This window comes from Dendropsophus ebraccatus, chromosome 13 (genome assembly GCF_027789765.1).
Source record: "Dendropsophus ebraccatus isolate aDenEbr1 chromosome 13, aDenEbr1.pat, whole genome shotgun sequence".
Taxonomy (NCBI): Eukaryota; Metazoa; Chordata; class Amphibia; order Anura; family Hylidae; genus Dendropsophus; species Dendropsophus ebraccatus.
This window is the reverse complement of record NC_091466.1, coordinates 8,246,605-8,318,693: the sequence shown is the minus strand read 5'-3', so window position 1 is coordinate 8,318,693 and position 72,089 is coordinate 8,246,605. Positions and strand designations below refer to the sequence as shown.

Genomic DNA, 72,089 nt, shown 5'->3' with positions numbered 1-72,089 from the left:
GTCAGGAATTCCTGGCCTACTTTATGTCCGTATATGTCCGGCCGGACATATACGTGTGAAACTCCGGCCAGGGATTTACGTAAGGTACGGTCCGCGAACTTACGCCCGTAGTCTACTTACGCTTCCCGAGCGCCCTACGTAGCGATCTGAGAGCGGTCTTTTACTTGGAAATCTTCGCCTAGCCCCGGACACCCCACAGAACGTTTTGGATCGGCAAAGCAAAGTGCAAAAATGAAAAAATCACCACTACGTACGGGACCGCATGTTACGCTACGGGCGTAAGTTACGGCATCCTCAAACAACGGTCTGGTTCATTTTTTACGGCGCCGCATACGATCCAGGGAGGGCGAAACAGCGTAGCATAGTGGCAGCCCGTACATGACTGGGTGGGCAGTAAGGGGTTAACAGTGCCAAGGGTGGGGGGGGAGCAGGAGAGAGGTTACCTGTAGTTCAGGGTATAGTGAAATAAGGGGGTTGCTAGGTGAGAGCCAATGGGGGTGGTGGGAATAGCTTGGGGAAGGAGGGGGCTAGCTAGGAGTTGGAAGTGAGGAGAAAGAAACTTACCAGTCTTCTGAAGCTACAGGACCTGAGACGGAGCATGGATACTCAGCCTGCAGCAGACTTGTCAGCATTCATGGCATCCCTGAGGGGTGTAACGGCTCAGCATGGGGCCGCCTGGGTCCAGGCTCAGCTTGCCCAGGTGATTAGGGAAGCGGACGGGGGGTTGCAGTCCCGGGGGGCCCGCCCGTCCGCACGCCGCCGGCGCCCGCCGGAGCGGCTCAGCCCTGGAGTCCCCAGCCGTTCCCGCCGCGTAAGGAGCCCTTCACAGGACCCTCCGGCCCCTCCTGGCAGGCACAGCTCTCCCCTGCACAGGAGCCGGGCTGGGAGGAATCCTGCAGCGCGGCGGGGTTCCGGGCGGCAGGGGGAGGGTCACGTGGCTCCTTCCTCCCCCTCCGTTACGGCAGCAGTAACAGGACCTGCGGCGGCTGGCCCCTCTCACAGCAGGAAGCAGGGGGCAGCCCAGCGACGAAGCAGAGCCGGGACCCGGTCCCAGGGGGAGAAATTGCAGCCCAGAGAGGTGAGGAGAAGGCGATCCCGGGCAGCAGCTGATCCGGGGGGGGAGGCGTTCCCCGCCACGTCTCAAGGTGCAGGGCGGAGGGTGGCCGACGGAGTAGTAGTCCCCAGCACGTCATCCGTGGCGGCCAGCCCTCCTGTCGCCGGCGGCTCATCTGGACAGCGAGTTCAGGTGGCTCCGCCCACGCTGGACGTTGCTGGAGAGGATCTGGGAGCCGGGCCATCTTCCTTGGACGACGAATCTGACAGCCTGGAGGAAGGAGAGGTTCGTGGTGCTGCGACAGCAGGGGTGCGATCTCGGATAGCGGCTGTTCCGGCGTCCGCTGAGAGTCAGCCTGGTGAGTCTTTTTCTATGTCTGTGCTGTCCCCTGTTTTGTCCCCTGTGTCTTCTGGTGTGGCTGGAGGTGTCAATGTGCGTGTAGGGGATCAGTGGTCGGGGGGCGGGGGACAGTTTGCAGGGATTGGAGAGGCAGTGGCGCAGTTTTTAACTAGCATGCGGGGGTTGATGGTACAAAGCGCGGGTTCGCATGCGACAGTGGCGCCGCCAGCGGCAGCATGGGTGGGTAGCGGTGCTGGGGCGGTGGGACAGGGAACTCCGGTGGCGCAGGCGCCTGCAGCTGTTCAAGCGGCACCTACGGTGGGGCCCGCGGTCAGCGATGCCTCTGTCCGCTTGGATGACTCGGCACGTGGGGAGGTGTATGTATGTTTTGATGGCCCGCTGGGGGCGCATTTGAAACAGGAAGTGCGTGAGAGGATCTGGAAGGATGAATACGTGGAAATATTCTCCCTCCTTCCTCTGGAAAAATTTAACATTGAGAAGGGTAAAGCAGATGAGAGTAAGAAGGAGGAGGAGGAGAAGCGGCGGTATCGACTGATACCCCGCACTTTTACGAATTGGCTTCAAGCATTCGCCATTTTGGCGAGTGTAATTGGAGAGAAGGCTCCTCAGAACTGCTCTGCTTTATTCGGCTATATGGATGCTATAGGGGAGGCTTATCGTGTTTATGGCGGAACTGCTTGGCTGCGGTATGACGAGCAGTTCCGCCAGCGTAAAGCGGTAAGGCCGGCGCTGCGTTGGGATCACAAGGACATAGCATTGTGGATGCGGCTGATGGTGGCATCACGCGCGCCTTCTCAGTCGTTTCGGGCGGGGGCCGGGGGTTCGTCTGGGTCAGCTGGGTCGGCCGGAGCCTCGGCCTCCCAGCGCCCGGGTTGCTGCTGGCAATACAATGAGGGTAACTGCCGGTATGGGTCCAGCTGCAGGTTCAAGCACGAGTGTGGAACCTGTGGGGGGAACCACCCTCAGTCCAGATGCTTCCGGAAATCCAAGGGTCGTCCCGCCGATGCTGGCCAAAAAGGGACAGACGCCGGTGAGCATAGAGGCGATGCTGCCACTGCTAAATGAATACCCTGACCAGAGGGCGGCGCAATTGTTGAGGGATGGGTTTATGTGGGGCTTTCGTATTCCTTTTGCTCCAGACGCACCAATTTTTCGCCCGCAGAATTTGAAGTCCGCCAGAGCGCATCCGTCTATTGTGAGCGAGAAGTTGGGCAAGGAGGTGACTCTTGGACGCATGGCGGGTCCGTTTGCAGACCCGCCGTGGCCGTACTTGCGGGTCTCTCCTTTGGGTCTGGTGCCAAAAAGGGAGCCTAACAAATTTCGTCTAATCCATCATTTGTCTTATCCGGAAGGTGCTTCGGTAAATGATGGAATAGACCCGGAAGCATGTTCGGTATCATATGTCTCATTTGATCGGGCGGTGGAGTGGGTGCGGCGGTGCGGGCCGGGGGCGCTCATGGCAAAAACGGACATTGAGGCCGCATTTCGGCTCCTGCCGGTGCACCCTGATAGCTTCCATTTGTTGGGTTGTATGTGGGAAGGACAGTACTATGTGGACTGCTGTTTGCCGATGGGGTGTTCCATTTCCTGTTTTTACTTCGAGGCTTTCAGCACGTTTGTGGAATGGGTGGTGCGCAAGGAGTCGGGGTTGCAGTCGGTTTTGCATTACCTTGACGATTTCTTGTGCGTCGGCCCGGCACGGTCGCCCATTTGTTCTGTCCTGCTGCATACAGTGGAGCAGGTGGCGCGCTGGTTCGGCATTCCTTTGGCCCCGGACAAGACAGAGGGACCCGCCACTGTCATTTGTTTTTTGGGCATCGAGATTGATTCGGTGTCAATGGAATGCCGGCTGCCACCTGACAAGTTGTGCGAGCTACGTGCGTTGGTACGGGAGTTCCTGGGTTTGCGAAAAGTGCGGTTGCGCCAGCTTCAGTCCCTTTTAGGCAAGCTTAACTTCGCGTGTCGCATCATGCCCATGGGGAGGATTTTTTGCCGGCGCCTAGCCGCTGCCACTGCGGGAATCCGTTCCCCCCTGCATTTCATTCGGCTTACAGGGGATCATAGAGCAGATTTGTGTGTGTGGAATGAGTTTTTGGCACAATACAATGGGCGTTCGGTTTGGCTGGATGACTGGGTTGAGAATGCGGACATGGAGTTGTTTACGGACGCATCTGGTTCAATTGGCTTTGGTGCATACTTTGGGGGAGAATGGTTTGCAGGCGGCTGGCCTGACGAGTGGCGCAAAAATGGTTTGGTACGCAACCTGGCGTTGCTAGAGTTGTTTCCCATAGTGGCGGCAGTGGAAGTCTGGGGGCCTCGATTCCGCGGCAAAAAGGTGCGTTTTGCTGTGACAATCTGGCAGTTGTTCAGGCCATCAATAGCTTGTCGGCATCCTCGCCGCCGGTGGTGACTTTATTGCGCCGGCTTGTTTTGAGGGGGTTGGAACTGAATGCATGGTTGTCTGCATGTCATCTTCCGGGGTGCAGGAACTCCATTGCTGATTCGCTTTCTCGTTTCCAGTGGGACCGTTTTCGGGAACTGGCGCCAGAGGCGGAGCAGCATGGGCTTTCCTGCCCCGATCATCTATGGAGCCTGGTTTGCGGACTGCATTCGGTCTGATGGCAAGGGCGGTTAGCCAGCCTACATGGCGGGGGCGTGAGGAGGTGTGGCGTGAGTGGCAGCAGTTTTGTAGGAGAGTGGGGTCGGATGGGGCGAGTGGTGAATTGATCCCACTGTTGCTGATGTTTGTTGGGGATGCGTTTGGAGCGGGGGCTTCGGCGGCCGGTATCGCCAAGAAGCTCTCCGGCCTTTCGTTTTGGTTTAGAATGATTGGTGTTCAGGACGTGACGAAAGATTTTTTGGTCCGCCAGGCAATGGCGGGGTACAGGAAGGCGAGGGTAGCAAGGGATTTCAGGCGGCCGGTGTCCTTTAGTATCCTGGGGGATCTGGTGAGAGTGTTGGAGACCTTGTGTACGGATGGGTATGAATGGGTGTTGTTTAGGGCTGCTTTCTCGTTGGCATTCTTTGGGGCCTTTAGGATTGGCGAGTTGGTCAGTCGTTCCTGTGTGTCGGGAGATGGATTGCAGGTAAGGGATGTAGAAGTGGGAGAGGGGAGTGTGTCCTGCTGGCTTCGTAAGTCGAAGACCGATCAGGCGGGGAGGGGGAAGCATATAAGGCTCTATGCGATAGGGGATTGCGCGGCATGTCCGGTCAAATGCGTATCAGAGTACTTGAAGGTTCGCTCGGGAGGTAGGGAGGGACCCCTCCTGCTACATAGGGATGGTAGAGCCCTCTCTCGTTTCCAATTTGTGGCAGTTTTCCGCAAGGGTCTGGTATGCTTGGGTTTGCCGGCAATGGAGTTTGCCTCTCACTCCTTCCGGATTGGCGCGGCCACGGAGGCGGTTAGATGTGGTTTGTCTGAGAGTGTGGTTCGTCAGATTGGGAGGTGGGAATCTGCTCGCTTCCGGTCGTATGTGCGGATGGACATGATTTGAGGGGAAGGAGGCGGTTTGTTCTGTTGGTGTTCTTTTTCCCTTTGTGTTTTTTCTTCTTGTTTTTTTTTTTTTGTTTGTTTGTTTTTCCTTTTGTTTTCTTTGGTTGTTTTTCTCTCCCTAGATTGTGCGTGCCTGACATGGATCCTGGGGCACTCGTACGTTCGCCGGGGGGCGGCACGGGCAGACGTAAGAACCAGCGGTAGACAGCTGGGTTTTCAGAGGAGTGAAGTCCGCATCCGGTGGATCGGTGTCGGGGGCTTATTGTGGAGCGGGGTGTTACCAGAGTTTCATTTCCACGCTAGGCTGGATAGGCCCCCAGACATATTAGTCTTGCACGTCGGGGGCAATGACATCGGGGTGCGTGCTTCCCGGGAATTGATACGGGACATTAAATTCGACATATTGAGGCTGTGGTCCATGTTCCCAGGGGTGGTAATAGTGTGGTCAGAGGTGGTGGCTAGATTTGTGTGGCGCCAGGCCCGGTCGGTGGACAAGCTTAACAGGGCTCGGGGGCGCATTAACAGGGAAGTTTCCCGCTTTGTGGCACGTAATGGTGGCGTAGTTGTTCGCCACAGGGAGTTGGAGGTGCCAGCTTGGGGTTTTATGGATGCTGACGGGATTCACTTGAATGAGGTGGGGACGGACCTTTGGTGTTCAGATTTGCAAGACGGGATTGAGAAGGCCATAAGGGTGTGGAGGGACTCGCAGGCACAAGGTGTCGTCCCTGCTCGCTGTGGCGGAGGGGGGGTCATCGATGGCTCGGACTGAGGGGGTTATCAGGAGGCCCTGTGGAGGAATGGGGAATCCACGTGTCTAGCTGGCAGCTAGTGGGAGTACGGAATGTGGTTACTACTTGGGTGGGATGATATGGTGATGGGCAGTACGTGACAGATTTGTCAACCCTGAGTCGGTGCGTAGCGACTGGGGATCATTATTCTAACTGTACTGCCATTTATGGGCCATCCGTGACCTCCTCGGGATATCAGTGTTATGGTTATGATAATGGGTTGTTATTGAAGTTTATAGGTAATATGTTTATTACAGAGTTGGTATATATATATTTGATATCCCTGTTATTTAATAAATAGGCTGCTGTGGCCATTATTCCAATTCTACATGGTGTTTGGTGTTTATTTAAAGGGGCTAGAAGGGGGAGGAGGGGAGGTGTGGTTAAGATATTATTCCCTACCCGTAATCTGCAATACCCGGGTCAAGGGAGGGCGAAACAGCGTAGCATAGTGGCAGCCCGTACATGACTGGGTGGGCAGTAAGGGGTTAACAGTGCCAAGGGTGGGGGGGGAGCAGGAGAGAGGTTACCTGTAGTTCAGGGTATAGTGAAATAAGGGGGTTGCTAGGTGAGAGCCAATGGGGGTGGTGGGAATAGCTTGGGGAAGGAGGGGGCTAGCTAGGAGTTGGAAGTGAGGAGAAAGAAACTTACCAGTCTTCTGAAGCTACAGGACCTGAGACGCCCGCCCGCCCGCCCTTATTGATACTTGGCCGGTGGGTGGTTGGCCTGGGGTTCGCGATGTAGCACTCGTCGCGGCAGCTGGCGGAGGGGGGGTCATCGATGGCTCGGACTGAGGGGGTTATCAGGAGGCCCTGTGGAGGAATGGGGAATCCACGTGTCTAGCTGGCAGCTAGTGGGAGTACGGAATGTGGTTACTACTTGGGTGGGATGATATGGTGATGGGCAGTACGTGACAGATTTGTCAACCCTGAGTCGGTGCGTAGCGACTGGGGATCATTATTCTAACTGTACTGCCATTTATGGGCCATCCGTGACCTCCTCGGGATATCAGTGTTATGGTTATGATAATGGGTTGTTATTGAAGTTTATAGGTAATATGTTTATTACAGAGTTGGTATATATATATTTGATATCCCTGTTATTTAATAAATAGGCTGCTGTGGCCATTATTCCAATTCTACATGGTGTTTGGTGTTTATTTAAAGGGGCTAGAAGGGGGAGAAGGGGAGGTGTGGTTAAGATATTATTCCCTACCCGTAATCTGCAATATACGGGTCATGGCGTAAGTTCTTACGTAGTGTGGACTGTGCAGCCGTAGATCGTATACTTTCCATTGTACCCAAACTACGTAAATCTCCGGCCGCTTATTCACGGAACGCGCTACTGCCGGAAACTTACGTAGTGTGAACATAGCCTAAGTGTGAAGGGTGTGATGAAATGTTGGACTATCCACTGGTAGAAGTAGAAGACCTTCTCTGTTACACCATTAATCCAGTGTCACTGGAGCGTAATATGAGGAGGGTGAATGACCTGAACTATTATAATCCTAGTGATCTGCAATGCTGTTAGTTCAGGTCACAGGTGCTGTATTATGGGACCAGAGTGATATCAGCCTATGTATAGCGCAGTCTCCGGGTCTCCCGTCTCCAGGGCAGTCTCCTATTGGTATTTGTGGACCAGAGATGGTGGTTACATAGATATTCAGCGTCTTCAGGTCTGACGTTATCGGTACGTTATGTTCAGAAGCGCCTAAGCTTCACCTCAGCGTATGTGGTAGACATATCAACCTGTGAGGTAAGGAAATGGGGAAAAAAACATATAAAGCTATATACAGGCTGTCTAGTCCAAGTTTAGACCAATGATTAGCTGACTTAAAGGAGAAATCTAGTCTCTGTTTTTTGTTCTTTTAAAAGGTAAGGGTGGAAAATAACAAAGGGTACTAACTCACCTCTCCCTGTGCCTCCTCAGTGCCGGATTGCTTTTCACTGATTGGCTGAGCGGGCTGTCCATCAGCCGGGACAGGCATTTTCCCATCACAACTATCATCACAACTCTAGGGGAAATGCCTTCTGCCGGGGGTCCCAGGGCCGGTCAGATGGCGCATCGTGGGCACGGGAAGAGGTAAGCAATGCTTCATTGTTACTTCACCCCCGCCACCTGTGGCAAGTTAGATCTCTTGAATTAAAGGTATTATCCAGCGCTGCAAAAACATGGCCACTTTTGCACCACTTGTCTCCACTTTAGGTCCTGTTAGCAATTAGGCTTCATTTACTTCAATGGAAATGAGCTTCATAACCCCTCCCAATCTGGAGACAAGAGTGGTGCAAACGTGGCCATGTTTTTGTAGCACTGGATAACCCCTTTAATCACGGCCGTTGTTGCAAATGATTAATTCAAAAAATAGGTTGTGTGCCTTCAACTACATCACATGGGTGGATACAGGGGGGCTTTTGTTCCCAAAAGGCCCCCCTTATATATACATTCATGTGCTGTAATAGACACATGGACAGGGGCCACCATGATGGGACAACTCCTGCTCCATCTTCATCAGGTCTACTGTGAATCTCATCATCTCCCCCCGCTCTACAACTATGATGGGACAATTGTCTCTAATTCATTCCGGAACCCCTAAACGTTCCCCATTGTATAACTCCGGCTGATACTCACACTTCTACTGGCAGATGTGGAAGAGGCTAAAAAAAAAGGGAAACAAAAATTGCAGATTAATAATTATACATTATTAAAACTTTTACGACCTATTTCATCAATGAGGACGATACTATAGGCCAAGATAGATAGTGACCGGACTCCGACCTAATGTGGATGGTTGGTCTTCCACAGTAAATATATCAACCATATCATCATACAGATGTCCATTATTAGAGCCCTGATTTATCCATGCAGACTAATGCCTTCACAGTGACATCATAGTGTCTCCACTGATGTCATCATAGCTTCTCAATCAATAGCGTCCTTTACAAAAAGTTCTCCCAATAATAGTGTTAGCACAATGACTCCTCCATAATGGAACCCCAGAAGCAACCAACATAGGGTGGAAATAGGACTGCTCCATGCTCCGGTTAGCTGTGACTTTTCCATATGAATTCTTTGCTCCTATTTTTTCTTCATCCCTACCAGTGATCCCTCCCTATTGTCCTCAGACAAGTCATAGTATATGACTCCTGCAGGGTGGCTAATAGCAGACAAGACCTTCACCCTATCTCCACTGCCCTACATTTGTCTATGGAGGAAGTAGCCATAGCTAAGTGCCGAAAAAATGGGTTTCCTATAAAACCTTGTGTTCCGAATATAATCTCCTGTGTAAAGGGTTCCCCTCATCAAAAACATATTAAAAAAATCTTGATTTAGGCTATGTTCACACTACGTATATGTCCGGACATATACGTGTTAAACTCCGGCCGGAGATTTACGTAAGTTGCGGCCGGCTATGAACGGTCCGCGAACTTACGCCCGTAGTCTACTTACGCTTCCCGAGCGCCCTACGTAGCGATCTGACAGCGGTCTTTTACTTGGATATCTTCGCCTAGTCCCGGACACCTCACAGAACCTTTTGGATCAGCAAAGAAAAGTGCAAAAATGAAGAAATCACCACTACGTACGGGACCGCATGTTACACTACAGGCGTAAGTTACAGCATTTTCGTCCTCAAACAACGGTCTGGTTCATTTTTTACCGGCGCCGCGTACGATCCTCGCGTAAGTTCTTACGTAGTGTGAACTGTGCCGCCGTAGATCGTATACTTTTCCAAACTAAGTAAATCTCCGGCCGCTTATTCACGGAACGCGCTACGTCCGGAAACTTACGTAGTGTGAACATAGCCTTAGAGTACAAGGGTGCAGAAAGTCGTCAACGGGGTAAGCATTATTATAGGGCCGTAGTTACTGAGAGGCGACTATAATACCAACCTTTCTGTAAGTGGTCCACACTGACATAGCAGATATCTTCTTCAGGATCATGAGGTGTTCCAGCTACAAGATCCATAACATGAAGAAATCAAATCAGTTCAAAGACCATTGTATTATCAAGAAATGTAACAATCTCTAAGGACAAAGCTCCTAAATACTGAAATGTCAAAATACCAATGATATCCCAACAACCCAGTAAGATATATAACACCGAAACATCTCCGTCCAGTCATCTGAAAATTAGTTTGGTTCCCTGGATGATCCAGTCCCATCATGGCCCCTAACTGTATGTACTTCCCGAGCTCTCCCAATGTATCTATCCCCAAGTGTCCTACTTAAAGGAGAAGTCTGGCAGGGCAACAAATTTTCACTACGGGCAGGGGGGATGGACTAAAGAACTTATATTTACTGCTCCCTGTGCCCATGCTGTAATGCGTCCCGCTCCAGGGGCACCCACCGGCACTCTCCAGCTCACGTCATGACCCGGTTGATGGATGCCCCGCTCGGCCAGTCAGTGACCATGGAGCAGCACCACGGCAGTCATGGAGCATCCATCAGCTGGGTCAGGCATTTTCCCCCGATTTGTGACATCATCAGAACTGGGGGGAAAATGCCTTCCGGCGGGGGTCCTGGCCCTTCGACACGAAAATTCACGGGCATGGGGAGAGGTAAGTAGTTGTTCCTTACCATGCTCCCCCCCCCCCAGCCTCTGCCAGATTTTAAAATGGAGAAGAGGACAGTCCACCAATAAGAGGATGTAACTCATCAGCGTCTTTTCATCGTTACCTCTTTTCTGCAGAACCTGAACAAGCAGTTCTAGTAAAGTGAACTCTCCTGGAGGATTCCTTCTACCTTCTACATGGACAACCAAAGCTAACAAGTCTCATCACTAAAGATCTACAGTACAACCTCCTTTTGAGAAGTATACAAGACAAAACCACTTTCTTTCCTTTTTTAAACCTTAGATATGTTGTGTTTACTTACCTGCCATTGGTTCACTTGTTGCTTCCTGTTCTTCACGCTTAGGCAGTAACTGTTTTTTATCTCTACACTTCCAGAAAAGGATGAGAAAGAGGATGAGAACAACTGATACAATACTGACTGTAGCCCCAACCATGACACTGACACTGACATCGACTCTTGACTCTTCACCTTTGACATTGACTCTCGGCTCAACGACTTTCACTGGAAAACATTGCAACATTTTGTTATTCAGACACTTTGGCGATACTTCAGATAATTCAGGTTTTCCTCCGGATACTCTGGTTTCTTCCTTTCTTACCTAGCGCTGAGATGTTGGTTTCAGCCCGGTAAGTATGATATCGAGGATCCCCAGGATGTAGAAGCAGTTTAGTACATCTGTAGATCCCGGACGAGCCCCCATCTACTGTATCTAGATGGAACTCCGAGTCACTGACTGAGAACTTTATCTCTTTATCTTCTTTGTAAAATGTTGTGTTTGTTCCATTATATCCATATGCACTGTGACACCTTAGAGTCAGGGGGTCTCCTTTATAGATATATGGGGGTCTCTGCAGGATGAGGTAACCTGCAATGATGACAGTGAATACATGAGAAAGAATGATCTCTATATACAATGTTAGGCGATTACTAGGATGAGAGTGATAGCTGACCGTCATTCATCTTCAGTGTGAGGGGAGGACTGAGGTCACTAGTGCTGGTCCCACACTGGTAGTCGCCTTCATGTTTTTGTAGAATATGATCAATTCTGAAGCTCTGCTCATGGTCATCTGTTAGAAGTTTTGCATCTTTATACCAGTGATATCTGTGGTTCTCCGGGGCAGCAGATCCCACATCACAGGTTATGGTCACTGGATCATGGTATAATACTTCCATCAGGTTAGGGACCGCCATGGGTCTAGCAACAGCTCCTACAAAACAAAAGGGACAATATAAGGAGTATTCTATAATACTCAATTCCTCACTGTTTCCAATATTTCTGCTTGTTCTCACCCTCACTGTTACTTCCAGAACATGAGAATCTGCTCGGGTCATGAGGATGCGGAGTATTACTATAAGTAGTGGTCTCCTTTCCCTCTTCTTCCCTCCTTTACTGTCTCTCCATCACTCTCTCTTTCTCTCTCTTGTAAGAGAGGCTTCCTATGCAGATTTCCTTTAACGGAAGGGAACTGAGGACTAGAACATTTCTAACAGAAACCATTTATAGAACAGTAACCTACTGTAAGTGACACAACAAACTTCACAACTACCGTTCTCTGTGACATGGTTGTACAGGGTGGAGCAGTTTGCTAAACCTTATACACAATACAGCACAGAGGATCCTGTCCTCCCCACATTGGTCTATTCTTCGCTTGTTACTTTTCATGGAACCCTTTATACTTCTCACCTTTTGACAGGCTAGTACCTCCTTATATCACATCCTGACCCCAAGGACACAAACTTTATTATAGTTTCTTATCAATGTTGCACCCCACTAGACTCCATTAAAGCTGATCTCTGAGGTTCTTCCTACATATCTGAAGACACTATCTCAGCTTAGTCTACTATGCAGCCATCCCAATTAAGGCTGCACTGACAGAACTAACTTTCTACTTCACTTTACTTGCAGGGCAGCATATGTCTACTGTAAATTCTTGCTGGCCCACCAAGATCAAGGGGGGGATTTACGAAGGGTACGCCAGAGGTGTACGCTAGGGAGAAGGTGCAGATTCGCCCCTTCTCCCTGGCATACGCCTCCCATACACCCCGCTCGCCCGATGGGCGGGCTGACGGAGCTTGCGGCCTCCTCCCACGCCTCATTTATCATGATTTACGCAGGTTTAGATTTCGTACGCTGGGCGCAGATTTGGGCGCCCAGCTGGCCAGATTCACCATGAGGCGTGCGCCTAATATAAGACCGGCGTACAAGTAAATCCCCCCCCTAAGAGTTCCTTTTCAGCTCCAAAAGGAGACCCAACAACAGAGTACCCTGTGTTCGATCACCTCACCCCTATGGTTGCTTAGTTATATTTTATCCCGTAGCCGCAGCAGGTTCTTTACAGCCAGATACTTGCAAGTTAACAATCCATATGCCTACATAGCGTCAATGATCCATTCACATATGTCACCATTTCCAAAGCCGTCACTTCATCAGCTCAAATTCTACTCCACAATGTCCGGGCACTATTACTCATCCAGTGAGGAATCACAACACAAGTTACCCCCCTCCCCCTTTAGCTCCACAGACATGTCTTCCAGTCTCCGGCACACCATTTCCACACCATGACCAATGACTATCCACTATAACTATGCTCTTGATCTCTTTTTATGATCCAGCTAGACCCCTTCCCTCGCAGCTATCATAGGGCACCATCAACACAAGCATGTCTACCAGCCAGTACTAGGACCTCTTTATGCCCATTACTGCATTCTACCTGGTACTGCCACTTGGTGTGGTGTCCCACCACGGGTGTTTTGTGTTTCACACCTGTTGCAAAAGCTTCTCTAGGTTAAGAGGTGATGAAGGTAGTATTTTCTAGTTTCGACACAAAATGTCAGTGTTTTATATGTAGGCTCTTATGGATTGCACAGCTGCAGCTAACAAAGGGTTACTGTTTCTTATGTATTATGCATTTTTATTGTCCAATGGAGATACTCTTTCTTATTGACCTATCCTTTTTTTTCTTTGCACACATTGCTTTCCCCCACTCACAAGGTTTCTTACATATCCCTGTAGGAAGTAGTCACTTGGTGGGAGGAAGTGTAGCTTCAGTTCTACTTAGATTCTCGTGGGAGGAGGACACACAGAGCAGACATCCCTGCTGTAGTCAAGCCAGGGCCTGGCTCTGCCAGGACCCTTGTCCAGGACAAGACTAGTCTATATAGTGTGTTAGTGAGTGCAGTCTACAGGTGAATGGAGAAGCAACCAGAGTCACTAAGTTCTTTTAGTCTATCTCTTATATCTTCTATGCAGTGCTAGGCAGTACAAGATTGAGAAAGTCAGCGACTAGCCTGGATAGGACAAAGCTAGCAGGGGGTCTACGTATTCTATCTTGTAGTGTAAGTAACCCTGGGAAGTCTTGGACACTTAGCTTCACCAAGGTAACCACGGCTGGGGCTTGTATCACCCTAGTAGGACGAATACCTCGACACTGTAGGGCAGAAGGTGGTCAGACATTTACAAGGTGGTAGTCATTTTATCTTAATCTATAATACCACTTTAACAACATTAGTGTAAACACGGGTACAAGTATCTCTCTCACTGTCAAGTATTCTTCTCAAGTGTTTTATACTATTCAGAGACTGTACAGTAAAGTTGTTCTATGTTTATCACTGGGACTCAGTCATCTCTTACTTCGCACCAGCACCTATACACCTTCGCCATACACCTTGGGTCATTTTTCTCCTTTCTGTGGGTGGTGGTACCGATAGTCCGGATGGGTCAATTGACACTCAGGACTACTGTGACAAGAACCCAAGGGACCAATCACAGCCCGGTAGGTCACTGACCATTTGGGGAACAGTACAGCCAGCCACAACAAAAAGCAGGTACTAACATCACACCTGTGTGCTGGACTAGCACTGGCGACACAACAATATCATCAATAACATCACTATCATCACTAGTAACATCATAGGACGTCACCGGTTGAGTACCACATTGGAAGTTATCATAATCCAAAATGGCGGTGCTGATAGGTACCACACCCCGTCAACTTGTAGCAGAGAACCCCATACAAAGCCAACAAAGAAGAATGCTTCACCCCGCACGCCCATACCCTCTGTTTATCTCTCCTCCAATATATGTTACATTAGGAAGGTTATATCATGTATGTTGTACTTACCCAATGTTATATCATGTATCATGTATGTTTTACTCATCCAATGTTATATCATGTATCATGTATGTTGTACTCACTTGATGTTATATCCTTTGTCATGTATGTTGTACTCTGCCAATGTTAAGTCATTTTATACACGATAGTTCCAATGGACATTTACATCATTATATTGGTCTCTGCCTAGCAGAGTTAATTAACCACACCTTACTACATATATATATATACATATATATATATGATAGCATTTCTATCAAACAAGTACATAATACAAGGCTATGCGTTTAAAAATTACATAATTTTTATTAACATGATTAAAAATCTCATAATATATTGTGGTGCAATGTTATATCATGTATTATGTATGTTGTACTCACCCAATGTTATATCACGTATGTTGTACTCACCCAATGTTATATCATGTATTATGTATGTTGTACTCATCCAATGTTATATCATGTATGTTGTACTCACCCAATGTTATATCACGTATGTTGTACTCACCCAATGTTATATCACGTATGTTGTACTCACCCAATGCTATATCATGTATGTTGTACTCACCCAATCTTATATCATGTATGTTGTACTCACCCAATGTTATATCACGTATGTTGTACTCACCCAATGTTATATCACGTATTTTGTACTCACCCAATGTTATATAATGTATGTTGTACTCACCCAATGTTATATCATGTATGTTGTACTCACCCAATCTTATATCATGTATGTTGTACTCACCCAATCTTATATCATGTATGTTGTACTCACCCAATCTTATATCATGTATGTTGTACTCACCCAATGTTATATCATGTATATTGTACTCACCCAATGCTATATCACGTATGTTGTACTCACCCAATGTTATATCATGTATATTGTACTCTCCTAATGTTACATCATGTATGTTGTACTCACCCAATGCGATATCATGTATGTTGTACTCACCCAATGTTATATCATGTATATTGTACTCTCCTAATGTTACATCATGTATGTTGTACTCACCCAATGCTATATCATGTATGTTGTACTCACCCAATGCTATATCATGTATGTTGTACTCACCCAATGCTATATCATGTATGTTGTACTCACCCAATGTTATATCACGTATGTTGTACTTACCCAATGTTATATCACGTATGTTGTACTCACTCAATGTTATATAATCTATGTTGTACTTACCCAATCTTATATCACGTATGTTGTACTCACCCAATGTTATATCATGTATGTTGTACTCTCCTAATGTTATATCATGTATGTTGTACTCACCCAATGCTTTATCATGTATGTTGTACTCACCCAATGCTCTATCATGTATGTTGTACTCACCCAATGTTATATCATGTATGTTGTACTCACCCAATGTTATATCACGTATGTTGTACTCACCCAACCCTCCAAATGCTGAAAGCAGAACGCAGAGGAGACAGAAGCGTGTTCTCCCGTCCATGATCTCTGTCTCTCTTGACTCGCCACAGGTTTCCCTTTTTTTTTTACTGTCCTAAATTTTCACTTCAGTGTTAAATCTTCTCCGATCCCCCAGAATCCTCTGCTCACTAGTAAATCTGGGGTTCAGTAATCCACATTACATTCGGACTAATGATATGACCAGAGCGCAGTGCTGTCATATCATATATGTGGTCACCTTAGTGGGCTGTAAAGCAGAAGTGGAGGCGGCCACTTCCTCCCTGTGAAGAACCTCACTAACAAATACATCATGTAGTAAAACCGACACGTCCACTATATTACATAGTGAAATCGTTTTTTTTCACCTTTATTTTATTACCTGTACTTCAAATAAATGTACTTAGAATTTCCCTATCCCGACCCCTATAACTTTTATATTTTCATCCCTTTTTATACACATTTTTTTAATTCTATTTTTGATGTGGCATTTCTATTGTTTTGCACTCACCCCCTTTATTGCACAATATCAGGAATGGGCTTTAACCCCTTAGTGACTGAGGCTTTTTGGGCCTTAATGACCAGGCTCTTTTTTCACAATCTGACCTGTCTCACTTTATGCGCTTATAGCTCAGTGATGCTGTAACGTATGCTAGCCATTCTGAGATTGTTTTTTTCATAACATATGGTACTTTATGTTAGTGGCAAAATTTGGTCACTATCTTGTGTGTTTTTTGTGAAAAACATCAAAATATCATGAAAAATTTGCACTTTACAGACTTTGAAATTTTTTACTTCTAAAAAAAAAAAGAAAAGAAAGAAAGTTATGTGACATAAATTAGTTACTAAGTCACATTACCAATATGTCCTCTTTATTCTGGCTTCATTTTGTAAACACTTTTTACTTCTTGGGGCTATGTTCACACTACGTAAGTCTCCGGACGTAGCGCATTCCGTGAATAAGCGGCCGGAGACTTACGTAGTTTGCGTACAATGGAAAGTATAGGAAGTACGGCCGCACAGTTCACACTACGTAAGAACTTACGCCAGGATCGTACGCGGCGCCGTAAAAAATTAGCCAGACCGTTGTTTGAGGACGAAAATGCCGTAACTTACGCCGGTAGCGTAACATGCGGTCCCGTACGTAGTGGGGATTTCTTCATTTTTGCAGCTTTTTGTGCCGATCCAAAAGGTTCTGTGGGGTGTCCGGGGCTAGGCGAAGATATCCCAGTAAAAGACCGCTGTCAGATCGCTACGTACGCCGCTCGGGAAGCGTAAGTAGACTGCGGGCGTAAGTTCTCACTTTGTACGTAGCCGGCCGCAAGTAGCGTAAATCCCCGGCCGGAGTTTAACGCGTATATGTCCGGCCGCGGAAATATGCGGACGGACATATACACAGTGTGAACATAGCCTTAGGGTGTTACGCGGCTCAGAAATGTATCAGCAAATTATCACATTTTCATGACTAATTTTTTTAGGGAACAGTTCTTTATTTAAGTGGATTTAGGAGGCTTGTATACTGGGAACCCCCATAAGTGGCCCCATTTTGGAGACTACACATCTTAAAGAATTAAAGGGGAACTCCAGGTAGAGGTAAAAGAAAATGAAACTTCTGCAGAAGCATATAGCATTACTTACCTGTCTATCCCAGTTTTGAAACTACCAAAAATCCATTTGTTTTGGGGGGTTTTGTTCTCTATTGTGTTTCTGTACTTCCTGGTTGAGCAGTTGCCAGAATGCAGGACTGGTTCCAGAATGCAATGCTTTCCCTCAGCTGTTCATCACAGTACACAGTCCTTGCAACACAGCCACGCCTCCTGGGAGATCACGCCCTGCCCCCTGTCTGCATCATCAGCCTGTCCTCAGCAAACACACACAATGTGAGACAGAAGCATGGAAGATTTGTCTCCTAAGGTGGGAGAGCAGAAGGAGCAGGAGACAATGTGGATTGGCACAGGGGCTATTTTTCTTCACTTCCTGGATTTCTATCAGCTACCAGTGTGGCAGAACCGTACAGATACAGTAATACATTGTATAGACACATCTATATAACTTTTAATGTACTTTTAATAGAAAACAAATTTCCTTATGTGGAGTTCCCCTTTAATCTAGGGGTATAGTGGCTCAGTTGCCCCTAGCAACCAATCAGATTCCACCTTTCATTTTCCAAAGAGTCTGTGAGGAATGAAAGGTGGAATCTGATTGGTTGCTAGGGGCAACTGAGCCAGTTTCACTTTACACCATGTCTGATAAATCTCCCCCAACATGTCTTCTGTTTTATATGCACGAGCAGCAGCAATATGTTAAATAATGCTTAACCCCAGACACCCCCTTTAAGGTTTCAGCAGGTCACAATCCTTGCTCGTGGTAGCTTGTGAAGAACTCGGACTTTAGCAGATCTGGACACCTGGCTATGAGGGCCAGGCCCTGAAGTAGACGCTCTATGGAACAATAGTAGTAACTCAATGTCCCAAATGTTAGAATGTTCTAGAAAATGTCCCTGATGGGGCTGGGCTGAGGGAGAGGGATGTGGCTGGCAATCAGTTCCTGATATACACAATATAGCATGAAATACATTAACCCCCATCGACGTCAATGTGCTGGCAGAAATACAAGGCAAATACTCTCTAGTGACATCTCGTGGCCAAAAAGCAATAGTACAGTGTGAAAAATAGAATACAGGAAACCAGGTGTACAATTTACACTGCCCTAAAATCTTTGAAAATGGCAATAAAAACACCATGGCATCTTTTTATTTTATTTTTTTGCAAAAAAGCCAGCGGCCAGATGTTAGCTGGAGGTCTATGGAACTTGCAGTTTTTGGGGTGGCATTTTTCTCTTCTTTCTGGCATTTTTGAGCCTCTGTTTCAGTTTTTCCAAAACCCGGCATGCTGCGGGGGTGGCTTTTTCTTTTTTTTTGCGGACTGTGGCATTTTTCTACCATAGACTTCAATGGGATTGTTCTGGTTGTTTCAAAAACGCCATGGGGGTAGCTTCATACGTACCGTAACGCTGCTTTTTTGCTGCGTTTTTTACATGCACGTTTTGATTTTCACATGATTTTCATGTGAAAATCAAAATGCGCATGTAAAAAACGCAGCAAAAACGCAGCGATAAAAACGCAGTGTTAAAAATGCAGCGTTAAAAACGCAGCGATACGGTACGTGTGAAGGCACCCCCGCTGTGCGTATACTGTTTTGGTTTTTTTTCTTGTGTTTTTTTTCACCATTTGTGTTGCAGCAGCGAAAAAAGGTGATGGCGGAAGAAAAAGTTCAGCACACAAAAAAATCTAAACCACAAAAAAAGTAAAAAATGCCAGAAAAAAAACATTGACAGTTTTTCTGGCGGTTTTTTTTTTTGGAGGCCTGAAAAACGCCACACCAAAAGCACGTGTGAGGGCATCCTAAGTCCCCCTAGGGCACATATACATGCAACCATGGGTGACGTGAATGGGTTAAGGTGCAAATGGGTGCAGCTAAAAGAACTCCTACACTCCTAGAAAATTTTTAATTTGTGTTAAAAAAAATTTGCCCCAAATAAAGTTTCTAACCAAAAAATGCAAACCAAAAAATAAAACATCAGTGCACAATGTTAAATGGATTTTTCCAATTCTTGCAACATCTTAGAAGATCAAATAGGCCGAATAAAATGTTTGAAACTGTGAGGAAATAAGTAAAAACCGAGATAGAAACGACATTATTAGAAGAAAAACTAATTTCAAACTGAAATTAAAATATACAGAATATTTCCGATCCAAAACAATAGAATAAAACGTGAAATAAAATGGATAAGTATTTTCTATGCAAAAGATGCAAACTAATATCTTCATCTACTTTTTTTTCTTATTTTAGCATTCCATAAGAGAGGATCTGGTGAGTACAACATAAAAGGTTAAGAAGCGGCGGAGGTCTGTGAGAAGGAAGGGGAGGGGGGAAAAGACGCAGTCTGTGGAAGAGAGAGGGGAGGCAAGTGTCCACATGGGGAGAAGAAAAAGACCAAGCTCCTTCAGCTCTTTAAAATTCTTTCATGCTTTATTATAAATCTTTAAAACAACAACCTGACCGGTTCTTAGTCATGGTATCTGTGTAATATATCACATAGAACAAGTGTTGGCGTAGAAAGATTGATGAATATACATGTTAGTGAAAATAAAAACATACTTTAAAGGGGTACTCTAGCGGGGGGGCACTTTTTTGCTAGCGGCGGGTCCCGCATCCCGGCGCTCCGGTCCCCAGTTCCCGGCCGCTTCCTGGTGTCTGGCGCAGGTCCTAGACGTGGCGTCTCAGGTCCGCTCAGCCAGTCAGTGAAGGAGGCGGGATCCGTTTCAAGTCCGCTCAGATCCCGCCTCTGTCACTGACTGGCTGAGCGGACCTGAGATGCCACATCTCGGGCCCGCGCCAGACAGCAGGAAGCGGCCGGGAACCGGGCACCGGAGTGCCGCGATGCAGGACCCGCCGCTGGGGCCGGGGAGGTGAGTGGACGTCTTTTCCCTCAGCCACCTCCTCCCGCGTGCCAGCAAAAAAGTGCCCCCCCCCCCCCCGCTGGAGTACCCCTTTAATATATATTAGTGGTGTCATGACAGTGAGATAGAGAGACAGACCACTGACCAGAGTTCCCTCTGCCAGCCTGGGTTAGCCGCTGTATGCTGTATGCTGAGACAGACAGACAGCTCTGCACACATCCGGCACAGTACTGTTACAAATTAGACAAGGGCTCCTATTGGACCCCCATACTACCCTCACACACAAGTCTTCTCTTCTTCTATTTTCTCTAAGCCTACCTAAGTTTCTCTAAGTATCTACAGTCTTATTGTATTTTTGCACTAACAATTGTGAGCAAGGTCTCTGATATATTCTGTATTGCACTGAAGGTTACTCAAGTAAAGTTAAACCACTCTTTAAGTCGGGACTCTGTCACCAATTACGCCACACCTTGCACCTGCACCTCAGACCAGTTCTACCAAGGTCTAGTGCCCGTGTGTCCGGGGGAGGGTACTACCACTCCTGGCCACCGTTATGTCACCCCCAAAACACCAGAGCCCACCAGCTGCCATAACACCGGCATCCAGCCCCCTGGGCCATGGCAATACCTCATTGGCTGGATGTTTGAAATGCAGCGACCCAGGGTAGCTAGATGTGGTGTAGCTGGGCGAGGTGTTGTTGTACCAAACAAGACTCTTGTCATGGTGGCCAGGAATGGTATGCGCCCACCCCTGGATACAGTTGCAGTAGTAGTGGGCTACTTGAGAGTAGGGGGCCTTATTCAGACCTCAGAATGCAGGTACTCAACTAGATAGGGCTCTGACCACCTTGAAAGTGGTGATAAACAGTACCTGCATCTACAGGGATGAACGTCCGCCTAAGCTATCTTGTGGGCACAGAGTGACACAGGATCAGGGACATAGTCCCACCTAGTGGGAAAGCTAGCTGTCCGGGCGAACTCTTAGGGAACCTAGCACTTGCAGTAGAGTCTGTCGGCAATAAGCTCTTACCTACTAACTACCTACTCAACTACTGACTTGACTCCTGGAGTGATCATCAGGAACTTTGAGTATGCCACCCAGCATGGATAGGGTTTGTCCCGTGCCTTCTCACCACAGCCTCACCGCAAGGTGCTCTAGCCGAACATAGCTAGGATATCAGGTGGAAGTATAAAGATCTGAATGAACACTCTGATTCAGTGTAGAAACCCAATGATGGGTCCTGGCCTTAGGCCAGGCCCTTGATAAACCTCCTCAGGAAAACTCTCTCTTTTTACTCGGTCTCTGGAATCATAGCTCCTCAGAATCTCAGGAATCACACTATATATACTCCTTCAGGGGGGCTCTTATTGGGCAGGAGGGCTAAGATAACCCTGTTGGATAGGTTAGTGACCTCTGTGGTACCTAGCTCAGGGATTGATGCAACATAAATCATCAGACAGTGGCATAACTAAGATCTATAAGTACATAGTTAATCATTTAGCATACAGCTGTGCTACACAGCACATACAACACAGTGACACCTAGTGGCAGAAAACAGGCAGTGCAGAACCATCACCCAGAGTGTACCTTTAGCAATGGTACCTGACAACAGGCGTGCAGAAGAAGAGCCGTGGCACAATCGCTCTAGGACCCTGCATAACCTTGATGGCGGACGGGATGAATGTGAATGATATAGATATATAATTCTAATGATAAGGATATGTTAATGATTTATTATAGATGACTTCACTTATACTTCTGTCATCATGTTCCCTTAGCCCGTTCCCCAGGTTCTCCAGATTACACTTGGCAGGATATACTACGGATGACGCTGTCTGTGTGTGTAGTAATGGCTGCCGCAGGGATGATCCTCTACCACCTACAAGGACAGCGAGCGACGGACTGACGTCTCCTGGATTGTTGGCCTTCATACTTGGTCTTCCCCCATAGACACCAAAGTAAATGCTACGATTTTGGTTACCAGCAGTCTCCTTATACCTGGTATACATGGAACTCACCAGTAAGCTGTAAGCTCCCTATAGTGGTGGATTCATAGAAGTGCATGAATACAATGTAGAGAGCTCCCTCTAATGGTGGATGTATAGAAGTGTATGAATACAATGTAGAGAGCTCCCCATAGTGGTGGATTCATAGAAGTACATGAATACAATGCAGAGAGCTCCCCATAGTGGTGGATTCATAGAAGTACATGAATACAATGTAGAGAGCGCCCCATAGTGGTGGATGTATAGAAGTACATGAATACAATGTAGGGAGCTCCCCATAGTGGTGGATTCATAGAAGTACATGAATACAATGTAGAGAGCTCCCCATAGTGGTGGATGTATAGAACTACATGAATACAATGTAGAGAGCTCCCTCTAGTGGTGGATGTATAGAAGTATATGAATACAATGTAGAGAGCTCCCCATAGTGGTGGATGTATAGAACTACATGAATACAATGTAGAGAGCTCCATCTAGTGGTGGATGAATAGAAGTACATGAATACAATGTAGAGAGCTCCATCTAGTGGTGGATGAATAGAACTACATGAATACAATGTAGAGAGCTCCCTCTAGTGGTGGATGAATAGAAGTACATGAATACAATGTAGAGAGCGCCCCATAGTGGTGGATGAATAGAAGTACATGAATACAATGTAGGGAGCTCCCCATAGTGGTGGATGTATAGAAGTGCATGAATACAATGTAGAGAGCTCCATCTAGTGGTGGATGAATAGAAGTACATGAATACAATGTAGAGAGCGCCCCATAGTGATGGATGTATAGAAGTGCATGAATACAATGTAGGGAGCTCCCCATAGTGGTGGATGTATAGAAGTACATGAATACAATGTAGAGAGCTCCCTCTAGTGGTGGATGTATAGAAGTGCATGAATACAATGTAGAGAGCGCCCCATAGTGATGGATGTATAGAACTATGTGAATACAATGTAGAGAGCTCCATCTAGTGGTGGATGTGTAGAAGTACATGAATACAATGTAGAGAGCTCCCCATAGTGGTGGATGTATAGAAGTACATGAATACAATGTAGAGAGCTCCCCATAGTGGTGGATGTATAGAAGTATATGAATACAATGTAGAGAGCTCCATCTAGTGGTGGATGTGTAGAAGTGCATGAATACAATGTAGAGCGCTCCCCATAGTGGTGGATGTATAGAAGTACATGAATACAATGTAGAGAGCTCCCCATAGTGGTGGATGTATAGAAGTACATGAATACAATGTAGAGAGCTCCATCTAGTGGTGGATGTATAGAAGTACATGAATACAATGTAGAGAGCTCCATCTAGTGGTGGATGTATAGAAGTACATGAATACAATGTAGAGCGCCCCATAGTGATGGATGTATAGAAGTACATGAATACAATGTAGAGAGCGCCCCATAGTGGTGGATGTATAGAAGTACATAAATACAATGTAGAGAGCGCCCCATAGTGATGGATGTATAGAAGTGCATGAATACAATGTAGAGAGCTCCATCTAGTGGTGGATGAATAGAAGTACATGAATACAATGTAGAGAGCTCCATCTAGTGGTGGATGAATAGAACTACATGAATACAATGTAGAGAGCTCCCTCTAGTGGTGGATGAATAGAAGTACATGAATACAATGTAGAGAGCGCCCCATAGTGGTGGATGAATAGAAGTACATGAATACAATGTAGGGAGCTCCCCATAGTGGTGGATGTATAGAAGTGCATGAATACAATGTAGAGAGCTCCATCTAGTGGTGGATGAATAGAAGTACATGAATACAATGTAGAGAGCGCCCCATAGTGATGGATGTATAGAAGTGCATGAATACAATGTAGGGAGCTCCCCATAGTGGTGGATGTATAGAAGTACATGAATACAATGTAGAGAGCTCCCCATAGTGGTGGATGTATAGAAGTACATGAATACAATGTAGAGAGCTCCCCATAGTGGTGGATGTATAGAAGTATATGAATACAATGTAGAGAGCTCCATCTAGTGGTGGATGTGTAGAAGTGCATGAATACAATGTAGAGCGCTCCCCATAGTGGTGGATGTATAGAAGTACATGAATACAATGTAGAGAGCTCCCCATAGTGGTGGATGTATAGAAGTACATGAATACAATGTAGAGAGCTCCATCTAGTGGTGGATGTATAGAAGTACATGAATACAATGTAGAGAGCTCCATCTAGTGGTGGATGTATAGAAGTACATGAATACAATGTAGAGCGCCCCATAGTGATGGATGTATAGAAGTACATGAATACAATGTAGAGAGCGCCCCATAGTGGTGGATGAATAGAGGTACATGAATACAATGTAGGGAGCACCCCATAGTGATGGATGTATAGAAGTGCATGAATACAATGTAGAGAGCTCCCCATAGTGATGGATGTATAGAAGTGCATGAATACAATGTAGAGAGCGCCCCATAGTGATGGATGTATAGAAGTGCATGAATACAATGTAGGGAGCTCCCCATAGTGGTGGATGTATAGAAGTGCATGAATACAATGTAGAGAGCGCCCCATAGTGATGGATGTATAGAAGTGCATGAATACAATGTAGAGAGCTCCATCTAGTGGTGGATGTATAGAAGTGCATGAATACAATGTAGAGAGCGCCCCATAGTGGTGGATGTATAGAAGTACATGAATACAATGTAGAGAGCTCCATCTAGTGGTGGATGTATAGAAGTGCATGAATACAATGTAGGGAGCACCCCATAGTGATGGATGTATAGAAGTGCATAAATACAATGTAGAGAGCGCCCCATAGTGGTGGATGTATAGAAGTACATGAATACAATGTAGAGAGCGCCCCATAGTGATGGATGTATAGAAGTGCATAAATACAATGTAGAGAGCTCCATCTAGTGGTGGATGAATAGAAGTGCATGAATACAATGTAGAGAGCTCCATCTAGTGGTGGATGAATAGAAGTGCATAAATACAATGTAGAGAGCTCCATCTAGTGGTGGATGTATAGAAGTACATGAATACAATGTAGAGAGCGCCCCATAGCGGTGGATGTATAGAAGTGCATAAATACAATGTAGAGAGCGCCCCATAGTGATGGATGTATAGAAGTGCATGAATACAATGTAGAGAGCTCCATCTAGTGGTGGATGAATAGAAGTACATGAATACAATGTAGAGAGCTCCATCTAGTGGTGGATGAATAGAAGTACATGAATACAATGTAGAGAGCGCCCCATAGTGGTGGATGTATAGAAGTGCATGAATACAATGTAGAGAGCGCCCCATAGTGGTGGATGTATAGAAGTGCATAAATACAATGTAGAGAGCGCCCCATAGTGATGGATGTATAGAACTATGTGAATACAATGTAATGAGCTCCCCATAGTGGTGGATGTATAGAACTATGTGAATACAATGTAATGAGCTCCCCATAGTGGTGGATGTATAGAACTACATGAATATAGCCACCAAGACTACTTCTACACAGGCGAAAATCACTGATGTACTATATACAAGTTGGGGGGTTATGACCTATATGTGGTTCTTTACATTTTTACTGCATTCCTAGACTGCTTATTTCTGAAGAGCAGAGACGGAACCCGGGTAAGCAGAGAGACACCTGGAGAAGAGGGTCCGATACTATGAAGAAACCAGCACTCCGGGAGGTTGGTCACGGCGTACGTAGTATGATCATCCACTGCGTTGCACATACAATCCCAGCACACAATGTAATGTTGTACAGGCTCTGACCCTGCCGGGTGTCAATAAAAATTTCTTTACAACGGAGCGGGAGGGTCCGGCAGTGCCCACCCTGGAGGAAAGGCTCAGCAAAGACGTGCGAAGATGTAGCCTGGGCCTGGTAGTACATGAGAAGGAAGGGGCCAGGGGGCAGTGCATCCTAGGGCAGCCGCCCCAAAGATGACTTAACTAAAATGACAAGGAAGATTTTGCTGCCCCCCTCCCACCACCCTCTGAAACCAGATAATCTGTCGCCTGAGGCGGAATCCTGACTCATGGTGGCCCTGTACTATGGTCACTTCTATGGTGGCTCCCCACTAACCCTGGGTCATGGAGTATGCTGGCGGGAAATCCTCAGTCACTGCACTGCTAACCATAAACCCAACCACAAAGGTTCCATCAACCTTTTACAAGTAAATTGAGGTGAACATCATATATAACATCTCAGAGCCAACCAAATAGAGATAACCTTACTCTCTCCTATATACAACATCACAGTAAAGAGACAGTAATACCGTATATCCTACACCTACAAGTCTTTACTATGGACTAATGGACTATAGGTGACCCCATTGGTCGTATGAATCCCATCCACCCCACCCCACCCCCGACCCCAGAAGGTTCCTTATAACTAAACATATACATTTCTTGTACAGAACTTTATACCAGATGAGAGTGGGCGGAGCTGTGACAACCTATTGGTATTTGTGAACCAGAGATGGCGGTTACATGGACACCCAGCGTCTCCAGGCCTGACTTGATTGTTTGGTTATGTTCAGTGGGGTCTAAGCTTCACCTCGGCGTATGTGGTAGACATATCAACCTGGCAAAACAAAACGTAAGTCATTTTTATTACTTTACAGGTAAAAACAATGGTCCAGCTCTCCTGAGATTGCTGAATTCTTAGACAGTGTAAGAAGACATCAGATTTATCACAGGGGATCAGGATGTTGCGCTTGTAGACTTTCTAGTCTCAGCTTAGACATTGATTAGTTAGCTTAAAGGGGTACTCTGGGGGAAAAACAAATTGATGTCAGAAAGTTATACAGATTCCTAAATTACTTCTATTTAAAAATCTCCAGTCTTCTAGTACTTATCAGCTGCTGTATGTCCTACAGGAAGTGGAGTTTTCTCTTCAGTCTGACACAGTGCTCTCTGCTGCCATCTCTGTCCATGTCAGGAACTGTCCAGAGCAGCAGCAAATCCCCATAGAAAACCTCTCCTGCTCTGGACAGTTCCTGACATGGACAGAGGTGGCAGCAGAGAGCAGTGTGTCAGACTGGAAAGAATACAAAATACAAGTAACTTACAAATCTGGATAACTTTTTGACACCAGTTGATTTAAAAACATTAGCCCTTTAGGCCACGTTCACACAATGTATCTTTTGCATTAATCACGGCCGTGATTAATACAAAAAATATATTGCACTGAAAATTAATGGGATCCCGGCCAGAATGAATACACATAGTATACGCTCCGGCCAGGATGCCAGGTGGCCACAACGAAAATTGACGTTAGTTTTGTGCAGCCGCTATTCATTGAACAGCAGCCACGCAACAGCTTACACAATGGAGAGTGCAGCTCCGGCCACACTCTCCATTGTGTGCAATTGGTGAATTGATGCGCCCACATCCTAATTTAATAGAAATTAAGTTTATCTGCAGTACCAGCCAGGATAAACTTTACTGACACCGGCCGTTCTGTGGCCAGGTCACAGAACGTCCGGTGTCATACTAAATGGGAAAGTGGCCTTAATCTGCATCAGGATTTTGTGCCAGAATTTTACCAGATTTGTGGCAGACGATGTTCCATCTTAAACCACGCCCCTTTTGCAGTTGCCACACCCCTTTTACCGATACCCTTTTTACACTTCTTTTTCTAGTACGTCAGGAAGATGTCAAAAACTTGGCGAAAGTCATGTAACGCAGAATACTGATGCATATGTAATAGCGAAATCTGGGCCAATATGTATAACTTACACGTCTTTAAGGGGGATGTATCATATTAGTACAGTACCTGGAGTGTTTTTCAAAAAGTCACAAAATTTTTGCCATGCTTTATGCAAAAATTGTGAAAGATCTTCCGCTACATCCACCAAGCGGCTAGAGCCTGGCACTAAGGAGGCATGGTATCATGTGAAGGGGGATGGAGCCAGGGGTGGATACGGGGGTCTTTTTGTCCCATGTCAACTGGGTAAACCTGGTTTTGTCCAGCCAAGGGTGGGGTATACTGGAGGCCACTGTAACCTCTACACCCTAAGGACATATGGCCTGGAGTCTTCTCTACATCCAGTGAAGGATATGGGGGTTAGGGGTCCTCCTTTCCTGATATATATGTGCTGTAATAGACATGTGGATGTGGTCACCATGCTGGGACAACTCCTGCTCCATCTTCACCAGGTCTGCTGTGCAACCATCAGGGATAACACTCATCATCTCCACCGGTTTTACAACTATAATGGGACAATTGTCTCTGATTTAGTCCTAAACTCCCAGTCGCTCCCCATTGTATAACTCTGGAGGATACTCACACTTTTACTGGCAGATGTGGACGAGGCTGAAAAAAAGGTAAAAATGACATTAACAATTATACAATAAGAAGAAACCTATAACGTACTTCATCGCTGATGACCAGGAAAGATGTCGGCCACCTGACACCCATCTAATGTGGATGGGGGGAATCTACAGGTCCTCCACAATAAAAACAATAATAGCTGAACAAACTTCTTTATATTACTTTAACTGTTATCTTATGTTCAGGAATATGTCCCCAATGAGTAGAACCAGACTTAGGCCTCCGCATATACATCATAGTGTCTCCACTGGTCATGCCCTTTGAGGATAATTCTCCCATTAATAGTGTCAGCACACCAAGCCCACTGGTCCCCTAAAGTATCCTACATAATGCGTCCTTGGAATGGAAATGGAAGGAGCGCATACTTTTGCCAGCTACTTTTTGATCGTCCAGTCATAGGACTTCAGCTATTACGTGAGGCTAGAATACCAACCTTTCTGTAAGTGGTCCATACTGAGATAGCAGATGTCGTCTTCAGGATCATGGGGCCGACCAGCTACTAGATCCAGAAAATAATTCTACATAAATGCCAAGGCAAAATCAAGTAAACCAGCTCCAAAAGAATTGTAATATCAAGAGAAGAAACAACTTCTAAGGCAGTGTTTCTCAACTCCAGTCCTCAAGACCCACCAACAGGTCATGTTTGAGGATTTCACAGGAGATATAATTATAGTCCGTGCACCAGTAACTGCCACAGCTGTTCGTTGCTTGGGATATCCGCAAAACATGACCTGTTGGTGGGTCTTCAGGACTGGAGTTGAGAAACACTGTTCTAAGGCCAAATCTTCTAAATGCTGGAATGTAGATGGACATGAGAAAATCCTGACAACATCCTGGTAACCCAATAAACTATATATCCCCCTGGGGCTCTTATGCCAAGAAGAGACTTTGGTGGTCCAGTTAACAATCCAACCAGTCTCACCATGGCCCCCAACTGTATGTCCTTCCTGAGAGTGTCCTACTTCATGGAGAAGAGGACAGCCCACCAATGAGAGGACGCAACTTCTCATCGTCCTTTGGTCTTTCGCTATTTTCAGCATAACCTGAACAAGCAGTTCCAGTAAAATGAACTCTCCTGGACAACAGTATTGGGACTAACACAGCTAAGGTTTTATAATTCCACTATATAGTCACAGTAGGTGACCCTCCCCATCCTTTGTACAGCTTTGTGAGTTCTCTGATCTTTATTCTATGGACTCTTTTATGCTTTGGACTCTTATACTTCTTTCGTCCTAGGTACCATGTAATGATGACTATACCACAGTCATCCCCAATGGTTCCCTTCCTGTACGGCTATGGGGGTATTGAAGTACTGTCCCCGGACTCCAGTCCTGGTTAACATGTGCCGGTTGGCTACATTCTGTACAAGACATCAGCACTTTTTCACCTTTTTTAACCATAGATCAGTCTAGTTTAGTTACCTTCCATTGGTGCACTCATTGTTTGCTGATCTTTATGTGCTGGCTGTAAAGTTGTTTTATTTTTACACTTCCATAACAGGATGGAAAAAAAGATGATGAGAACGACCGCCATACCCCCGACTGTAGCCCCAGCAATGATACTGACATCGGCTCTCGGCTCGACATTCTCCTTGACTTTCCCTAAAAGAAAAATGTTTAGAACATTTTATGATCCTGAAACTTTTTACAGAAAAAATAGAGATGAGCGAACCTGGAGCATGCTGGAGTCGATCCGAACCCGAACTTTCGGCATTTGATTAGCGGTGGCTGCTGAAGTTGGATAAAGCCCTAAGGCTATGTGGAAAACATGGATATAGTCATTGGCTGTATCCATGTTTTCCAGACAACCTTAGAGCTTTATCCAAGTTCAGCAGCCCCCGCTAATCAAATGCCGAAAGTTCGGGTTCGGATCGACTCAAACCCGAACACGGTTTGCTTATCTCTAATAAAAAAACATTTATGATTTAGCCTTGTAGTACCACTCCTAACCCAGGGCCGTCTTACCCATTGGGCATGGTAGGCGGCTGCCCGGGGGCCCTTGCGTCCTAGGGGGCCCCTGTCCGCTGTCACAGCGGGCAGGGAACCCCTAGGACGCAAGGGTCCCCGGGCAGCCGCCTCCCATGCCCAATGGGTAAGACGGCCCTGCGCGCCCCCCCCCCCCTTCCCCTTCTCTTGCGACCGCAAGCACTTTCTTGCTTGCGGTCGCAAGAGGAAATCCGGCCCCGGCTGATGCGTCGCTCCCCGGGGGATTCTCCGGGAGCGCATGCATCAGGAACCTCAGTGCGCGTCGCTGGGGTTTCCTGTATCGGAAGTCCCGGCCTGGGCGCACACTGAGCTTCCGGATGTGTGCGCTCCCGGAGAATCCCCCAGGGAGCGACGCATCAGCCGGGGGCAGAAGAGGAGAGGAAGCAGCGACGGGGGAGCGCTGGTAGGTGAGTTGGGTGTTTGTTTTTTTTATCTTCTGTGCAGGGGGGAGCCATCTATAAGGGGGGAATACGGGGGAGCCATCTATAGGGGGGGATACAGGGGAAGCCATTCATAAAGGGGGAATACGGGGGAGCCATCTATAGGGGGGATAAAGGGGGGAGCCATCTATAGAGGGAATAAGGGGGGAGCCATCTATAGGGGGGATACAGGGGGAGCCATCTATAGGGGGAGATACAGGGGGGAGCCATCTATAGGGGGGGATACAGGGGGGGAGCCATCTACAGGGGGGATACAGGGGGGAGCCATCTATAGGGGGGAATAAGGGGGAGCCATCTATAGGGGGAGATACAGGGGGGAGCCATCTATAGGGGGGGAGCCAGGGGGGAGCCATCTATAGGGGGGGATAAAGGGGGGAGCCATCTATAGGGGGAATAAGGGGGAGCCATCTATAGGGGGGATACAGGGGGAGCCATCTATAGGGGGGATACAGGGGGAGCCATCTATAGGGGGAGATTCCGGGGGGAGCCATCTATAGGGGGGATACAGGGGGGAGCCATCTATAGGGGGGATACAGGGGGGAGCCATCTATAGGGGGGATACAGGGGGGAGCCATCTACAGGGGGGATACAGGGGGGAGCCATCTATAGGGGGGGAATAAGGGGGAGCCATCTATAGGGGGGGATACAGGGGGGGAGCCATCTATACAAGGGGGGGATACAGGGGGGAGCCATCTATAAGGGGGGGATACAGGGGGAGCCATCTGTAAGGGGGGGATACAGGGGGGAGCCATCTATAAGGGGGGATACAGGGGGAGCCATCTATAAGGGGGTAATACAGGGGGAGCCATCTATAAGGGGGTAATACAGGGGGAGCCATCTATAAGGGGGGGGATACAGGGGGGAGCCATCTATACGGGGGGATACAGGGGGAGCCATCTATACGGGGGGGATACAGGGGGGAGCCATCTATACGGGGGGATACAGGGGGAGCCATCTATAAGGGGGGGATACAGGGGGGAGCCATCTATACGGGGGGATACAGGGGGAGCCATCTATACGGGGGGATACAGGGGGAGCCATCTATAAGGGGGGGATACAGGGGGGAGCCATCTATACGGGGGGATACAGGGGGAGCCATCTATAAGGGGCCAATACAGATGTGCAGTGTGTAGAGAGATGAGGATGGTGACAGAGTGTGGAGCCTAATATGTCTGTCTGGCAGATTCTGTGGATTCGTGGCTCGGAGAAGTTCTCATAATGGCCCAGGGCAGATGGAGAAGAAGATGAAAAGGGAAGAACTCTGATCAGAGAAGACGTCCCATGTGAGTCACTTGATGTATCTGCACTGTAATGTATATGGTGTACAGAGCCTGTGTAGAGCTGGGTACCTCTATATGACTGGATGAGGTGATAGTGATCTGTGTACAGTGGATTAGTCAGTAGCAGCGCTGGTGTTAGTCAGTATGCGGTGGTAATATTTGTTGCTTGTTATCTGGCATATATATAGAGAAGGTCAAAACAACTTGTCTCATATAGACAGAGGAGCAACAACATTACTATTATATTATATATAAGCCATGTTGTTTCCCTGTATTCTGTATACAGGGAAACAACATGGTTCATATATAATATAATAGTCATGTTGTTGCCCCTCTGTATATATGAGACATGTTGTTTTGCCCTTCTCTATATATAAGCCATGTTGTTTCCCTGTATATTGTATTATACAGTATACATACAGGGAGACAACATGGTTCTCATATATAATAGTCATGTTGTTGCCCCTCTCTATATATGAGACATGTTACCCTGCAGATTGCTGTTGGAAGTGCTGTCTCCATTGCGTTTTTTGGATACTTTGAAGCCAACCTGGTCTGGTTTGGTGTGGCACGCTTGGTTATTTTTTGGTTTTGCGCTGCTGAGAGATTGTGTTGTGAATTAAAGTTTATGTTAACAATAGTTTGTATTTTTTATTGTACGTAATTGTACTGGCTAGGGGCGGGGTTGCAAAGATGGGGGGGGGGGTTTGATGGCGGCGGCCGCGGGGGGTGGGGCCCAATTCGCACCTCTGCCCAGGGGCCCATAATGCTGTTAAGACGGCCCTGTCCTAACCTCAAGGTGCGCTGTGACGGGGAAGAATATGCATAAGTAGTGGGAGGTGAATGTCAGTGAAATAAACCACAAACATTTCAGCTCCTCTTCCCTTCTCAGTGATCTTTGCACATGTCACTGGGCATAAAAGTTAACTCCCTGTGAAAGGAGATAATATCCACTTACCCAAGACAGAGATGTAGGTTTCTGCAGAGTAGTTATGATGTGTATGATCACTATGATGTAGAAGCAGTTTAGTACATCTGTAGATCCCGGACGAGCCCCCATCTACTGTATCTAGATGGAACTCTGAGTCACTGACTGAGAACTTTATCTCTTTATCTTCCTTGTAAAATGTTGTGTTTGTTCCTTCATATCCGTATGCACTGTGACACCTTAGAATCAGGGGGTCTCCTTCATAGATAAATGGGGGTCTCTGCAGGATGAGGTAATCTGCAATAATAACAGTGAATATATGGTAATGCATCATCTCTATATACAATGTTTGGAGATTACCAGGATAATCCCACTGCTGACCTAGAGTTGCATTCAGTGTGACGGGAGGACTGAGGTCACTAGTGCTTGTCCCACACTGGTAGGCACCTACATCTTCTTCCTCCACATAGTCAATCCTGAAGCTCTGACGACCATTATCTCTTAGTAGTTTTCCATCTTTATACCAGCGATATCTCTGCTTCTCCGGGGCAGCAGATCCCACATCACAGGTTATGGTCACTGGGTCCTGGTATATTATTTTACTCCAGTTTGGTGTGAAGGTCACCACAGGCCTGACTGCCGCTCCTACACAACAAAAAAGACAATATATTAGTATTCTGGATCTACCCATGATGGACTTTGATGATAGGCGATTAAGCGTGGAACGTTAGTTGGCAACTTTGTCCCTTTGTATTGTTGTCTGTGTAATGGCTAAATAAAGTAACGTGGAATGACTAGCAAGTGCCGCATTGCCTCTATCTTCTGGAGTTTATATGGACATTGTTACTGCTGAGAGGTGCAGAGCACGGCTTATACCACGTCAGTGTCCGGAGAGACTGGATTCAGCTCAGATCTCCTGCAGATTGGTGAGTGGATAGTGCCAATACCCACTTCTTTGAATTTTATAGTCCTAGGACAACTCTGCAGATTCTGACCGTATGCAGGAGTACGACCATTGACGTGAAAGCCAATCAGCACCATCTGGATGGAGAGCTGAAGGAAGATGGGGAAGCCAGATGGCCCGCAAGCAAGAATGCAGTTGTTCCAACCCTGGACTAGACATAGAAAAGAAATGTAGGATGGGTCCCCAGAGCGTGAACTGGTATAGACTCAGAGATAGACGACTTAAGAGATTTTAGTCACATGGCAGGCAGGAACAGACTGGAACTCAGAAAAAGACTCACGCTCCCCAGACCTGACTCAGTCCACCCTATTTATGCTACATGGATGATTTCTATTAGTAGAGAGATGCCTAAGGTAACTTGAACCCTTGAAATATTAGTTAACCCTTGAATAGTCAAATCCACAGTGTACGCTTTCAGGCAGCCAACACAAATATGAATACGTGGTACCCTGAGATAGTAAGAGACATATAATGAAGTGCTGATAAGCCACCATACAACATTAACCCTTTAACAGCTGTTAAAGGACACGGCATCGATCCCTTTCTCCCTCTCATTCTCTCTTTTTCTCCCTCTCTTTATCCTTTCTTTCTTCCCCTTTCCCTCTCTCTCTTTTTCTTTCCCCCTCTTCTCTCTCCTCTTCATTCTCTTCCTTTCTTTTCTCTATACAGTGCAGACCAAAGTAATTCCAATGAGAAGTAAGTTTATGGAACTTTTTTTCACTTTAAGCGGCACTTTAAGCGGCAATAGTAGCATGTATGGAGGCACAAAATATTATTTTAATTTATTAAATATTACAAGCAATCCATCTGGGGCCTCCCTTCACGATCCTTTGTATTCATTAACAGGCCACTTTGCCAAATTACCACCCTCCCGTTTAGAGGCCAAAATTGGAAACTATATTGAGAAAACTGCATTTCCCGTGATTAGTGAGGAATCGAGAGAAGCCCTAAATTCCCTGTTCTCCATAGAGGAGCTCACTACTGCAGTGGCCTCTTCGAAAAACAGCAAGAGCCCAGGACCGGACGGCTTTACAGCAGCGTTCTTTAAGGCCTTCAAGGGTCTCCTCACTCCTTTCCTCACTAAGGTTTTCATTGAGATTTCAACTAACACTCCCTTCCCTAGGCATTCCTTAGACGCTCATGTAACGGTGCTTCCCAAGCCTGGGAAGGATCCTGCCCAATGTAGTAGTTATAGGCCAATATTACTCCACAATACTGGTCATTCGCCTTAATTCCATCATTCCGCAGGTCATTCATGTTGATCAGGTGGGATTCGTCCTGGGTAGGGAGGTACGAGACAATACCTCACGTACTATTAATCTGATCTCGGCTGGTGTTCCCATGTGCCTGCTCTCTGTCGATGCCGAGAAGGCCTTCGACAGGGTCCGATGGAAATTCCTTACAGCCACAATGGCTCAAATAGGGTTGGGTGATGACTTTATATCTAGAGTAATGGCTTTATACTCCAACCCAACCGCGCGAGTGCGGGCTAATGGGACCCTGTCGGAGACCTTTGAGATAAAGAACGGAACATGCCAGGAGTGTCCCCTGTCGCCTCTGCTGTACATGGAGCACCTAGCCATCGCGCTGTGGAATAACCCCGACGTGAGGGGAATAGAGCTAGGGCAACGTCATCACAAACTTGCATTGTTTGCTGATGACTTATTGCTTTATATTACTCATCCACATATTTCTAATTCTTCCGTCTTACATGAATTTAATATCTTTGGTCGGTTGAGCAATTTCAAAGTTAATATTTCTAATACGGAAGGTCTTAATGTCTCTTTGTCAGCGGCAGACTTGTTAGTCACTTAATCTAACTTTTCTTTCCAGTGGCAGCCTGAGAGCATTAAATACCTAGGGATACAGGTCCCGGCCCGACTGGAACTCTTGTTCACCCTAAATTACCTCCCCTTGCACCGGAAAACTTTGGACATATTGCAGGCCTACCACCGTAAATTTCTCTCCTGGTTCGGCCGCATGAATGTGCTTAAGATGGATATTTTTCCTCGCTTCTTATACATGTTTCAGACCGTTCCAATAACTGTCCCGGCCACTTACTTCAAACAATTGCAACGCGCATTTTCCCAGTATATATGGGGTAGCGGTAGAGTTAGGATCCGAGCCCAAATTCTCACTCAGCCTAAAACCAAGGGGGGGACTGGCTTACCTGACTCTTTCTTTCACATTGTTATGTATTATTGCAATAACCACCTGTTAATTTTTGACCTATAATGCCTATGCAACGTGGACTATGTTTCTGTGTCAAAAACTTCTCGAAAAATTTTAATAAACTAAGAGTTAACATAAATATTGCAAGCAATACAAAGCAGACAGAGATTATCAGTATTCATTGTGTGGTGTCCCACAATGGGTGCTGCTTGTCTTTACACCCCTCGCAAAAGCCTGTACTTCGAAGTATCAGTGGTAGTGAAGTATTACCTATGTTTTACCACTAGATGTCACTAGCATATGTATTGTATGCCTAAGTATTGCACAGCTGTAGCAGTTAAAGGGTTATTGTCTCTGTGATTTGTGCACCAATGAGAGCTCTTTCTCTTTTCTACCTATCTCTATCTTTATCTTTCTCTTGAACTCTCTTCTCATCCACTCACAGCACATGTTACATATGCTGTAGGAAGTTCTCACATGGTGAGAGGAAGTGTAGCCACATCTTAGGGAGTCTTACTCTGGATTCTGTAGAGGAAGGACGCAACAGTCCCTACAGCGGTCAAGCTGGGCCCAGGCTTATGCCAGATCCCCGGTTAGAGGAATCACAACTAGTCGGTGTCCATTGTAGTCTTAGGTGTGGTACAAGACAGACTTACATGGGAACAGACACCTGTTTCTTGAAAGCAGCACTTCTACACACTATGCAGTGCTGAATGCACACTTAGAGAGGACAAGTCAGGGATCTAAGAAGACAAGTCTAAAAGTGCAGGACAGTATCCTGAAGGAATAGGAACTGATCCGGATAGAGCAAAGTTGCTAGAAGCCTACGTACTCTATCTCGCAGTGCGCGTGTCACCAGGAAACCTTGGCCACTCTGCTCATCCCAGGTAACAAGGTCTGGAGCTTGTGTCACCCTCTAGGATAGGTCGCCCGACACTGGTGGGCATTAGGTGGTGCAAAGACCAAAAGATTCAAAACATGGGCACAAGTATTCTCTCTACTATTAAGTGTTTCTATCTATTCTACTTCTGAAGTTCCGGCAGAGCACAGTACTACTTTGGGTTGGGACTCTCTCGATAACCTCCTCTCTACTTCTCTGAACTTCTTCTACCTCTCAGCACACAACTCAGTCAGCATGGCAGTACTCTCTTTCAAGCTCTCCGCACAGATCTGGTTACTAAAGTCCAAGGTACCTTATCAAGCCAAAAGCCTATTGTGTATAACTGTATCAAGCCTTCCTGCAGTAAAGAAAAGTTTATTTATTGTAACAGGACTCTGTGATTCTTATCTAAACATCTACACAGCCACTGCACTATCCTTCATCTCCCCTTTCTGTGTCTGGTGGTACCGATAGTCCGGGTGGGTCACAACTCCACTCCGGACCACTGTGATAGGTGCCCAAGGGACCTCCAAATAGCCCGGCAGGTTACTGACCACAGGGGAAAGGGTAAATCCAGCCTCACTAAACTAAAAGCAGGTGTGCCATCATACCTGTGTGCCCAACTGGGACTGGCGTCACGACAACATAACACCTGGCTGAGCTATTCCCCGACCAACCACTGCTGCAGTAGAGTCACACTTCACCATTTGGCAAGTTACAGGTCGCGCCTCTTAGCGGGGGCATCACCACAATTGCCTCAGTCTGTACTCAGGATCTTGTTCTCTTCCCAGAAGCCCCTTTTTCATTTTTGTTACTTCACATAGGACCCTGCCCTGTCTGCACTTGACTTGCAGGTCAGAATGTTTCCAATGTAATTTTTTACTAGGACCGTTTCTAGCACCGGGCGCATCAATGAACCCCCTTCCCCAGAATAGTAATTTTATTGGGGACAGAGCACAGGGGTAATATTACTATGGGGACAGAACACAGGGAGCATTATTACTATGAAGATAGAGCACAGGGAGCATTTTTACTATGGGGACAAAGCACAGGGGGCATTATTACTATGGGGACAGAGCACAGGAGGCATTATTACCATAAGGACAGAGCACAGGGGGCATTATTACTATGGGGGCACAGCATAGGGGGCATTATTACTATGGGGACAGAGCACAGGGTGCTTTATTTCTATGGGGAAAGAGCACAAAGGACATTATTACTATGGGGACAGAGTACAGGGGGCATTATTACTATGGGGGAGAGCACAGGAGGCATTATTACTATGGGGACATGGGGGCATTATTACTATATGGACAGAGCACAGGAGGCATTATTACTATGGGGACAGAGCAAAGGGGACATTATTACTATGGGGACAGAGCACAGGAGGCATTATTACTATGGGGACATGGGGGCATTATTACTATAGGGACAGAGCACAGGAGGCATTATTACTATGGGGACATGGGAGCATTATTACTATAGGGACAGAGCACAGGAGCATTATTACTATGGGGACACAAGGGGGTTTATTACAATGGGGACAGAGCACAGGGGGTATTATTACTATGTGGACATGAGGCATTATTACTATGGTGATACAGGGGGCATTATTACTATGGGGGCACAGGGGGCATTATTATAGTGGCACAGCATAGGGAGCATTATTACTATGGGGACACAGTGGTCATTATTACTATGGGGACACAAAGGACATTATTACTATGGGGACACAGGGGGCATTATTACTATAAGGACACAGGGGGCATAATTATTATGGGGACACAGGGGACATTATTACTATAGGGCAGAGCACAGGGGCATTATTCCTAAGGTGTGGTAAGAATTAATGCAAATATACCAGTACCTTAATCTTAATGGCACAGCAAGGAAGAAGGCATTGACTATGGCAGCACAGCAGGGAAGGGGGTATTATTACTATATAGAGGGGCACAACAGGGAACATTATTACTATATGGAGGGCACAGCAGAGCAGGGGACATTTTTGCTATATGGGAGCTGAGCAGGGGGTATTATTGCTATATGGAGGCACAGCTGGGGGCATTATTACTACTATATGGGGGCAGAGCAGGGGATCCTACATAAAGGGGGCAACCCACATACATACTTACTTTACATGACACAAAAAAGTGGAAGAAAGTTGTTGTAAAAGTGCAGAGCCTAAGATGTTTGTCTGGCAGGTTCAGAAGAGATGAATTGTTGTTGCAAGAAATTATCATGGAGGTCTGGGTCGGATGGAGAGGAAAAGAAAGGTGACGCCTTAGATCAAAGAAGACGTCACCTGTGAGTCACTGAATGACTTTTTTGCCTCAAATTGAAAAAGGTTGGGTAGCACAGCTCTATGCCACAATACACACTGCTTCATCATAGCAACAACCCAAACCCCCTTTCCCCGAACAGTTCTAAGGGGGGGGGGGGTATCAAGATTCACCCTGTAGTCAAAATTACCCAAAAACGGCTCCGCTTTTTACTGGCCAAGACTAGATATTCCTATTCAGCTCCCTAAAGAGATCCAACCACAGCCTCCCCCAGCACTCTAATTTTTCCCAAAGCCCGAGCAGACCCCCAGTTTCTTGTAAGATGACAACCTATACGCCTGGATTGTTTCAGCACGATACACTGTAAACCACCCACAATCCGGACAAGTTCCTATCTTGTAATCATTTCTTCCACCCACTCCACTAATATACACAATGACCAACAACACAACTCAAAATTATCTCCTATAAGCCATGCCTTGGTCTCTACCATAACCACCATCTATGTCCTCCTACCAGTACTAGAGCCCCCTAATAGCCTAGGCCTTTCTGGAGGTTGGGAGCCTTATCCCTATTGCTAATCGACATAATCCAAAATGGCAGAGCCGCTGGGTACCAAAGCTCTCTAGCTTGTGGCATGTGTAAGCTAAACAGAACACCACAAATATACAGCACAAAACACCACATATATACAGTGCGCTAAAACCTCATACAAAACAATCTCCACTGTGTAGTCTCTCAATGCAAAATGGCCATTTATAGCCTAAGAGGCTGATCGGGTTGTTTTGACCAATCAAAGATCATTACTCGTCGGTCACCCATCTCCATGTGTAATAGGGGATATGTGCCCATATGGCAACGAAGGGTCACACAAGTGATCTAGTGGTCATTCATGGTTGCCCTATGGTCTGGTGTTGTCATTGGATCTCTAAACAAGCGCTGATCTGCGAGAGTTCAGACCATCTAACAGGGCTCTTGCCTCACCTCCCCCTTATAGTCTCTCTGTCTCTCCCTATATTGTATCCATAAGAAGAGCCAGTGGAGCCTCATTCAAGAGTCTCAAAACACAAAACTAGCCAGATATCCCTCCGGAAAGAACCCAGCCAAGGGGTGGCCTCTGCAGGGAAACCACCATATTAAGTGGCCCTATAAGTCCATGTAATGACAAGGGTAAAACCAAGGCCAGGTGTCCATCCCCATACAGCTGTTTCAAGGTGTTGCCCCTCATCAGTGTGGAGCAGGATTCTGGCTAGGTGGGAGCAATGCCTAGTAGAGCCATAAGAGAAACAGTTCCCTGATCTCAGGGAGACCAGCCAAACGATAACACTGCCGGCTGCTAGTGAAAGCGCTCAATGCAGTGAAATCCTAGGTGCATTGCTCCCTGGGAAACATGAATATGCAAAAGAAGAGCTTGTGGAGCCTCATTCAAGAGTGTTGAAACACAGGACTAGCCAGATATTCCTCCGGGAAGGACCCAGTCTGGAAAACCTTCAAACCAATCAGGCTAGTCCTGTGTTTCGAGACTCTTGAATGAGGCTCCACGGGCTCTTCTTTTGCATACTCATGTTTCCCAGGGAGCAATGCACCTAGGATTTTGCTGCATTGAGTGCTTTAACCGGCAGCCGGCAGTGTTATTGTTCGGCTGGTCTCCCTGAGATCAGTGATCTGTTTTTGTATTTCATATCCATCTTACGTTGGAGGACACAAAAAAAAAATGAAATACGTTGTACTCACCCAATCCTCCGATACCTAATGCTGAGAAGAGGACACAGAGGAAATACAAGTGTTGTCTTCTATCCATGACGCTCAGACATCCACACGTTTTCTGCTTCCTTATCGTTGTCTTCGGTTGTAAATCTTCTCCGATTACCCCGAATCCTCCGATTGCTGCTAGATCTCAGCTCTGTAGATTACTTACTGGGATTACAGTAGGATTTATCCCGTCATTGGAGGTTTATATAGTTGTAACCTTTATCACTGCTGTCCGGGTGATCTGACCAGACAGACAAGGTCCTGTCACATCGTATGTGGTCAACTAACTGTACTGGAAAGCAGAAGCAGAGGCCGTCACTTCCTTCCCTATAAATACTATCACACCATCTTTACAGGCAATGTATTACGCGAAAATAACATAAGATTTACATTAGAGTTTAAAAAATTGCTTTTTTTCTACTACTACTAATACTACTGCACAGTGTACGGCACCAACATAACTGTACCAGACACTGCCCACATAATACTACTGCACAGTGTACGGCACCCACATAACTGTACCAGACACTGCCCACATAATACTACTGCACAGTGTACAGCACCAACATAACTGTACCAGACAGTGCCCACATAATACTACTGCACAGTGTACGGCACCAACATAACTGTACCAGACACTGCCCACATAATACTACTGCACAGTGTACAGCACCAACATAACTGTACCAGACACTGCCCACATAGTACTACTGCACAGTGTAAAGCACCAACATAACTGTACCAGACACTGCCCACATAATACTACTGCACAGTGTACAGCACCAACATAACTGTACCAGACACTGCCCACATAGTACTACTGCACAGTGTACGGCACCAACATAACTGTACCAGACAGTGCCCACATAATACTACTGCACAGTGTACGGCACCAACATAACTGTACCAGACACTGCCCACATAATACTACTGCACAGTGTACAGCACCAACATAACTGTACCAGACACTGCCCACATAGTACTACTGCACAGTGTACAGCACCAACATAACTGTACCAGACACTGCCCACATAATACTACTGCACAGTGTACAGCACCAACATAACTGTACCAGACACTGCCCACATAGTACTACTGCACAGTGTACGGCACCAACATAACTGTACCAGACAGTGCCCACATAATACTACTGCACAGTGTACGGCACCAACATAACTGTACCAGACACTGCCCACATAATACTACTGCACAGTGTACGGCACCCACATAACTGTACCAGACAGTGCCCACATAATACTACTGCACAGTGTACGGCACCAACATAACTGTACCAGACACTGCCCACATAATACTACTGCACAGTGTACAGCACCAACATAACTGTACCAGACACTGCCCACATAGTACTACTGCACAGTGTACGGCACCAACATAACTGTACCAGACAGTGCCCACATAATACTACTGCACAGTGTACGGCACCAACATAACTGTACCAGACACTGCCCACATAATACTACTGCACAGTGTACGGCACCCACATAACTGTACCAGACAGTGCCCACATAATACTACTGCACAGTGTACGGCACCAACATAACTGTACCAGACAGTACCCACATAATACTACTGCAGAGTGTACGGCACCAACATAACTGTACCAGACAGTACCCACATAATACTACTGCAGAGTGTACGGCACCAACATAACTGTACCAGACAGTACCCACATAATACTACTGCACAGTGTACGGCACCAACATAACTGTACCAGACAGTACCCACATAATACTACTGCACAGTGTACGGCACCAACATAAGTGTACCAGACAGTGCCCACATAATACTACTGCACAGTGTACGGCACCAACATAACTGTACCAGACAGTGCGCACATAATACTACTGCACAGTGTACAGCACCAATATAACTGTACCAGACAGTGCCCACATAATACTACTGCACAGTGTACGGCACCAACATAACTGTACCAGACAGTGCCCACATAATACTACTGCACAGTGTACGGCACCAACATAACTGTACCAGACAGTGCCCACATAATACTACTGCACAGTGTACGGCACCAACATAACTGTACCAGACAGTGCCCACATAATACTACTGCACAGTGTACAGCACCAACATAATTGTACCAGACAGTGCCCTCATAATACTACTGCACAGTGTACAGCACCAACATAATTGTACCAGACAGTGCCCTCATAATACTACTGCACAGTGTACAGCACCAACATAACTGTACCAGACAGTGCGCACATAATACTACTGCACAGTATACGGCACCAACATAACTGTGCCAGACACTGCCCACATAATACTACTGCACAGTGTACAGCACCAACATAACTGTACCAGACACTGCCCACATAATACTACTGCACAGTGTACGGCACCAACATAACTGTACCAGACAGTGCGCACATAATACTACTGCACAGTGTACAGCACCAATATAACTGTACCAGACAGTGCCCACATAATACTACTGCACAGTGTACAGCACCAACCTGATTGTACCAGACAGTGCCCACATAATACTACTGCACAGTGTACGGCACCCACATAACTGTACCAGACAGTGCCCACATAATACTACTGCACAGTGTACGGCACCAACATAACTGTACCAGACAGTGCCCTCATAATCCTACTGCACAGTGTACAGCACCAACATAACTGTACCAGACACTGCCCACATAATACTACTGCACAGTGTAGGGCACCAACATAACTGTACCAGACAGTGCCCACATAATACTACTGCACAGTGTACGGCACCCACATAACTGTACCAGACACTGCCCACATAATACTACTGCACAGTGTACGGCACCAACATAATTGTACCAGACAGTGCCCTCATAATCCTACTGCACAGTGTACAGCACCAACATAACTGTACCAGACAGTGCGCACATAATACTACTGCACAGTATACGGCACCAACATAACTGTGCCAGACACTGCCCACATAATACTACTGCACAGTGTACGGCACCCACATAACTGTACCAGACACTGCCCTCATAATACTACTGCACAGTGTACAGCACCAACATAACTGTACCAGACAGTGCCCACATAATACTACTGCACAGTGTACGGCACCAACATAACTGTACCAGACACTGCCCACATAATACTACTGCACAGTGTACAGCACCAACATAACTGTACCAGACACTGCCCACATAATACTACTGCACAGTGTAGGGCACCAACATAACTGTACCAGACAGTGCCCACATAATACTACTGCACAGTGTACGGCACCCACATAACTGTACCAGACACTGCCCACATAATACTACTGCACAGTGTACGGCACCCACATAACTGTACCAGACAGTGCCCACATAATACTACTGCACAGTGTACGGCACCAACATAACTGTACCAGACACTGCCCACATAATACTACTGCACAGTGTACGGCACCAACATAATTGTACCAGACAGTGCCCACATAATACTACTGCACAGTGTACGGCACCAACATAACTGTACCAGACAGTGCCCACATAATACTACTGCACAGTGTACGGCACCAACATAACTGTACCAGACACTGCCCACATAATACTACTGCACAGTGTACGGCACCAACATAACTGTACCAGACAGTGCCCACATAATACTACTGCAGAGTGTAGGGCACCAACATAACTGTACCAGACACTGCCCACATAATACTACTGCACAGTGTACGGCACCAACATAACTGTACCAGACAGTGCCCACATAATACTACTGCACAGTGTACGGCACCAACATAACTGTACCAGACAGTGCCCACATAATACTACTGCACAGTGTACGGCACCAACATAACTGTACCAGACAGTGCCCACATAATACTACTGCACAGTGTACGGCACCAACATAACTGTACCAGACACTGCCCACATAATACTACTGCACAGTGTACAGCACCAACATAACTGTACCAGACAGTGCCCACATAATACTACTGCACAGTGTACGGCACCAACATAACTGTACCAGACAGTGCCCACATAATACTACTGCAGAGTGTAGGGCACCAACATAACTGTACCAGACACTGCCCACATAATACTACTGCACAGTGTACAGCACCAACATAACTGTACCAGACAGTGCCCGCATAATACTACTGCACAGTGTACGGCACCAACATAACTGTACCAGACACTGCCCACATAATACTACTGCACAGTGTACGGCACCAACATAACTGTACCAGACACTGCCCACATAATACTACTGCACAGTATACGGCACCAACATAACTGTACCAGACACTGCCCACATAATACTACTGCACAGTGTACGGCACCAACATAACTGTACCAGACAGTGCCCACATAATACTACTGCACAGTGTATGGCACCAACATAACTGTACCAGACAGTGCCCACATAATACTACTGCACAGTGTACGGCACCAACATAACTGTACCAGACAGTGCCCACATAATACTACTGCAGAGTGTAGGGCACCAACATAACTGTACCAGACACTGCCCACATAATACTACTGCACAGTATACGGCATCAACATAACTGTACCAGACACTGCCCACATAATACTACTGCACAGTGTACGGCACCAACATAACTGTACCAGACAGTGCCCACATAATACTACTGCACAGTGTACAGCACCAATATAACTGTACCAGACAGTGCCCACATAATACTACTGCACAGTGTACAGCACCAACCTGATTGTACCAGACAGTGCCCACATAATACTACTGCACAGTGTACGGCACCAACATAAGTGTACCAGACAGTGCCCACATAATACTACTGCACAGTGTACGGCACCAACATAAGTGTACCAGACAGTGCCCGCATAATACTACTGCACAGTGTACGGCACCAACATAACTGTACCAGACAGTGCGCACATAATACTACTGCACAGTGTACGGCACCAACATAACTGTACCAGACAGTGCGCACATAATACTACTGCACAGTGTACGGCATACACCACATATATCCACTGTGTACGGGATCATGTGATCGCATAGTAAAGTCCACTGGGGGACAAAAAAAAAGTTAAAAAAAAAGTAAATATAAAAAAATTCAAATAAGAGAGAGATCAAAGTTACGCAAGATTTGCTTATCTGCAGCCACCAGTAACATCCATTATACAATGTAGAGAGCTCCATCTAGTAGTGGATGTATAGAACTACATGAATACAATGCAGAGAGCTCCATCTAGTGGTGGATGTATAGAAGTACATGAATACAATGTAGAGAGCTCCATCTAGTGGTAAATGTATAGAAGTACATGAATACAACGTAGAGAGCTCCATCTAGTGGTGGATGTATAGAAGTACATGAATACAATGTAGAGAGCTCCATCTAGTGGTGGATGTATAGAAGTACATGAATACAATGTAGAGTGCTCCATCTAGTGGTGGATGTATAGAAGTGCATGAATACTTGTATATACCTATTCTTTCACACGGACAGATAACTGCTTGTACACTTTATAATAGGACATTGATCTGTGACTAGGAGCGTGCATGCGCTTTAAACACATCTACATATCCCAGTGGGTGGGCTGCACATTGTGTGTTGTCTGGAAGGTTTTATGGATTTGCAATAAAGTTTCTGCTTCTATTCCTGCACTGCTGGATCATCTGCTTTTTGCTGTGAAGATATTGTGCACATTTGGCCGAGTGCGGAACCGTCCACCAGACCAAGAGATGAGCCGGCAAAGACTTTCCATGGGCACCACGTATTATCTGCATGACACATGTATATACACAGGGCCGCCTTAGGGAAGATGGCGCCCTGTGCGGAGTTCTCTGTAGTGTCAAATACTATATACATGGGCAGCAGGGTGGTATATAAGGTGTAATAGTCTGCACACATATCCTTTGTAGTGTCATATACTGTATACAGGGGCAGCAGGGTGGTATATAAGGTGAGATAGTCTGCACACATATCCTCTGTAGTGTCATATACTGTATACAGGGACAGCAGGGTGGTATATAAGGTGAGATAGTCTGCACACATATCCTCTGTAGTGTCATATACTGTATACAGGGGCAGCAGGGTGGTATATAAGGTGTAATAGTCTGCACACATATCCTCTGTAGTGTCACATACTGTATACAGGGGCAGCATGGTGGTATATAAGGTGAGATAGTCTGCACACATATCCTCTGTAGTGTCATATACTGTATACAGGGGCAGCGTGGTGGTATATAAGGTGTGATAGTCTGCACACATATCCTCTGTAGTGTCATATACTGTATACAGGGGCAGCATGGTGGTATATAAGGTGTAATAGTCTGCACACATATCCTCTGTAGTGTCACATACTGTATACAGGGGCAGCATGGTGGTATATAAGGTGAGATAGTCTGCACACATATCCTCTGTAGTGTCATATACTGTATACAGGGGCAGCGTGGTGGTATATAAGGTGTGATAGTCTGCACACATATCCTCTGTAGTGTCATATACTGTATACAGGGGCAGCATGGTGGTATATAAGGTGTGATAGTCTGCACACATATCCTCTGTAGTGTCATATACTGTATACAGGGGCAGCATGGTGGTATATAAGGTGCGATCGTCTGTACACACATCCTTAGTAGTGTCATATACTGTATACAGGGGCAGCAGGGTGGTATATTAGGTGAGATAGTCTGTACACATATCCTCTGTAGTGTCATATACTGTATACAGGGGCAGCATGGTGGTATATAAGGTGAGATAGTCTGCACACATATCCTCTGTAGTGTCATATACTGTATACAGGGGCAGCATGGTGGTATATAAGGTGTGACAGTCTGCACACATATCCTCTGTAGTGTCATATACTGTATACAAGGCAGCATGGTGGTATATAAGGTGCAATAGTCTGTATACATATCCTCTGTAGTGTCATATACTGTATACAGGGGCACCAGGGTGGTATATAAGGTGTGATAGTCTGCACACATATCCTCTGTAGTGTCATATACTGTATACAGAGGCAGCATGGTGGTATATAAGGTGCGATAGTCTGTACACACATCCTTAGTAGTGTCATATACTGTATACAGGGGCAGCAGGGTGGTATATAAGGTGAGATAGTCTGCACACATATCTTCTGTAGTGTCATATACTGTATACAGGGGCAGCAGGGTGGTATATAAGGTGTGATAGTCTGCACACATATGCTCTGTAGTGTCATATACTGTATACAGAGCAGCATGGTGCTATATAATGTGAGATAGTCTGCACACATATCCTCTGTAGTGTCATATACTGTATACAGGGGCAGCAGGGTGGTATATAAGGTACGATAGTCTGTACACATCCTCTGTAGTGTCACATACTGTATACAGGGGCAGCAGGGTGGTATATAAGGTGTGATAGTCTGCACACATATCCTCTGTAGTAACATATAGTGTATATAGGGGCAGCAGGGTGGTATATAAGATGTGATAGTCTGCTTACATATCCTCTGTAGTGTCATATACTGTATACAGGGGCAGCATGGTGGTATATAAGGTGCGATAGTCTGCACACATATCCTCTGTAGTGTCATATACTCTATACAGGGGCAGCATGGTGGTATATAAGGTGCGATAGTCTGCATACACATCCTCTGTAGTGTCATATACTGTATACAGGGGCAGCATGGTGGTATATAAGGTGCGATAGTCTGCACACATATCCTCTGTAGTGTCATATACTGTATATAGGGGCAGCATAGTGGTATATAAGGTGCGATAGTCTGCACACATATCCTCTGTAGTGTCATATACTGTATACAGGGGCAGCTTGGTGGTATATAAGGTGCGATAGTCTGCACACATATTCTCTGTAGTGTCATATACTGTATACAGGGGCAGCAGGGTGGTATATAAGGTCTGATAGTCTGCACACATATCCTCTGTAGTGTCATATACTGTATACAGGGGCAGCATGGTGGTATATAAGGTGCAATAGTCTGCACACATATCCTCTGTAGTGTCATATACTGTATACAGGGGCAGCATGGTGGTATATTAGGTGCGATAGTCTGCACACATATCCTCTGTAGTGTCATATACTGTATACAGGGGCAGCTTGGTGGTATATAAGGTGCGATAGTCTGCACACATATCCTCTGTAGTGTCATATACTTTATACATTCACAGTTTCTATGGAAAATGAAAGGTGGAATCTGGTTGCTAGGGGCAACTGGGCCAGTGTGATAAACAACCCCCATAGTGTATGGTATTGGCTGTAGTGTATGACATCACAGACTATGACATCACTGACTGACACACAGTGGTAACCCCAGCAACCTAGGACTTTCCCCAGTCTTGTGCTTGGAGTGGAGGAGTAAGTATCCGTCTCCCCATCTCCTGCTCTCCCTCCTTATCCGCCATCTTCTACCTCCTGTATATACGGCCGTGGTCACACATAGGGTTCCCTCTCCTGGTTGTGGTAGATAAAAGCCTGATGGAAATGCTGTGTGTGAACACGGCCTATGTGTGCCCTCTCTCCCCATCCTGATAGCCGCCATAGCTGAGGCACCATGTGATAGAGAAGACCACTACTCACCAGTAAGGACACTGGAAGACAATGGTTTCCTCTCCTTTATTTGCAGGATTTTGCTGAGAGGCAGAAAGCACATGGCGGCCATGGAGAGCAGCAGCGCTGTAAGTGACAGATTGGGGGGTTCTAGTCTCTATGGAATGGTGGAGAATGCATTGTACTATAGAGAAGACCCCGCACTCACCGCACATGTCCTGCTATGGTTTCAGGAGCAGTTATGGTGGACTGAGGAGGATGAAGACGCCCTCTATCAATTTGAGGTACTGGCCTGTCCACACCGGGCCTATATACCAGGCCTGTCACACTCACTATATACCACTATATGTCACACTCACTATATACCAGGCCTGTCACACTCACTATATACCACTATATGTCACACTCACTATATACCGGGCCTGTCACACTCACTATATACCAGGCCTGTCACACTCACTATATACCAGGCCTGTCCACACCGGGCTTATATACCGGGCCTGTCACACTCACTATATACCACTATATGTCACACTCACTATATACCAGGCCTGTCACACTCACTATATACCACTATATGTCACACTCACTATATACCAGGCCTGTATATACCGGGCCTATATACCAGGCCTGTCACGCTCACTATATACCACTATATGTCACACTCACTATATACCAGGCCTGTCCACACCGGGCCTATATACCAGGCCTGTCACACTCACTATATACCACTATATGTTACACTCACTATATACCAGGCCTGTCACACACTCAATATATACCAGGCCTGTCACACACTGACTATGCCAGCCTGTCACACACTCACTATATACCAGGCCTGTCACACTCACTATATACCAGGCCTGTCACACTCACTATATACCAGGCCTGTCCCACACTCACTATATACCTGCCTTTCACACTCACTATATACCAGGACTGTCACACACTTACTATATACCTGGCCTATCACACTTTCACTATATACCAGGCCTGTCACACACTCACTATATACCAGGCCTGTCACACACTCACTATATGCCAGCCTGTCACACACTCACTATATACCAGGCCTGTCACACTCACTATATACCAGGCCTGTCACACTTACTATATACCAGGCCTGTCACACACTCACTATATACCAGGCCTGTCACACACTTACTATATACCTGGCCTGTCACGCTCTCACTATATACCAGGCCTATCACACACTCACTATATACCAGAACTGTCACACACTTACTATATACCTGGCCTGTCACACTCTCACTATATACCAGGCCTGTCACACACTCACTATATACCAGGCCTGTCACACTTACTATATACCAGGCCTGTCACACACTCACTATATACCAGGCCTGTCACACACTCACTGTATAACAGGCCTGTCAAACTCTCATTATATACCGGGCATGTCACACTCAATATATACCAGGCCTGTTGAGGGAGGCTGACTACTATATGGGGAACTATTGGGGGGACTGAGTACTATATGGGGAACTATTAAGGGGGCTGAGGACTATATGGGGAACTATTAAGGGGGCTGAGGACTATATGGGGCACTATACAGCAGGGCTTAGTACAATATATGGCCCTATAGAGAGGGGCTGAATACTATTTGGGGCACTATTGGGGGGACTGAGAGGCAGAAAGCACATGGCGGCCATGGAGAGCAGCAGCGCTGTAAGTGACAGATTGGGGGGTTCTAGTCTCTATGGAATGGTGGAGAATGCATTGTACTATAGAGAAGACCCCGCACTCACCGCACATGTCCTGCTATGGTTTCAGGAGCAGTTATCGTGGACTGAGGAGGATGAAGACGCCCTCTATCAATTTCAGGTAATGGCCTGTCCACACCCGGCCTATATACCAGGCCTATATACCAGGCCTGTCACACTCACTATACATACCTCCCAACTTTTGCAAAGAGCAAAGAGGGACATGTGCGCCGCGGTCCCAATAGCCACGCCCCCATAGCGACCCTCCATAGCCACGCCCCCATAGCGGCCCTCCATAGCCACGCCCCCATAGCAACCCTCCATAGCCACTCCCCTACAGTCACCACATGCTGCTGACTGAATAGTGCCCTATATAGTTTCCAATCCCCCATTATAGGGCCCCACATAGTATCCAATGCCCCCATAAATGCCCCACATAGTATCCAATGCCCCCATATATGCCCCACATAGTATCCAATCCCGCACATAGTGCCCCACATAGTGTCCAATCCCCCACATAGTGCCCCACATAGTGTCCAATCCCCCACATAGTGCCCCACATAGTGTCCAATCCCCCACATAGTGCCCCACATAGTGTCCAATCCCCCACATAGAATCCAATCCCCCATATAGTGCCCCACATAGCATCCAATGCCCCCATATAGTGCCCCACATAGTAGCCAATGCCCCCATATAGAGCCCCACATAGTAGCCTATGCCCCCATATAGTGCCCCACATAGTAGCCAATGCCCAAATATAGTGCCCCACATAGTAGCCAATCCCCCATATATGCCCCACATAGTAGCCAATGCCCCCATATATGCCCCACATAGTAGCCAATGCCCCCATATAGAGCCCCACATAGTAGCCAATCCCCCATATATGCCCCACATAGTAGCCAATGCCCCCATATATGCCCCACATAGTAGCCAATGCCCCCATATAGTGCCCCACATAGTAGCCAATCCCCCATATAGTGCCCCACATAGTAGCCAATCCCCATATAGTGCCCCACATAGTAGCCAATCCCCCATATATGCCCACATAGTAGCCAATCCCCCCATATAGAGCCCCACATAGTAGCCAATCCCCCCATATAGTGCCCCACATAGTAGCCAATCCCCCATATATGCCCACATAGTAGCCAATCCCCCCATATAGTGCCCCACATAGTAGCCAATCCCCCCATATAGTGCCCCACATAGTAGCCAATCCCCATATAGTGCCCACATAGTAGCCAATCCCCCACATAGTGCCCCACATAGTAGCCAATCCCCCATATATGCCCACATAGTAGCCAATCCCCCATATATGCCCACATAGTAGCCAATCCCCCATATATGCCCCACATAGTAGCCAATACCCCCCATTAGTGTGGCCCCAGCGGAAAAAAACAAAAAAGCAGTAACTCACCTGTCCTCCGGTCCCAGCAGCTCCTCTCCCGGCAGAGCGCGCACTCCCGTCATCCTCCGGGGCGAACAGCGGGGTATACAGACACTGACTGTACCGGAAGTGACCTGCAGCCTCTATATGAATCACTTCCGGTACAGTCAGTGACTCTGTACCCCGCTGCCCGCCCCGGAGGATGACGGGAGTGCGCGCTCTGCCGGGAGAGGAGCTGCTGGGACCGGAGGACAGGTGAGTTACTGCTTTTTTGTTTTTTCCGCTGGGGCCACATATATTGCGGGACACGGGGGGCCGTTCCGGGACCGCGGGACAGAACCCCGAAAACGGGACTGTCCCGCGAAATCCGGGACGGTTGGGAGGTATGACTATATACCACTATATGTCACACTCACTATATACCAGGCCTGTCACACACTCACTATATACCAGGACTGTCACACACTCACTATATACCAGCCTGTCACACTCACTATATACCAGCCTGACACACTCACTATATAACAGGTCTGTCAAACTCTCATTATATACCGGGCATGTCACACTCAATATATACCAGGCCTGTTGAGGGAGGCTGACTACTATATGGGGAACTATTAAGGGGGCTGAGGATTATATGGGGCACTATACAGCAGGGCTTTGTACAATATTTGGCCCTATAGAGAGGGGCTGAATACTATTTAGGGCACTATTGGCGAGACTGAGTAGTATATGGGGCACTATTGGGGGGGCTAAGTACTATATGGGGCACTATAGAGGGGGGCTGAGTACTATATGGGGGACTATAGAGGGGGGGCTGAGTACTATATGGGGGACTATAGAGGGGGGGCTGAGTACTATATGGGGGACTATAAATGGGGACTAAGTACTATAAGAGGCACTATGCAGGGAGGCTGAGTACTATATGGGGCACTATACAAGGGGCTGAGTACTATATGGGGCACTATACAGGGGGGCTGAGTACTATATGGGGGACTGTTGAGGGGAACAGACTTTTGGCCACAACTTTAGCTTTTCCTTTCAATATTCATAGAGCTGGAGATTTGTAGCAATGTGTCAGGGTCCTGGGACCTGTTCTTTCTTGTTCATGTTCAGTATTGTAGGATTGTAGGATTTTTCATTGTTTTTAGGTGTTTGTATATAGTATCACATCTCGTATTGTTTGATGACTTGATGCTGTGACTTGGAGCGCCGGCTCCTTTATATGACATCACCTGTTCTCTTTTCTTGCTGTATGTTATAGTACTATATGTCATTACTGGGCACCCTGGACCTATCTAGCAGTGCATGGTCTACCACTTCTTGTGTATTGTTGGAGGACATAGAAAATCACCACTTTGTTCTCTGAGAGATAAGCCGCCATCTGATCTGCTTTTGTTTATTGAGTCTCCAGAAAATCATCTCTCAGAAATTTATCAGACTCTTATCCATTTCGGATCCTTTTCCGGCTGCAGAATAAACATAACCAGAAGTCGGCTCCTTTATTTAGGATCCCGCCATCTACATGACCTCAAAGTATCCGGGCGGAGGTCGTGTCCTCCTCCATGTCTTATCTGGGGGTATAAATCGGTCGCTCCCCTTTCTCTCTTTATAATTTCAATAATAACCCGATGATTAATTCTATAATACATGATTTTACATGGAAAGATCCACCTCTCTTTGACGGGTCGAGCACACCTGATTTCAAGGAGAACTCCGGACAAAATCTATTTTTTATATGTTATTAGATAAGCAAAATTAGACAAATTCATAATATACACTATTTATTGGACATGCGCATATACTGATATATATATATTTTTCCCTCAATTTAGTAGATCAGACAGGCTTCAATGTCGCAAAAAAAAAAATTAGTGTCACGACCCGGTCTATACCTGAGAGGTCCAGCAGGGGGCGCAGTATATGTAGACATTACCTGTAAAAAATAACGGGGCCCTTCCTGTGCTTTCGGCACAAATATACAGCTACCCGCGTTCCCCCCCCCCACAGCTCGCCTTCCAACCCATAGTGCAACCATCCCACAAAGCCCCCGCCAACCCCCCCTGGGCTGCCCAATTGCCCCAGAAGTACCAGCCCCGTCCTGTGCAGCGGGGTGAATGCTCCTCTGTCGCGGTCCCCGCTGCCTCTCTCCCGACCAACATGACCAATTACTGCAGCGGGAGAGAGACAGCGGGGACCGCGATAGAGGAGCATTCACCCCGCTGCACAGGACGGGGCTGGTACTTCTGGTGCGATCACACAGGGGGGGTTGGGAGACCTTGGGGGATGGTTGCATTAAACCCTTGTGGAAGGGGGGGGGGCGGATAGCTGAGTCTTTTCTCCCCTTCTCTGATTAACCCTTTGTTCTCCTGTTCCAGATGGCAGACTATGGCAGCACATGTAAGTCCTGAGATTCTTGTCCCCATTGTTTTGTGATGTTATGGGGGAGGGGCCGGGCAGGTGAGGATGTGTATGGGGGAGGGGCCGGGCAGGTGAGGATGTGTATGGGGGAGGGGCCAGGCAGGTGAGGATGTGTATGGGGGAGGGGCCGGGCAGGTGAGGATGTGTATGGGGGAGGGGCCGGGCAGGTGAGGATGTGTATGGGGAGAGGCCGGGCAGGTGAGGATGTGTATGGGGGAGGGGCCGGGCAGGTGAGGATGTGTATGGGGGAGGGGCCTGGCAGGTGAGGATGTGTATGGGGGAGGGGCCGGGCAGGTGAGGATGTGTATGGGGGAGGGGCCGGGCAGGTGAGGATGTGTACGGGGGAGGGGACAGATGAGGATGTGTATGGGGGAGGGGCCGGGCAGGTGAGGATGTGTATGGGGGAGGGGCCGGGCAGGTGAGGATGTGTATGGGGGAGGGGCCGGGCAGGTGAGGATGTGTATGGGGGAGGGGCCGGGCAGGTGAGGATGTGTATGGGGGAGGGCCTGGCAGGTGAGGATGTGTATGGGGGAGGGGCGGGGCAGGTGAGGATGTGTTAGTGATGTTGTTTCTTTGTGTTTTTCAGCTTCATCTCTGCTGCCCTGGTAAGTGACTGGACGTTCTCGCTGCATGGCCGTTGTTATAGCGAGAAGCTTCCCCCATTAGCTCCTTCTAGAAGGTTCTCCCCATCTCAGGACTGAGGAGATGTTACTGGGATCTGCCATCACATTGTCACCGTCCGGCCGTACAATCAGACGGCTACACGGCCACTTTAGCTTTGTCCCCCATTGTTTTTCTACACATCGGGGCCCCCGGGCGATTACTATGCTGGAGCGGCAGCCGCTTCTATCCCAGTGATCGGGACGGCTACAATGTCCGGCAGAGTCGGAGACTGGGAGCTCCACCAGCAGCTGCTTCACTCTAACACTCTATGGCCGGGCTGGGAGTTAAAGGGGAACGCCGGAGAACAGGAGCCTTATATATAATGGCCGTCCCTGAGAATGGAGGATGAGAGATGAATGTAACCGAGAGAAGAGCAGATATTGTGGCGTCTTATTGTCCTGTGTATTGTGTCACTAACAGGTCGTATATCCTGGAGGAGGACTTGCTGGGTGGGGTCCAGCTGGCCAATGAGATGTATGTATAGTATATACCATTCTGCTCTAGTCACATAGCAGCATATAGACGTGTATACTCAGGTCTCTTCTCCTCTCCCAGCTGGCAGTACAGGCTGATGAACGGCCCCGGCTTCTCCAGGTACCGACCACTCTCCTTCTGCTTTATAACAAATCCCATCACAATTCCTTTACCCCATTGATGATTTTCTGTAGAGGGTAAAGGTCAGTGATGGTAAGAGACGTTGTATCTTCTATTGCAGCAATAACCAAACCGAAACCAAACCGAAACCCGAGAACGTGGAAAGTCTCAGGTATGTCTCCCCTCCCAGCCGCCCAGCACCCGTCTTATGGGCCCAATACCAGGACTGTCAGTAATAGGGGGGCGGCTGCCCAGCACCAGTCTTATGGGCCCAATACCAGGACTGTCAGGGATAGGGGGGCGGCTGCCCAGCACCAGTCTTATGGGCCCAATACCAGGACTGTCAGGGATAGGGGGGCGGCTGCCCAGCACCAGTCTTATGGGCCCAATACCAGGACTGTCAGGGATAGGGGGGGCGGCTGCCCAGCACCCATCTTATGGGCCCAATACCAGGACTGTCAGGGATAGGGGGGCGGCTGCCCAGCACTAGTCTTATGGGCCCCATCCCAGACGCCTCATTACCCCCCCCCCCCTCCTCTCTGAATGACCGATGGGAATGAGGAGGACTATGATAATAATAAATGTTCCTTGTGCAACAGGGAGGAAAGTCCAGAGCAGAGTGAGAAGGAGATCAAGAAGATGACCAAACATCTGAAGAAAGCCAGGAAGAGGGCCAAGAAGATCACGTAAGTAATAGATTGCGTCTCCTACTATACAGGAAGATTACACATCCCAGACGCCTCATTACCCCCCGATATCACCGCTATACACAGGTAACTGCCCCCTCCTCACCATGTCACCGCTATACACAGGTAACTGCCCCCTCTTCACCGTGTCACCGCTATACACAGGTAACTGCCCCCTCCTCACCATGTCACCGCTATACACAGGTAAATGCCCCTCCTCACTATGTCAACGCTATACACAGGTAACTGCCCCCTCCTCACCATGCCACCGCTATACACAGGTAACTGCCCCCTCCTCACCATGTCACCGCTATACACAGGTAACTGCCCCCTCCTCACCATGTCACCGCTATACACAGGTAACTGTCCCCTCCTCACCATGTCACCGCTATACACAGGTAACTGCCCCCTCCTCACCATGTCACCGCTATACACAGGTAACTGCCCCTCCTCACCATATCACCACTATACACAGGTAACTGCCCCCTCCTCACCATATCACCGCTATACACAGGTAACTGCCCCTCCACACCATGTCACCGCTATACACAGGTAACTGCCCCTCCTCACCATATCACCGCTATACACAGGTAACTGCCCCCTCCTCACCATATCCCTGTATACGCAGGTAACTGCCCCCTCCTCACCATGTCACCGCTATACACAGGTAACTGCCCCCTCCTCACCATGTCACCGCTATACAAAGGTAACTGCCCCCTCCTCACCATGTCACCGCTATACACAGGTAACTGCCCCCTCCTCACCATGTCACCGCTATACACAGGTAACTGCCCCCTCCTCACCATGTCACCGCTATACACAGGTAACTGCCCCCTCCTCACCATGTCACCGCTATACACAGGTAACTGCCCCTCCTCACCATATCACCGCTATACACAGGTAACTGCCCCCTCCTCACCATGTCTCGCTATACACAGGTAACTGACCCTCCTCACCATATCACCGCTATACACAGGTAACTGCCCCTCCACACCATGTCACCGCTATACACAGGTAACTGCCCCTCCTCACCATATCACCGCTATACACAGGTAACTGTCCCCTCCTCACCATGTCACCGCTATACACAGGTAACTGCCCCCTCCTCACCATATCCCTGTATACGCAGGTAACTGCCCCCTCCTCACCATGTCACCGCTATACACAGGTAACTGCCCCCTCTTCACCATATCACCCCTATACACAGGTAAATGCCCCTCCTCACCATGTCACCCATATACACAGGTAACTGCCCCCTCCTCACCATATCACCGCTATATACAGGTAACTGCCCCCTCCTCACCATGTCACCGCTATACACAGGTAACTGCCCCTCCTCACCATGTCACCGCTATACACAGGTAACTGCCCCTCCTCACCATGTCACCGCTATATACAGGTAACTGCCCCCTCCTCACCATGTCACCGCTATACACATGTAACTGCCCCTCCTCACCATATCACCACTATACACAGGTAACTTCCCCCTCCTCACAGATATATATATATATATATATATATGTATATACACACACATACAGGATATATAGAGGATATAATAAATGTTCCTTCTACAATAGAAAGGACATCAACGAGATAGAAGCCCAGATCCAAGAGCTGAAAGAAGCCGAGAAGATGGCGGCTGTGTAAGTGATCGATTGTGTGTTTGCCCCCCCCCTCCCCCATTGTGTAATTACCCCCCCTCCCCCATTGTGTAATTACCCCCCCCCCTCCCCCATTACTTGTTGGGGTCTCCGGCCTCCATCGCTCCTGTAACCCTCTATGTACCTTCCTAATGACCCCCGCCAATTATAGGTTTCTATGTGAGTTCATCTTTTCTGTGCACAATAGGAAGGAGACCAGAAGACCCCAGTGGGGAAGTCGCCTTGTGAGCGTGTAAGTAGTGAGACTGTGTGTGATAGTATACAGGATATTACAGGACGTTCCATCTAGGACCGATCCAGGCCCGGCCGCTCCTATACATAGTGACCTGTGCAGGAGACATCACTACTCCGTGTAGGTGACGGCCGTTTCTATACATAGTGACCTGTGTTGGAGACATCACTACTCCGTGTAGGTGACGGCCGCTCCTATACATAGTGACCTGTGCTGGAGACATCACTACTCCGTGTAGGTGACGGCCGCTCCTATACATAGTGACCTGTGCTGGAGACATCACTACTCCGTGTAGGTGACGGCCGCTCCTATACATAGTGACCTGTGCTGGAGACATCACTACTCCGTGTAGGTGACGGCCGCTCCTATACATAGTGACCTGTGCTGGAGACATCACTACTCCGTGTAGGTGACGGCCGCTCCTATACATAGTGACCTGTGCTGGAGACATCACTACTCCGTGTAGGTGACATGACGGCCGCCTCTCATTGTTTCTTTGTGTGTTTTAGGCTCCGCTCTCTCTTCTGTTGCTGCAAAATCACCGACGCAGAATAACAGTAAGTATCCAGGATCCATTCTCATCCATCTTCTCTACATTCAGGGAAAGGGGAAACATACAACCTCCTTACAGTATTGTACATATACAGTATTACACATATATAGTATTACACATTTATAGAAATACACATATATAGTATTACACATATACATTATTACACATATAGAATTACACATATATAGAATTACACATATACAGTATTACACATATATAGTATTACACATATACATTATTGCACGTATTCTCCTTCCTGCTCCTATGTGTACAGCAGATATACTCCCTCTCATTACACACCGGCCTCCATCTATTTGCAGGTTTGGTTTTATTGTCAGAGTAAAAGTATTTTTCTTCCCTTTGGTTTTTTAGGAGATTCTTCGCATCGTATATGAGGAGACCCGACCTATTTCTCATTGCCGGCAGTCATCAGGGGTCTAGTGGCCTGTATCCAGTATATAGTCTCAGGACCTGTATCCAGCATCCATGTGCACAGAGGAGAGATCATGTGACTTGTTACTAAGCCGCCTGTCAGGCCTCGCTTCCCGCTCCGTAGATGTCAGTAAGTAGTAACATCTAATATCCATATAATTCTCTCCATGTCAGTCAGAATCTTATGTAAAGCTCATATACCATATATATAGATGGATAAGTCCAGAAGGTTCAGTGTAAATGTCCATTGCTCTTCCTTCTGCCGCAGGATTCTATTCTAGTCAGCCCTTAGTTTGTATTTCTTTAGCACTTCCATTACTCTGCAGGTGAGTCCTTCCATGTCGCTATCGCGTCTCCCTGCAAGGTGTAAAGCCGCTGGGGCATGGGACATAGGACGGGGGCATGTTAGCATATACACCACCCCCCTTGTTGAACAATTTGCACACAAAACATTCCCCCGTCCTCATAAAACCCGCCCTTCCGAAAACCACCCAGCAGCCGCTGACTAAGCAGCCGCCAACCACCCAGCTAAGGACGCATTGGCAGCAGCCTACATGCAGCTCCGATACCCGTCCTGACCAGCAAGGCCCCCTTACCAAACCAACGCTCCCACCTGACTGCTGCATCAGACCAGGTATATACCCTGAGCAAAGCTCCGGGTCTAGGCCATCATTCACTGCCCTGTATACTAACAGCCCACCCCCCAGCTACCTGTGTACAGGATATAATACATGCCTCCCATTAACATTACCCAGTAGCCGCCCCCCTGGGGTGAGACAAATGTTTCAGCCTAAATTTGTTTCCCTAATTTTTGGAGACAACCCCCAGGGGGGACACTATCAGCCCAGAAATAGGAGGGGAAGGGAAAGGCCCAGCCCCCCAGCCCAGGGAGACCTCCTTACCACACGCCCCTCTGGGCACTTCTTCTGGGGGAATATGCGCTCCCTAGATTGGCGCATACTCCGGCCAAGTCATGGTTAGAAGGGGTCACTGCCCGACCACTAACTGAAGGTAAGCAGGAGGAGGGGGCAGGGGAAGCAACTTGGACGGCCCCCTCCTCTGCAGAACCCAGATGCAGGATTGAATTCCTCCCAGGCCGTGGGCTCCTAGTGAAGGGCTGTTGCCTGAGAGCACGGCCTGGAGGGGCCCTAGAGGGACTCCTAATGCGGTACCCCACTCCTCTCCTGCATCAGTATAACTGATGCTGGATGGGGTGCTGGCTGTTGGGGAGGCCTCCTGACCTCTGGAGGTCCTGGCCTTCACCCACAACTCCAATAAGGGTCACTGGCAGGGGTGCCCCCCCTTCCTCGACGCCTAAGAGTCTCCATGAGCCCTCTCTCTCCTTCCCCTCACACTTCTTGTGGGGCACTCACACTGGGCTGCCCCTAGTTTACAGTGATAAGAGGGGCCAGCCATCACTGCTCTGGATGTAGACGCCAGTGTGGAGGAGGAGGCTGCTGCTGCACATGCTTCCCCTCCCACACCGGAAACCCACCGCGCTCCAGGTTTCCTCCCAACTGCCCGGCCAGACTGGTGAGCTGGGGACCTCACGGCAGAGGCTGGAGGGGCCCGTGCAGGGCTCTCTATGTGGCGGGGGCGGCAGGGCATGTCGGGCCTGAGCTGCTCCGGCAGGCACTGGCAGCATCCGGGCACTTGGGGAACCCACTGCCCCAATTACCATTTGAAGCTGCTCCTGCAGCCAAGTGGCCCCATGGCATGCTGCTGTCTCATGGAGAGAGCATGCCCACTTGATCCATACCCGGTGGTGGCTCATCCTGTGGCACTGCTGACACGCTTCCAGGTCTAGCCACGTGGAGCAACTGCCTAATGCCCTCCGCCACTCCTATTTAATTGTATACTAGCCATGTGCGCCGAGCCACCTCGTCTGACCAGGATGCCAGGTACTAGGACCCAAAGCCACAGCAAATCCAACTTGATGTCTTTTATTACGTCCCATGACTTCAGGACAACAGAATCGTTGCCCCCCCCACCCACACACACACACACACACACACACACACACGTGCAACAGTAAAATATCAGGGTACCTGTCCAAGCCGTCATAGTACTGTAATTCTGGCAGCGCCCTGCCCCACATCAGAGACGGCAACCGATCAGTTGAACCTCAACTGTCTGCCATCTGCCCTAACGTCAGCTCGCCGCGTCCCCCCAGCAGCGAACAAATTACCAAAAATCCACGCCCGAGGCACCCGACCTGTAACCAAAACAAAACAGAACCACACGTAACCTCTGCCTGTCACAACTCCGGTGGGAATCTCTCTGATTCCCACCTCCCAATCCTTTTCATAACTGCATCCCCAAGGCCCCACCTGGCGGCCTCAGTAGCCGCCCCTATACGAAATGAGTGGGAAGCATACTCGCTTGCTCTCAAGCCTTTTCCCTCTAGTCACTTCCGGGACACCGTCACAAACTGGAACTGCGACAGCGCAGTCCTATCCACATGACGCAATAGCGTACCCAGGCCGTCCGACCTCTGTGCGAGATACTTTTTCAAGCACATCACCAGACACCGCTCTGACCCTTACAACCGTGCCAGCGTCACCTCCATGCCTTTTCCTAACTGATCAGTCTTTGACCTCTGCACCTTACATGTCATCCCCTCTGACCCGATGACCACATCCTCAAACCGCAAACCCCCACCTGTCGTCTTACTCTTAGCCACAAGCTCTAAGGCCCAAAATACCCCAAAAATGCCAGTGTGAATGCTACACTCAACAAGTCCGCCTCATACTGGGGACTACACACCAGATCTACTCTTCTACACAGTGACCTCAGAAAAGAAACCGTGTTGGGCTGTCGATTGTCCACCGCTTTACCACTGCCCTATTACCCCCGCATAGCTTACATACCAGAAATCCCTTAGTTGCATCTGCCAAACCCCTTAACATGAATCAGAACACAATGGCCACCAACTACCGTCCTTCACTGCCTCCAAAAACGTCTCTCACCTCCGCCAAGTCCCAGAGTACACCGAATCGGCGCCACAGAGACCCCAAGGCTACGTCCCATAGCATACCTTCCCCTCGGCCTCTGCTACCGGTTCCAGCTGACGGAAAAGATCCAACTGTAAATGATACAAAGAATCAGCCACCTTGTTATCCACTCCCGAACATGCACGGCTACACAGGGCGCATTTAACCGTTTTCCCACTTAACACTAAATGCCGCAAAAGACGAATAATCGGCAGCCAATTGGCCGTCTGTGGGTTAATGGCCTGGAAACCCCCATGTTGTCACAACAAAAATGAACCCTCTTATTTGCGAGCCGATCCCCCCCAGCTCTCCGTCACAAGCACAATAGGGAATAGCTCTAACAGCGGCAAGCTCTTCAGCAACCCTGCTACCCTCCAAGCCTCCAGCCATTCCCAGGCACACCACTGACCCTAGGAGAAGGCCCCATAACCAATCGCTTCCCCCTCGTCCATGTACAACCCAATATCCGCACTAGTTACTTTCTGCCCCAACCAAACAGTCCAGGAAGGTCCCCCACACCTCTCACAAGTCCTTCCTCACTTCCACTATCAGCCACAACAAATGGTGAGGTAAAACCTCCCCCGCCGTGACCATAGCCAGCCAGCCGCAAAAAAACCCTCTCTATCCCCTCCAAATCGACCACTATTCCTAAAAACGTGGCCCTTGTCCATTGCTAGCAGGACGCCAAATGAGGCCACCACCCTCTATGTGGTATACAACAAAACCAAACAAACGCTCCCTCAGCTTGGACGCACAAACCAAAAGTCATCCAGTTAGTGTAACACAGACGTCCAGACGGCCTCTCATTTCACCACACACATATGAAACGTGCTGAACATCTCAAAGTACAACAGGAAATAGAACAACCCATAGGCAACTAACAGTCACTGAAATATTTCCCCAAAATCCCCAACAGACAGAACTGTCCCACCAGATGGATGGGCGGACCGCTTTGCACTGATGAAGTTCATTACATCTCAGCCAAGCTTCCCCCCCCCCCCAAACTCTATACGCCTCCCCGATGGAGTCCATGTAACAAAATAACAAGGAACAATGCTCTGGCGCCTTCTCCCCAATCACGCTGGTAAGAATGGCAAACGCCTGCAGCCAGGTCGTAAAAGTTCGAGGCTCAGACAATGTAGTAAGAGGAAAAAATTGGGGAAAAAAAGCTTAATAAATGGGCTGCAATAATGTACAAAATCCTAATCCATTGTATTATACATAATCACATAATACAAAGACTTTTAAAAAGACAGAGCGATGTAAGGCCCAAAGTGCACCATGCATCCCGCACACACCAATGACAACAGAGAAGCTGTCTGTATAAGACCAAAGTGACAAATAGTACAATGCACCAACCTGGATAAGTAAGGTGCCCTAGTGCAATGCACAAATACATATCACCTACAATAGCATATGGATGGAATCCAAGAAGAAACAAATATAGAAATGTGGTCAAAAAATGTGCAAGTGCACAAAACCGTGATGTGATAAAACCACAACTCAGATACAAAAAGGAAATGCGCTAAATAAAGCCGATCAAGCACAAAAGTGTGTGGAAAAAATATTCAGAAAATGAAAATGAAAAACAAAAAACAAAAAAACAAACAAACAGGCATAAAGTGACATGGTCCAGCTCTCAATGACCATGGTCCAGCACGTGCACATTTTGTGACCACCTTTATATAACAGTGTATTCTTGGATTCCATCCATATGCTATTATAGATGATATGTATTTGTGCATTGCACTAGGGCACCTTACTTATCCAGGTTGGTGCATTTTACTATTTGTCACTTATACAGACAGCTTGGTGTGTGGGGGATGCATGGTGCACTTAGAACATGCAGAGAGGCATGCAGGGCCCAATGTATGTTTTAAAATGTTTTTAAATGTCTTTGTATTGTGTGGTTATGTATAATCAAATTGAGTTGGATTTTGTACATTATTGAGGAGGTGCAGCCCATTTATTAAGCTTGACCTGTGGTATTGCAGATTGTGGGGTAAAAACCTGTTACCAATAAAACCTCTCCCTTCCGTACTTACCCCAAATAAAGGACACCACACACTGCGGGACAATGGAAAATGATAGGCCACAGCAGCCTCTTTGTTACAGGAAAACATACAATATTAACTAACACTTACAAAATACAATTATGTAAACATTTCCCATGTAACCCGTAACAATAACCCATAACCAGGGGAGGTCACAGATGGCCCATACAGAGCAGTACTCATGCTATCACTAATCCTCAGTCACGCCACGCAAACTCAGGGCTGACAAATATGTCAGGTACTGCGACACCCTGGTTTATAAAGAACCACTGCTTAAGCGGTAACCATCAAACCGTGGCCCAACTTAGTTGCCAGCTACCATCCAGGGCTTTTCCAATACCACCTCAGTCAGTGCCATCCATGACCCTCCCTCCACCACTGCAAGGAAGCACGACCCCTTGTGCTTTCCAATCCCTCCACACATGCACTGCCTTCTCTAAACTATCCTGCAGGTTAGAACACCACAAATCCATCCCTACATCATTCAAATGGACTCCATCACCAAGTCCTTGTGCCAAATAACAATCCCCCATTTCGGGCCACAAACCGCGACACCCCACGATTGACTCGCCCCCTAGCATAGTTAATCCTCTCCACCGAGCGAGCGTAACGTCACACCAAGCGAGCCGCCATCTCAGACCTAACAACAATAATCCCCGGATACAAATCCCAGTCTTAGTAAATCGAACTTTATGTCACGTATGAGATCCCTAGATGAATGAACCCCCATGTCGTTCTCCCCCACATGTAGCACCAGGATGTCAGGGGAACGATTAGCCCTTGCACAACAATGGATTTTGGGTAGGACTCCACAACATGCCGCGTACCCCCAGCCAACACACATGCACCTCACGTCATGGGAAGCCCAGCTGCCTGCCCTCGGGTCTAACATCCACTCACACGGTACACGTACGAGTGCGCCGCGATCCACACAAGGCAGGTCCCATCTAAAAAACAAAGACACAAATGCAAGGGAGCACAACAGGACACAGAACAATCCCAACAAACCCAAAAGCACAGAAGAACGGAACCTGGCAGACTCCCACCTCCCAATCTGCCGAACCACAGTATCGGCAGGGCTGTAGGGCACGGCCTCCATTGTTGCCCCTATATTAAACGAATGGAACACATGAAGTCAGAAGGCCCATTTTCTATTATTTCAAAACATCACCTTAAATAAATAAATACTGACAACATTTACTGGTGTGAACTGGCCACAATGTTTTATTAAGTAATAATTAATTTATTAAATATAACATTTCATAAATAACTTCTTTTAAAGAATAAATGAATTCATACAATAACAATTCCAATGAACTTCATAACATAGCTGGCCCACAGAGCATGGCCCCGTGACCATTACCCCATCTTAATAAAACATTGTGACATGGCTTAAAAGGACTCTTTATTAAAAGAGGGGGGGAGGGGGGGCGCTTCTGCTGCTCCAGGATCTGACTGAGCACAGGTCACAGGAGGCCTTTTCCCGCTCAGGTATGTCAACCAATGCACATCTGCCCGGAGACATGACATCACTCCACCACAGGCCAATAGTGACTCAGCTTTCCTTAGGCATACAGACCTGTATTAAAACAAGTAAGGGAAACAGGGGGGAGAGAGAACAGCAGAAAACAATTCTTGGCCTCTGACCTCATGTGTCCCCAATGCTATAGCATTGGGGGGCCCTTCCAAAACCCCCAGCTGGCAAACCCAATCCCTCCAACTTTGTACTACAACATACAAAAATTGCGATAGGACCTTTCCATCCTGATGCATCAAAAAGGGTCCCCCATACCCAGTAGGACGCACCGCCAGATAATCCCCCACAAACCTCACCGAACAAGCTGCCTAACCTGTGACCGGATACAACCCAATCCACCGTCCCCTCCCCACCTGATCCGTCTTATAACACCTGAACCAACAAGACATCTGCCCTCGTTCCCAAACCACCTCCCCCATCTGAATTTTGTCACCCAACTTACATGATCGGCTGACTAACTCGCTGATTCTAAAATCTTTAAAACCATCCAAGCCACTGATCAACCTCTGTAACAAATCAAAAGATATCGGCCTCCTCTGATCCCTGGAAACCCGAGACTTCTTATATCCTGCCCCCACCTAACGCACTATAAAGTCCTTTGTTACATTTGGCACCCCAAAACCTCAAACCAGTATGACAATCCAGCTAACATCCGAACTAAACCAGATGCCGAAACCCCCGCCTCAAACGCATCCCCACAGAACTGAAGCCATTCACACCACACTGCTGCCCTGCCACGCCAAGTCGACCTTCTAACAGCGTGTTCCATCAGTCCAACCTCTGTCCTCAAAGCAGACTAGACAGAAAGTCCGGGCAGAATTGCTGCCACTGTGAACGATAGTGTGCATTAGCAATGGAGTTCCTGACCCCTGGAAGATGACAAGCAGACAGCCACAGCTACAACATGCAAATCCTGCAGCTTGTCCAACTGCAAACAGCATTCCATCGACACCGAACTGAACTCGATACCCAGAAGGCGATCACCATCACTGGAGTGAATCACCATCACTGGACCCTCTGTCTTATCCTGTTCAATTGTACGCAAAAGGACAGAACAGTCATCGAGATATTGTAGAACTGACTGCAAGCCAGCTTCCACACGACCCACTCAATGAAGGTGCTAAACATCTCGAAGTTTGAACAAGAAATCGAACACCCCATTGGAAGGCAACAATCAATGTAATACTGCCCCTCCCACATACAGCCCAACAGGTGAAAACAGTCCGGGTGCACTGGCAGGAGGCGGAAAGCCGCGTCTATATCTGTTTTCCCCATAAGCGCCCCCGGGCCACACCGCCGCACCAAATCCACCGCCCGATCAAACGAAACACGCCGTCGAACAAGCCTCCTGCTCTATATCATCATTCCCCCCCCCCTTCCCCTTTCCTGCAGGGTGAGATAAATGATGGATCAGGCGAAACTTATTGGGTTCCTTTTTAGGTATTAAGCCCAAAGGAGAGACCCAGCAGGAGTCCCCGAATGGACCCACCATGCACTGAAAGACCACTTCCTTACCCTATTTCTCGCCCACCACCTCAGGTTGTACCCGAGCCAACTACAAAAAGCGGGCCGAATCTTAAAATGTCGGCGCGCATGAGCGCCATAAGCTCACTAATCTTGGTGTGACAAAGGTCATTTCCCCACCGCGTGTACAACCAGGATCACAGGGCCTGTGGTAACACCAGCAATAGACATTACTTCAGACAGGACCTGGGGCCAATGAAGCCCCCGAATGCCTCTCCAAAACACCTCAATATGTTGAAAATCAAGACTCCTGCCTCCAGGACAGATTTCGACACGTTGCCCAGCCCGAAAGATGTAAGAATGGCCAAGTATCCATACCGTTGGAGGAACCACTTCTGAAAAAGAAAAACAATTAGTCACTCACAAAAGTAACTCAGGTCTAACATAACGGGTGTAACAAGCCGAACGCCAGCGACCGATCTTCATGACCGCCAATTCAGGCAAACCAGCTCTCGCAGCCTCGGTCACCGCCCCAATGCGAAAAGAATGAGTACCGTACTCTTTCAGAGATAAGCCCAGCGCAACAAGCAATTTACAAAACATGGATTTGAACTGAAAAATCGTCAGCGTAGAGCCATCCTGATGAACCAAAAACTGCTCTGAGCAGGTTCTGACTCAAATAATCCTTCACCAAACTCTCCGGGCAAACCACACCAACGACGGACTATAACGGCAGCCACATCCCCCGACCATACTGATCTGTCTTCGATCGCCTAATCCTAAACCTAACTGCCCCGTCCCCCAAAACCACATCAACGCTGCGCAGCCCCCCCTGGCTTGGATTTAGAAGGAGGGAGGAGTTCGCCTATTCTCAGCGAGCCGAAAAAAGCCAAACTGAAAGCCACTGCGAATAACACGCTCTCATACGGAGAACTGCACACCGCCGGGCAAGAATGAATCATCTACACTAGCTGCTGATAGGAAACCAGGCGCCGTTGGTCAACCTTCACCCCTTCCTTCTTCCATCCTTTAATAGCCTGCCTGATCAAAAATGCCCGATTGACATCCCCCCAACCCAAAAGCTTAAAATAAAAGGAAACCCCCGTGAGCTTGCGCTTCGCAACAAAACCCGAAGTACCAGATGCCCTAATGACCAATAAAAATTCCACCGTAATCTCCAACCTGGCTGTCTCATCGCCCGCGGCATTTCTTCCTCGGACTAAGGAGCACTACTCCTCCCACGCCTTACCATGTAATCTCCACGTAGCAGGCGTCACTGAAGAAGATATCATTCCCATCATCTGAGGTCCACGAGATTCCACAAAATCTCCGGACAAGGCCTGCCCACTTCCTTGGCTCCAGGCAGGAGAGCTCTGAACTCCTGCCAACAAAATCAGAACAAGGCATCAGCAACAGAATTATGAACGCCAGGAACATGACGAGATCTAAAATATATATTATATTCCAAACAACGTAAAACCAAATGTCTAAGCAAACTGATGACCGGAGGAGAAGAGAAAGACAAATTATTGATCCAACGAACAACCCCCAAATTGTCCGACCAAAAGCATATATGGCGGTTGGCAAGAAGAGGACCCCAAACCTTGACTGCAACCACAATGTGGAAAAGTTCTAAAAGGGTCAAGTTCCTACAGAGACCCAATTCGATCCACTCCACCGGCCAAGAGTCCGCACACCATTCATTTCCCAGGATGGCCCCAAAACCTGCCACCCCTGCCGCATCAGTAAATAAAGCCAATTTGTCCTTGGTCATTCTCGTACCCATTAAGCAAGTGCGACCATTATAGGAGCCCAAAAACTCTTGGTGGCTAAAGAAAGCCGTCTAGAAAAAATTCTCCCCATGGGCATAACACGGCAGGCAAACACTAGAAGGCCCAATAATGATTGCATCTGCTTAAGGGTAACCTTAGAAACGGCCAGGAAACCAGCTATCATGTCACCCAACTTTGACATCTTATCAGGGGGAAGACGGAAAACCATAGCCAAGGTGTCAATCTCAATACCCAGAAAAGTAAGCACCGTGGTAGGGCCCTCCGTCTTCTCCATGAATAAGGGAACCCCAAAATGTTGGATTTAGAACTGGAAAGTGGACAACAAATGTTGACAGGAAGTATCTTGAGGAGAACCGACAAAAAGGAAATCGTCTAAATAATGTATAATGAGACTGGAGCCCGTTTCATAACGCACCACCCACTCCAAGAAGGAACTAAAAATCTCAAAGAAATGGCACGAAATGGAGCAGCCCATCGGAAGACACATGTCTTAATAAAATCTGCCCTCCCACTGGAAACCAAGCAAATGATGGCAATCGGGGTGAACCGGTAGCAGTCGGAAGGCAGATTCAACGTCGGACTTGGCCATGAGAGAGACCAACATAATAGCCTTGTCGAAAGACACGTACGAGACTGATGCATCATCCGCCGAAATCCCATCGTTGAGCGATGAACCCTTAGGATGAGACAGATGATGAATGAGCCTGTACTTCCTTTTTGGGCACAACCCCTAACGGGGACATTCTAAGATTAGAAAAAGGAAGAGACACAAAGGGGCCAGCAACCCTACCCAAAGAAACCTCTTTGGCAATTTTGTTACCGGTAATAACTGAATGCTCACGAGCAGACTTTAAGTTCTCAGAAAACTGAGGACAACCTGAATAATTGAAAGGAATAAAGAAACCAAATTAAAAACCTTCCAATAACACTGCAGCATCAGATCTATTGGGGTATATTTATAACCAAGGGCGCATCGCGATTGCGCTCACCGGCGTCCTTGACCTTGGAAGGGGTAGGCTTATTGATCTGTCGAACGGACGGCCTGGGACATTGCAAGGCTGCATGGGCTCCCCCACACGAGGAGCACTTGTGCTTGTACTTGCACAAGCCTGCAAACCTGCAGCTGCCCTCGTTAAAGAGCCAACAGGCCCCTGGTCTACATACGGCCAACGACCCCGAAGTGGAGGCTGCGCCCTGAAAGGGCTGAACTTTGGGTGCCATCATGAGGCGAAGCCACACATCAGTGGCCCTGACTCCCCAGCCGGTATCTGGCTGCAAAGCCAAGCGCCGTCGAAAATCTTCATCATACCCCCACCAGGCCGACCCCCACCCCATGCGATTTATACGCACTATAGATGCTGTCAAAATAGACGAACAATTCAGAGCAGCGCTTAGGATGCTTCTGACCCATGACACAACCGAGGACTGAAAAAGCCTAAATCCAATTGTTCATGGTCGTGGACACACGGGGCTTCCTGAAATCCGCTGCCCTAGAATTATCCGTGAAAACCCGCCTCTCCTTATCTACCGTGAACTGATCAGCTGAAATAAGGGACCAAATGTCCACATATTGGTTAGCCCAGACCTTCTCTTTAACCTCTGCGTCCAAGTGTGCCCCCAAAGGGCTGATACCACAAAAGAAAGCCTCCTGATAGATACCAGCCCTCGGGGGGGGGGGATTGGAATCAGGGGAAGCAACTTGGGGGGTGGTCGCAGTGGCAGGAGAAAGCTTACACAAAATAGATTGTAAAGTGGATAAAACCTCATTATTACCTGATTCACCAGGACCCCAGGCCTCGGCAAAGTTAAACTCACCACTACCAGACGCGGCCAGAACGCCAACAGGAACAGGCGGACGGACATCCAGCCCCACCGATTCAGGAATGGGGATGACAGCAGACACGTGTGTTCTGGCAGAAGCAGATGATCTCCTAGATGAAAGAGAAGTATCCCTGCGTCCACATTGACCTCTCGGGCTCTGATCAGACACCTCCAAGGCACTCGAAGAACCGCCAGAAGTAGACGGGGACTGCCAGCGGGAGGATCTGTAATGCCTACGGCTATCGGAGACCCTGGATCGTTGTCTGGAGCGGCGATAATGGTGACCAGACGACCTGCGGTGATGATAACGCCGAGGACTCTGAGAGCCGGG

At 47.6% G+C, this 72,089-nt stretch overlaps 1 protein-coding gene across 1 annotated transcript; it reads right to left on the bottom strand.

The window, feature by feature from the left end:
• Positions 1-26,610: 26,610 nt before the first annotated feature.
• On the bottom strand, positions 26,611-41,462 carry LOC138770830 (low affinity immunoglobulin gamma Fc region receptor III-A-like). Its single transcript, XM_069950084.1, has 7 exons — positions 41,223-41,462; positions 33,575-33,838; positions 33,224-33,490; positions 29,982-30,161; positions 28,994-29,059; positions 28,517-28,542; positions 26,611-26,808 (listed from the first exon to the last, which is right to left on the bottom strand). The coding sequence occupies exons 1-7, from the start codon at positions 41,287-41,289 to the stop codon at positions 26,761-26,763; spliced, it is 918 nt and encodes a 305-aa protein (XP_069806185.1). The 5' UTR covers positions 41,290-41,462; the 3' UTR covers positions 26,611-26,760.
• Positions 41,463-72,089: the final 30,627 nt, after the last annotated feature.

Excerpts from the sequence above, each read along its gene's own strand:
- LOC138770830 (XM_069950084.1), bottom strand. The coding sequence starts at position 41,289 with ATGGATAGAAGACAACACTTGTATTTCCTCTGTGTCCTCTTCTCAGCA. Across the intron at positions 28,543-28,993 it reads TATGGACCACTTACAGAAAG|CCTCGTCCACATCTGCCAGT; the intron begins GTTGGTATTCTA and ends CCTTTTTTTCAG. Across the intron at positions 26,809-28,516 it reads CCACATCTGCCAGTAAAAGT|GTTGATATGTCTACCACATA; the intron begins GTGAGTATCCTC and ends TTGTTTTGCCAG.